We start from the raw sequence: 56,208 nt of genomic DNA on the forward strand, positions 1-56,208 counted from the left end.
TGTTCCCTTAGGGTTCAGTGTTACTCACTGAGGCTCCCATAAGGTTCCCATAGGGTTCATTGTTCATCACTGGGTGTTCCATAGGGTTGTTGTCACATTATAAGTACTTGGGCGTCTAGGTGCCATCACCTGTCTCGCCAGGAGAAGACAGTACAGCAAGTGGGATGGTCGCCATCTTCACCTATACAGTTTACAGTGTTTCCCCATCGTAAGTGTGGAGTTTCTCCGGGTGCTCCGGTTTCCCTCCACTTGTATAAGTGCTCGTCATTCATTGGGCGAAATATCTTAAAATAAAAACTCAATTCAGAACCTAACTATGACTCAGTGTGGCTTTCCTGGAATAAGTCTATTATTATAAAACATTACAGGAACTTAATATTCAATTCTGATTCCGCAACCCTCAATGCCCTTTTAAAGTTCAATTTGTGCATGTCTAAAGACATGATGACACCTGCTGGTTAGAAAAGGGAAGCACGGGTACAGGCACCGCTGTAGCAACATCCAATCCGAAAGGGAGAGGTATCTGGGCCAAAGGTAATGGGTGGGGCTGGCCGGGATGCTCCGGGAACCCGCTCGAAGGTTCCACAATAGGGCGTGGCCAGAGGCGGAGCCTAGCCGCGCTTGCGGTGATATAAGCGGGGCGGAGGAGGGCTCGGGGGTTCGTGTGTGGAGTCTTGGGTCCGGACTGCGTCGCTGCTCGCCGTCATCTCTCTCCATCGTCCGACCACGTGGAAGATCTCCTGCGGCTTCCATCACCCTCCCCAGCTCGCCGTCAACCAATGGCGTGGCCGAGTGCGGATGGTGGAACCACGCTCAGTGATCGGCCGTGTGTGTGTAGCCCGTAGAGACGCTAACATCCAGTGTTGTGAGAGATAAGCTGTTGTGCCCATATATGAATGAAAGAAGTACCCTCTACACGACGTGTTGCGGAAGTCGCTCATTATGCATGCAAGACTCACACAAACATCCATACTCAGAGACCCAACAGACATCCATAGACTCCAACACACACACACATAGACTCACACAGCGACCTTATTAGGCTCACACAGAGACCCATAGCCTCACACAGAGATCCATACATTCAAAGAGACCCAAAAACTCACACCGAAATCCATAAATTCGTACAGAGGCCAATGAGAATAAAAATAAAAAAAGCATTTATTTTTTACTGAAGGACGAGCAATAAATATCTTTTTCACAGATGTGCAGTCAGGCGGGTCAAAATTTAACAACAAAAATAGAATACAAAACACGACAGGAGAGGCAAACAAATTATCTAACTCTTTAAACCCTCTAAACACCTAACCCTCTAATCCCATAATAAAGGGTTTTGGGGGTAAGTTCATGTAAATGTCAATGCGTCATTACACCCGCCACCACCCGACAGCCAATTAATACATTTTATCACGTGACCAAAAAATGCCAATTTGTTTCTACTTTAGGACACCGCTGTGTTGGAGACTAACAAAAAACACCTTTTATTACAGATAATATTAAGTGTAGGTGTTAAACCCTCTCATCCCTGGCCCTCTAACCCCTTAACCCTTGAAAATCCTCAAATCCATAACCTTCTGAATCCCGAAATCTCTAAACTCCTAAACCCATAACCTTATAAACGACTAAACTCCTAAACCTCTAACAATCGAAATCCATAAACCCTCGACACCTCTAAACACCTAACTTTCTAAACCCCCTAACCATCTAAAACACGAACCCTCAAAACACCAAACCCTCTAAACCCCTTTACCCTGAAAACTCTAACCCTGTAAACCCCTAACCCTCTAAACCCAGAACCATCTAAACCCCTAACTCTTTCAACCCCTAACCTTATAAACCTTTAAAAACCAACCTTCTAAACCCTCTAAACACCTAACCATCTAAACCCCTAACCTTATAAACTCTAACCTTCTAAAACGCTAAATCCCCAACCTAAATCCCAACCCATCTAAACTCCAATCCTCTAAACCAGGGGTCCCCAACCTCTGGGCCACGGACCGGTACCGGTCCATGGCATGTTAGGAACCGGGCCGCACAGCAGTCGGTGAGCGGTGGGCGAGGGAGCGAAGCTTCATCTGTATTTACAGCCGCTCCTCATCACTCGCATTACTGTCTGAGCTCTGCCTCCTGTCAGATCAGCGGCGGCATTAGATTATCATAGGAGCGCGAACCCTACTGTAAACTGCGCATGCGAGGGATCGAGGTTGCACACTCATGAGAAGTCAGAATCTGACACTTATTTAAGTCCGCGCATGGCCCGCCCACTTCCGTCTGCGCCTCTTTCCCGCACTGCGCAGTTTTGGTAAGCTCACAAGCTAACCCTAGCCAAAATGAGTAAAAAACAAACATCGCTGCAGAGCTTCTTTGAAAAGGGGGAAAGACCCAATGGTGACCCCCCCCCCCTCCAGTCCGTGAAAAAATTACCTTCCACGAAACCGGACCCTGGTACCAAAAAGGTTGACGACCGCTCCTCTTAACCACTCACCCTCTAAACCCCAAAACCACTAAAACCATAACCCTTTACAACCCTAACCCTCTCATACCATAATAAAGGCTTGTTGGGTTAGATTGTGTAAATATAAATGTGTCGTTAAACCCGCCACCATCCGACAGCCAATTAGTGAATCTTGATTTGAAGCTTTCGTGGCTGCAGGAATCCATACTCTTTGGTTCTTTCGGTAAAGTCACGTAGGTAGAAATAAAATAAATCACGACGTTTCGATCGCAACACAAGCGGTCGTCATCAGGAAAAGGAGTCAGCCTCTAAAGGCAAACAGTTTATAAGGGTTGGGGATGGGCATAGCCCAAGTGTACCGACAGCACCAGGAGCATGGGCGGTGCACGAGTGCCAATGCAGAAACAATGCCAATGCAGCAACAATCCCAATGCAGCAACAATGCCAATGCAGCAACAATGTCAATGCAGCAACAATGCCAATGCAGAAACAATGCCAATGCAGCAACAATGTCAATGCAGCAACAATGCCAATGCAGCAACAATGTCAATGCAGCAACAATGCCAATGCAGAAACAATGCCCATGCAGCAACAATGCAGCAACAATGCCAATGCAGCAACAATGTCAATGCAGCAACAATGCCAATGCAGAAACAATGCCAATGCAGAAACAATGCCCATGCAGCAACAATGCCAATGCAGTGGGTGAGAGAGCTGCCGTGGCAAGAGGTTATATAGGTGTAATGCGGGCGAAAGCGACCTTCCGGATGTGACGTCACGAGGAGGCGGAGCCAGGTGACGTGGGTGAAAGGTTGGGGTCCTTAAGCGGGTAAACCGGAAGGAGAAGGCAGTCGGGGTGTGAATGGAAAGGTGTGGGGCCACGCGGGCGTACGAGCCGAGGGGGCACCGTCGAAGCGGGAGCCAACCCCGGGAACAGTAGGGAGCTACTGGGAGGTGTAAAGCTGCAGATAGAAATAGGCAGTAAGGCTGTGTGTGAGGGGCAGCGGGGTGGCTGCCAAGAGTCGCAGGAGCGACGAGGAGGCGAGACAGCACGAGGTTGTCAAAGCTGCAGCAGGAACAGCCAAGGGAGCTGTGTGAGATTACAGCAGCGGAGCTGCTGTGGGGCTGCAAGAGCGACAAGAACAGCAGCGGGGCTGCTGATGGTGACTGGAGTGACATCGGAACCAGCACTGAGAGAATAAGAGAGACAGCCGTGTGGGAACGCAGTACGGACCGAATAAAGGACACTGAGCCAGAGATCGTGGTCAAGTCTTTTATTACATAGGTAAGAAAGGGGGGGAGGAGCAAAGGGGGAGAGAGAGAGGGGGGGGAGTGGGGTAGGGGGATGGGGCTGCGTGAGCGCTAAGGGAATAGAGGACGTGAAGCCTGGGGGGGGGAGTGGGCGGGGATGCAAGTGGGAGGCTGGGAACGCTGGGGATGAGGGGGGAAATTAACTCGGAAAAATAGACTAGTACCCGGCAGATATGATGGAACAACCATAAATAGTAAAGGTTTTACCTGGTTAATAACATCCTTCCAATGATTGCTCAATTTGTATCCATCTTCTCGGTTGAAGTTATGTCTATATTTATAAATCTGAATGGCTTCATGAACAAACCTTTGAAAAAAACTATATCATGCGAGCCCACAGCGTTATAAAATTGGTCAGCCACGGCAGAGGTATTGGTTCTGCCGTGTTTCAGATCGCTCTTGTGTTCGCGAACACGGTCCGAGACATGTCGTTTCGTTTCCTCAATGTAGCTGCTACCGCAGGTACATGTCAGTTTGTAGACTCCAGATGGGATTAGATCATGGATTAAGAAGGTACTCCACTTCGGCCAATCGTTTCCACTATCAACTTACCTACCTACAAACTGGCCCCGTTTTCTGTCTGATACCTTGCTTTCATTCATGGGCAAGACTACCTTAGTAGTACGTAACAGCTCACTTGGTCTCTCTAATAAAGGGCATTTCACTGTCCCCAGATTATTTGCTCGTCAGCTTTGATGTAGTTCCTCTGTTGTTCAAGGTTCCTGTACCTGACACTTTAGCAATAATTGAAGATTTAGTCCAACATGGACTGAATCTTGATGTACCTAATCTGGTTAGGCACTGCCTTACCAACACTTACTTCACCTGGAATGGTACTTTCTACAAACAAAATGAAGGTACCCCCATGGGTTCCCCCTCATCACCAGTGATAGCGAATGTTTTCCTGGAGAAATTTGAAACAGATGCCATCCAGACATCCACCCTATGTCCTTCCTTGTGGAAGAGATATGTAGATGACACTTTCGTCATTTGGCCACATGGCCTGCCAGCATTGAACCAATTTCTCAACCACATCAATTCCATACACCCATCCATCAAATTCACCATGGCAGTGGAGAAGGATGGTAAGCTACCATTCCTGTATGTTTTGTTTGAGAAGAGACCTGACAGCTCGTTGGGACACTGTCTATAGGAAAGCCACCCACACATATTCCTTTCTGAAACCTGATTCCCACCACCATCCGGCACAGAATAATTCCCTCATCAAAACACTACACCATAGGGCCCACTGCATTTCCGACCAACACCACCTAGCCAGTGAACTGGAACACGTACACCAGGCCCTCAAGATGAATGGGTACTCGGACCGCATTATTCGCAAAGCTGTTTCTCCAACCATGGAGAAACAACCCCCTGAGAAGCCAATCAAAACCATCACGTTACCATACATAGCAGGTGTTACCAAAAAGATTTCCAAAATCTTAAACAAACACAAGATCCAGGTCCAATTCAATACAGTACACAAAATCCGTGATCTAATCCCATCTGGAGTCTACAAACTGATTTGTACCTGCGGTAGCAGTTACATTGGGGAAACGAAACGACATGTCTCGGACCGTGTTCGCGAACACAAGGGAGATCTGAAACACGGCAGAACCAATACCTCTGCCGTGGCTGAACATTGTTATAATGCTGTGGGCTCGCATGATATTGTTTCTTCCGAGACCAAGGTACTCTGCAAACCTTGGGGCTACTATCAAAGGTTTGTTCATGAAGCCATCCAGATATCTTCTTGGTTCTTTCGGTAAAGTCACGTAAAAGGGAAGTAATAAAATAATAAAAATAAAACATAATAAAACAATTCTCACGACGTTTCGGCCACAACGCAAGCAGCCGTCCTCAGGCGAAGAATGAGACATTATCAAGCTAGGAGCTTATATAAGTGTAGCGAGGAGGAGCGCCTTAACAAAAGAATGTGCATATGAAGGGGAATTTAGCATACCAATGGGCAATGCGTAGGAGGTAGGCGGAGGGGTTTCAAAGTCCCATTATGCCCATGCATTATGCAGGATCAACAGCACCACGGGGGGGCGCAAGGAACAGCGTTAATAAAGGAAAGGAATGCTAATGATATGTAGCTGCATTTACCAAACAACCACGTAGAAAACCAAAGTGCATCTGAAAGCGTGTGATGTGCTGAGGCCAGAGCACAGATAATCATCCCCATGCAACATGGCCACCATGATGCAGTCCCCCATGCAACATGGCTACCATTAAGTCCCGCATGCAACACTGCCAAAATGAAGTCCCTCACGCAACGTGGCCACCTGGATATCACCCATGCATCATGGCCGCTATGAAATCTCCAATGCATCACGGCCACTGTGACATGCACCATGTAACATGGCCATTGTGATGTTCCACCATTCACCATGGCCCTCTGTGACGTCCCTCATTACTGTCCTTACCTTGCGGTGATTTGCTGCAGATGGAGGCGGTGCCCTCTGAGGACAGCGCACTCCACGTGGTGCAAGATTCGCCCTTACTCCTCGCCTCTCCAGCTCGGCTCATCTACACACACACAAAGACAAAGGTCCACCATGTAAACTTTAGCAAGATGTTGGGGAAAGGGCAGGAGGCGAGCACTGAGCCAGGATCTCTGAGATCCTGGGCTCCACAATCAGGAGGGTCCTGCCAAGATGCTGTGTCAGTTCTCAGCGTTGGGATATTTGGCCAATATCTGATGTCACACTTGGATTTACAATGAGACACGTGTGGATTTAGAGGACACACACAGGTTAATGGCATCCTTCAAACTGTTAAGAGAAGAGGGGTTGGGCCAGGACATGCCACGGCCACGAGGAACAACGATGGCCGATGGTCTAGAACAATAACGGAGCTGCAGCCAAGTATCGGAGCACGTCTGAGAGGACAACTTCCAGAGAGATGGAGCGACAAAATCGGTGCTTGGTGGATTATGCCATCGCAGGATCGTGAGGGGTAGCAGGAACTCAGGGAAGGAAGCCTTCATCCAGTAGTGGATAGATACAAGTACTTACTCTTAGTTTTTTCGGTAAAGTCACGTAGGTAAAAAATGAAATTAAAACTAATACAAATAAAATAATAATTATTTTTAATTTCTGAATGAATGAATTCAGACGCTGTCGCCTCGACAGACCTGGTTTTCACCTGATGACGGCTGCTTGCGTTGTGGCCGAAACGTCGTGAAAATTATTTTATGTTTTATTTTTATTATTTTATTACTTCCCTTCTATGTGATGACTTTACCGAAAGAACCAATACGATGAATCCCTGCAGTCACGAAAGCTTTAAATCGAAAAGTACTGTAGATTATTCACATGTAGTCAGGCAGGTACACAGACAGGATCTCGGGGGAGATACTCTGATAGATGCACACACACTCAGGCAGGCAAGTAGATGCACACTCAGGTATATGGATAGGCGACAGGTAGCCACACGCAGAGTGGAGAGCACACGTCCATCCATACTTCACCACACGAGTCGAAGAGCCACACGTACTTCCATGGTAGCAACTTGCAGAGCAGGGTGCACAGAACTCACAGCGTCTCTCGCACAGTCCGGGTATCTGCGTGCGGGGCAGGAGACGAAGGCGAGGATCACAAAGAGTCGAGGGGGAGTGAGTGCTCCCAGATCTCAACACGAGTCACAACGCGGCCTTACATCCTCACCATGAACCCACATCATCAACACAGACTCACATCATCACCACTCACTCACCACGCGGGCTTACACCCTCACCATGAACCCACATCATCAACACAGACTCACATCATCACCACTCACTCACAACGCGGGCTTACATCCTCACCATGAACCCACATCGTCAACACAGACTCACATCATCACCACTCACTCACAACGCGGGCTTACACCCTCACCATGAACCCACATCATCAACACAGACTCACATCATCACCACTCACTCACAACGCGGGCTTACACCCTCACCATGAACCCACATCATCAACACAGACTCACATCATCACCACCCACTCACAACGCGGGCTTACATCCTCACCATGAACCCACATCATCAACACAGACTCACATCATCACCACTCACTCACAACGCGGGCTTACATCCTCACCATGAACCCACATCATCAACACAGACTCACATCATCACCACTCACTCACAACGCGGGCTTACATCCTCACCATGAACCCACATCGTCAACACAGACTCACATCATCACCACTCACTCACAACGCGGGCTTACACCCTCACCATGAACCCACATCATCAACACAGACTCACATCATCACCACTCACTCACAACGCGGGCTTACATCCTCACCATGAACCCACATCATCAACACAGACTCACATTATCACCACTCACTCACAACACGAAATACAAAAACAACAACAACAACCGACATTCGCCACTAAGTAGGGGTGATGACACCACGGCGCTTGTACCGGGCCAGGTGCACTTTTAGGCCACGTGAAGTGTCGAAGGCTGACAAGACGTCACGGGATAGACCCAGGTTCCAAAGGTTGGCTGAGATGACTGGTAGATACACCAGCTGTATCCCCAACTGTGCCAACTTGCCTTCTTGGTTCTTTCGGTAAAGTCACGTAGAATGGAAATAATAAAATAAAACATAATAAACTAATAAAAATAAAACATAATAAAATAATAAAAATTAAACATAATAAACGAATAAAATAAAACATAATAAAATAATTCTCACGACGTTTCGGCCACAACGCAAGCAGCCGTCCTCAGGTGAAGAACAGACGCTGTCCCCCCGACAGACCTGTTCTTCACCTGAGGACGGCTGCTTGCGTTGTGGCCGAAACGTCGTGAGAATTATTTTATTATGCTTTATTTTATTATTTCCATTCTATGTGATGACTTTACCGAAAGAACCAAGAAGATGAATCCCTGCTGCAGTCACGAAAGAAGCTTTAAATCGAAATGTGTCAACTTGCTGAATTTGATCCGCTACTCGTTGTGAGCGTCACTCCTCTGTCCTCAGTTGTTGTTGGAAGGCGACTGCCTCCTACTGCCCGGTAGGATCCTTCACGAGCTTCCTCGTGAAGGATGCTATCCACACCGCTGATACCAGTCTTCTGCAAGTCCACTCAGCTCCACATCCTCCCATACAGCATCAGTCCATATTTTTGACAGCCCATGTCGTGCCCGTTTAGCCCCCTTTATGCAACCAAAAGAAACTGCTTGGGTATGCGGTCTACAAGACCCAGCCAATGCAGCCTTGCCTGCCGGAGGAGCTTACTGGTGGGAATGTCTCCAGATCTTTCAAGCATTTGTGAGCCCCTCACACAATCCAGCCTGGTTAAACCCAGGATGGATCGTACAATCAACAACACCACCATCAACACCACCATCAACACCAATACCACCAGCAACACCACCACAAACAAGACTATCACCACCATCAACACCACCCCCATCAACATCACCTCCATCAACACCACTAACACCACCACAACCAACACCACCACCAAGACCACCACCACCAACACGACCACCAACAACACCACAATCAACAACACCACCATCAACACCACCAACAATACCACCACCATCAACACCACCAACACCACCACCAAGACCACCACCAACACAACAACCACCAACACCACAATCAACAACACCACCATCAACACCACCATCAACACCACCAACACTAACAATAAAACCACCATCAACATCACCAACACCACGCCAAAAACCACCACCAAGAACACCACCATCACCACCAACACCACCATCACAAACACACCAACACGACCACCACAACCACCAACAACACCACCATCACAAACAACACCACCAAGACCACCACCAAGAACACCAACACCACCACCACCACCACCACCACCAATAACACCACCATCACAAACACACCAACACCACCACCAACACCACCACCATCACAGACAACACCAACACGACCACCACAACCACCAACAACACCACCAAGACCACCACCATCAACACCACCAACACCAACAATACCACCACCATCAACAACCACCAACACCACAATCAACAACACCACCATCAACACCACCATCAACACCACCAACACTAACAATAAAACCACCATCAACATCACCAACACCACCACCAAGAACACCAACACCACCACCACCACCAACAACACCACCATCACAAACACACCAACACGACCACCACAACCACCAACAACACCACCATCACAAACAACACCACCAAGACCACCACCAAGAACACCAACACCACCACCAACAACACCACCATCACAAACACACCAACACCACCACCACCAATACCACCACCATCAACACCACCAACACCACCACCACTAACAACAAAGATAAAGATCCCCCTTATAGCTGAAATAGACTGTTGGGGCAAGTGCTGTTTGCCAGCAGCACCTATGAAGGGCAGAACGGCACACGAGGGGGTGGGTGGCCAGCACCACGCCCGGCCGTCTTTGTGTTTACACACACACAGACTCACACACACACAGACTCACACACACACAGACTCACACACACAGACTCACACACACACAGACTCACACACACAGAGACTCACACACACAGATACACACACACAGACTCACACACACACAGACTCACACACACACAGACTCACACACACAGATACACACACACAGACACACAGACACACGCACAGACACACACACACAGACACACACACACACAGATACACACACACAGACACACACGCACAGACACACACACACAGACACACACACACAGACACACACACACACAGATACACACACACACAGACACACACACAGACACACACGCACAGACACACACAGATACACACACACACAGATACACACACACACAGACACACACACACAGACACACACACAGATACACACACACAGACACACACAGATTATCTGAGTTAAGCTGATAGATGACCATCTGTATTAATTCGTGATGTCAGGGGAGGGGAGTTTGTGTACGAGTGCAGTGCCTGTATGACGAGTGATGGTGGTGCATTAGGCTGGGAGAAATTGTTTTATTTAATAGGCGACGTTTCGGGTAATGGACCTTCATCGATATCGATTCTCCTCAGTCATTCTCGTGATTGACTGGCGCGAAATCGATATCTGCTGAACGTGTGTGGTATCGATTAAACGTGAATAGGCCGATTCTAAAGGAATCTACAGCTTTCGATTCCTTTACTCGATTTAAAGAATCGATTCTTGGCCTGCGCGGCTTGGCGTTTTGCTCTCGTCGATGAGGTAACGATCAAAGTGTTCTCACGTATCGTCAAATCGATTTAGAGATCGATAATTGTACGAATTATATGCGTGCAGGCCGCAATAATCGACGTGAGTGGATCAACGCAGTGGATTGACCACGATCATCATCATATTGATATGTAAGATTCCCCCATCGATCTACTAAAATCACAATCATTGGCCTCAGGCGACTGATGTACAGACATTGTTGTTGTTGTTCTTGGTTCTTTCGGTAAAGTCACGTAGAAGGGAAATAATAAAATAATAAAAATCAAACATTACAAAACTAAATAAAATATTATTTAATACAATATTTCATTTTATTATGTTTTATTTAAATAATACAAATTCAACATAATAAAATGGAACGATTTATTATTTAATAAAAAAAATGTTTTTTATTATGTTTTGCTTTTATTATTTCCATTCTACGTGACTTTACCGAAAGAACCATGAAGATGAATCCCTGCAGTCACGAAAGCTTTAAATCGAAATTGTTGTTTTGCAGTAATTCGCTTCGGCCTTGACAATCCCTCTCTAACTTGGTGGTGTAATCACCACCACCACAACCACCACCACAACCATCACCACAACCACCACCACAACAACCACAACCACCACAACCACCACCACAACCATCACCACAACCACCACCACAACAACCACAACCACCACCACAACCACCACCACAACCATCACCACAACCACCACCACAACAACCACAACCACCACCACAACCACCACCACAACCACCACCACAACCACCATAACAACCACCACAACCACCACCACAACCACCACCACAACCACCATCACCACCACAACCACCACCACAACCACCACCACAACCACCAACACCACGCCGTGTTGTGCCGCGATTATCACGGCCACAAACGATTATCTGAACCGGTTCTGGGACTCCCCTAGGTCGGCTCAGTCTCAAATGAGTGGTGGTGTGGAGTAAACATCGCTAGCACTGGGGGAGACAAAGACGGCCGGGCGTGGTTGTTGAATTCTCTCCCTGTGTGAGTCGTGGGGGTGGTGGACATACCCTGGCACGCCAGGTGAAGGCAGTGCAGCAAGTATTCAAATCGCCATCACGTTCCATCTCTTTGGGGGGGATTGAGTGTTTCCCCCTCGCACGCCAAGTGGGATTCCTCCCACAGCGACACTTCACGTGGCCTCAAGGTGCACATGGCCTGGCACAAGCGTTGTCGTGATGTCACCGCCACTTAGTGGCGAATGGCGGTTGTTGTTGTTCAGTCTATGTATGTATGTGTGAGTCGATTTGCGTGTGTAACTACATGTGTGTCTGCCTTTTTCGACCCGGGCAACGCCGGATACTAACAGCTAGTAACAACAATAAGCACAGCTGTTATTACATCTTAAAAATTAAAACCAAAATGCAGGACACTGAGGAAAAAAACTTGTATTTGAGTCGGTGTGGCTCTTGGATGAAATAGGCACTTGTGAGCTAATTGTAGCGTTGTGAAGTTACAATTATCAGAAGTACATGGTAGGCCTTGCGTTGAGGCAAGTCCAGTTGAAGAACTTTGAAGTGAATCTAGATTCTCATTGTAAGTGCAGCAAAGCACAGAATCAATACAATAACACCATGGAAATACAATTACCGATTAACGTATTGGGAAAACGATAATGTGACGAAGGTATTGCATTCGTATTTTGAAAATGTAAAATTGCAGCAACAAAGTTCAAAGTGCATTTATTAGGTGTAGCCCTGTGAGCCATTCGGCTCTTGAATCGGGCAACAAACAAAAAAACATGAACAAGAAAACATCTTAAAGTGACTGAGTGCAAACAGAAAATCCCAAAAAAGACAGCAAAATATTGCAGAAAAATCACTGTACATCAACGCTGTGCAAATATCCCAGTGGGATGCAAGTCAAACAACAACAACAACAACAACCACAAGACAACTTAGATTAAGGCCATCAGTCTAACTCTGTTAGTCTAACAAAGCCGGTGCCCCCACTTCCATTTACGCTGCTGCGTTAAACAGACAGGCGGTGGGAATTAAAACATCACACCCATTTCAAGTTGTAAGTTGCTTTGCGACGAGGTCACGCTGGTGCCGTGTGGTTTGCTATGCAGTAGCACTGTCTTAATACATTCCACATTTGTTTTGTCTCGTGTGCACGTGCGGTACCTGTGTGTCATACAGGAAGACGGCTGTCTAAGGAGTTTACAAAGGACACAACATGGAGGGGAACGATAGTGAAACCCTCAGTAGAAATTCGGACGGCAATTTTCCCACACTCCCCGCCTTCGATATAAAGAGCATCTTAGGCAGTCTTTACGAGAATAAGGGGAAGCCAGAACAAAGTCACCGTCAATCTAGGCAGGGCCAGGGGCCATCACACCGTGGCCAGAGTCAGCCAGGCAAAGGTCGGGGACAAATGAGGCCATTCCAGGAGATATTGGCTCACGGCTGCAGTCAGATGGGACAAGATGAAGGTCAGTCTGGGCAAGTCCAGGGGCCATCGATTGAAGGTTTGGGTAGCAAAGGGCAGGGTCACCCGGGAGAAGCCAACGGAGAGGCAATTCAAGGCCATGATCAGCCAGGGCAGGAGCCAGATCACGACGGAACAAAAAAAACCCAATTGGGCCTAGCTCAGACTCGGCCAAAAGAGGGTCAACGTCAACCCGAGCAGAGCCCGGGACTGTCAGGTGACGTCCATGTTCTGGTGGGGCAAGGCCGAGGTCAACCTCATCAGGGCCTGAGTCAGCCAAGGCAATCTCGCTGTCCGCCGGGCAAAGTCCAGCAGCAATTAGGTCACACTTTGGGTCAACAAGGACAAGGTCAAGTGGGTCGTGGAAGGGATAAACCCGGACAAGGCAGCGGTGAAACTGGGCAGGTTCAGCAAGGTCAAGCTCAGAGGACACTATTTGAAGGTCAGTCAACTGGGTCATGGTCAAGTGACACTGGCAAGGTCAAGGTATTCGTTTCATCTGGAGCTCATTGCCCTGTGTCGCCTGGTCTTGTCTGTAAACGAATCGCGCCACTAATTTTTTTTCTTGAAACGAGATCCCACTTCTTTGATGTCCACATTCATCCTGAGCACGAATTCTGCGGCGCTTTTCAACCGGCGTTTGACGTCAGAAAGCACGGGACGGTGCTTTGTTTAGCTATTGACGGTAATGATGGTAGCACTTGCCCCAATACACGCGCGGACAATCCACAGTTGGGAACGTGCGTTGAAGAGTAATTTGGCTGATGTGAATTGGCACGTGATGAACCACTTTGTTGAGCTATCAACAAAGTGTGGCCAGGTGGCTTCTGAGAAAGAGCTATGTAGCCGCGTGGGATCTCACGTGGTAAAATAGAAAGTTTATCTTCTTGGTTCTTTCGGTAAAGTCACGTAGAAGGGAAATAATAAAATAATAAAAATAAAACATAACATCATTATTTTATTATGTATTATTTTTATTATTTAGTAGAAGGGAAATAATAAAAATGGAACATAACATAATTCTTTTATTATGTTTTATTTGTATTATTTAGTCGAAGGGAAATAATAATAAAATAATAAAAATAAAACATTACATAATTATTTTACTATGTTTTATTTTTATTATTTCCCTTCTACGTGACTTTACCGAAAGAACCAAGAAGATGAATCCCTGCAGTCACTAAAGCTTTAAATCGAAATAAAATAAAAAGTTTATCTTCTTGGTTCTTTCGGTAAAGTCATGTAGAAGGGAAATAATAAAAATAAAACATAACATTATTTTATTATGTTTTATTTTTATTATTTAGTAGAAGGGAAATAATAAAATAATACAATTTAAACGTAATAACAATTATTTTATTATGTTTTATTTTTATTATTTAGTAGAAGGGAAATAATAAAATAATAAAAATAAAACATAGCAATTATTTTATTATGTTATTTCCCTTCTACGTGACTTTACCGAAAGAACCAAGAAGATGAATCCCTGCAGTCACGAAAGCTTTCAATCGAAATAAAAAGTTTCGTTTCGTTGGTGGGTTCCTTTAACACTGTCTTTTGTCTCCCAAGTTTTGGAAAAACTTTTGGGTCAGTTCGCTGATGTTCTACGGGGCAAGTCCCTTATATCAAAAACACAATTTTATTGAAGATTTATTCATGTTCATGATACTCATCTTACCCCCGGCGGAGCTGAGCACTTAACAGTTGGAAAGTTCTAAAAAGCAATATGTGTAAACGTGTACAATGTACATCTCACGTAGAAGGGAAATAATAAAATAATAAAAATAAAACATAAAATAATTCTCACTGCTTTATGTTTATGTTCACGGATGCGGTGCGAGACAGTCATTTTTAACAATACAGTCATTCTTGGAAAAGAAGATGAATCCCTGCAGTCACGAAAGCTTTAAATCGAAATATAATGTACATCTCGTGCAGTGCTCTTATGAACGATGCACTTGACTTAATTGTGTGAAAAATGTTGTTCGTAGCTCAAGCAACGACCACTGAACAGCATCAACCTTGGCAGAGCACGCTGCTGCCTGATGGGCAAGAGGCGAGATAACACACTTGTCACATTGAAACACGTCCACACATGTGCATCGTTATTTCAGATTAACAATACAGTCATTCTAGGGAAATACTAATTTATCTTCTTGGTTCTTTCGGTAAAGTCACGTAGAAGGGAAATAATAAAATAATAAAAATAAAACAATTCTCACGACGTTTCGACCACAATGCAAGCAGCCGTCCTCAGGTGAAGAACAGGTGTTTCATTCAGACTCTGTCTTCCCGACAGACCTGTTCTTCACCTGAGGACGGCTGCTTGCGTTGTGGCCGAAACGTCGTGAGAATTATATTTTATCATGTTTTATTTTTATTATTTTATTATTTCCCTTCTACGTGACTTTACCGAAAGAACCAAGAAGATGAATCCCTGCAGTCACGAAAGAAGCTTTAAATCGAAATTTAATACTAATTTATTTAGTTTCGTGAAGCTTGCGGTTGCTACCATGGTGCAATGGTCAGCAGGTTGTTATCTCCAGGCGTGGCAGATTTAATAGACACATGTCTAAAATGTCCCACCTCTGTCTACTCTGCTGTATATATTGGTACATCACAGTTACATGGCAGGCCGCATGTGGTGGGGTAAAGTGTGGGTACTGCCATCTCTACCAAGACGTCTGGGCGGTATGGAAGAGCCAGCCTCTACTGAGGTTCTAGATTTGAAGCTTTCGTGACTGCAATGATTCATACTCTTAGTTCTTTCGGTAAAGTCACGTAGGTAAAAAATCAAAAAAATTTAAAAAAAAATAAAACAATATTTTTATTAATTTGAAATTTAAATTAATAAAAATAAAACTATTTTTATTAATTTAAATTTCATTTTTACCTACGTGACTTTACCGAAAGAACTAAGAGTATCTACTGAGGTTGTCTCGAGCTCCCTCTAGTTGAGGCTCTTCTGCCAGCAGTGACACGAGCAAGGAATTGCAGATCTGCACCTTTGCCTTTTTATGTTCACAGCACTTGGCAAACACTTTTCAAGGAAAGTTAATCAAAAACTGGTGTTTGTGCTCATATATGACTTGGTCGAGTATTCGGTTGAAACGGAGTAATAGTCGGTTTAACACGTAGCAGGCTTTCGCGACCAATTATATTCATAATAAAGGTGTTTTGGGTTAGATCGCGTAAGTATGAATGTGTAACTGTTGTGCATTAACTCTCCAACACACCGGTGGGCTGAAGTAAGTAATTAATTGACGCGTTGTGTTTACGTGACAAACCTTCCTGGCGGGGTCGGGTGGTGGAGGGTTACGGCACTCTATACTTAAGCGAGCTACCCAAAAACCTTTATTACGAATAATCAGTCATCGGCAGCAGAAAATCTTGATTTGTTCACGATACTACGGCTTGGAAAGCTGTTGATACACGCTCCTTATGTCACGTGTCGTGTTTTTTTTTTTTTCAAAGAATCAAGATCACCTGACGGAAATGATCAATTCTATGCACTGTCAATTGTTCAAGTTGAACATTTGTAATGTCAGAGCTGACTGTGACGTCGACAAGAAGGAGAAAGCCATCATAGTGGCGCAGGAGACGATCGACGCTCTGCAGACATCAACTCGAGAGAAACAGGTGGGCACCAGCAGCAGTGCTGCTCATTGACACGCTTTTATTTCACTCACTCTGTCTGTTGTCGTGTCCTCAAATCTTGCAACTCAATTTTAACCAACTTATAGTGATAGGTTTTTACCCTTTCAACTGGTACAAAAACTTACACCTTTATACAATGGATCATGTTTGCAATAACCACAACACAAGCAGTCAAAATGCAAACAAAAAGAAACAACTCTGAAACAACAACGCGTACCATGACGCCTTTTGGCGTCATCTGGTTCAACACCAATGGAGACTAGGCTCTAAGAAAAGCTGTCTCGGGTGTGGACCAATCAACTTCAAGGACAGTGCATATCATTATCAGAGTTGTTTCTTTTTTGTTTGCATTTTGACTGCTTGTGTTGTGGTTATTGCAAACATTGATCCCTTGTATAAAGGTGTCAGTTTTTGTACCAGTTGAAAGGGTAAAAACCTATCACTATATTTTGCCACTGGTAAAGGACGTCTCATAGTTTAACCAACTTCCCAATGTCGTATCGACTGCAAACTTGTTATACGTATGTCATACTGATGACAATACTATATCATAAAAAAAATATATATAGTTTTAAACAATATTTTTTATACGCTATGTTTCGGCTTGGGTCTAATTGTCCACTGCTCAACTCACGCGGGGTGTAAATCACTTTCTGGAGTCGTGGAGTTCTGCCATTACTCGTACCGTACATTTAATTAAAGCGTGTTTTTTAAAAAGTATTTTAAACACGTTCCTTCGGAGTGGGCAGGTAGGAACTTGGTTGGACAGCGCATTCGTGCACAACAGACAAATATGCATGACAGACAGACAAATAATCCCTGATGGGCAGTGTGGAACGTGTTGTTCCTACCTGTATAAGTGTAGTGTATCGTGTCGTGTATAGTGTAGTGTGTAGGTTAAACGTTGAGTTTTACAAGGACACCACGGGGTGACCAGCCCCTCCCCACCCAGCCCCACCCCCCACCCAGCCCCTCCCCAACCTCCCCACCCAGCCCCTCCCCACCCTCCCCTCCCCACCCAGCCCCTCCCCACCCTCCCCTCCCCACCCAGCCCCTCCCCACCCTCCCCTCCCCACCCAGCCCCTCCCCCCCTCCCCTCTCCACCCAGCCCCAACCCTCTCACCCCCCACCCTCCCCTCCCCTCCCCATATGCACGACAGACAGACACATAATCCCTGGTGGGCAGTGTGGAACCTGTTGTTATTATGTATCTAAAGCTGTGGTTCTCAGAGTGTGGTCTCCCTCCCCTCGCCGGTATCACCGGTGTTCCACCACGCCCCTCCAGATGGTCCGCGAGGCTGTGATGCAAATGCAGGCAGATCCGGACAGTAATTGCAACGTTGATCCTTACCCTTTTTTTATTAAACTCATGATATGTAATTAAAATATTAAATGAGGTAAACTACCTTAACCCTCAGGTCTAAATGCATCCCCTAGAAAAACCTTATAGCTGTGGTAAAAACAGTGTTTGTATTCGGGTAATATGAGTAATTTTGTATTGCTGCTATTTAGAGATAAGTGAATGCATTTTGTCACTAGGGGTGGGGTGACCGGGTGGTCCATGGAAATGCTTGCATTGTATTTCGATTTAAAGCTTTCGTGACTGCAGGGATTCATCTTCTTGGTTCTTTCGGTAAAATCACGTAGAAGGGAAATTAAAAAATAATAAAAATAAAACATAATAAAATAATTCTCACGACGTTTCGGCCACAACGCAAGCAGCCGTCTTCAGGTGAAGAACAGGTCTGTCATTCAGACGCTGTCTTTCCGACAGGTCTGTGTCACCTCAGCGAAGTGTGTGTGTCGTGTTTCCTTGCAGCTTGAAAACGAACAACTCACCGTTCAACTTAAAGACGCGACTAACAGCACACAAGAATTAATAGCGGAGTAAGAAAGTTTTTACTTTCCTTGAATTGTATCTTTTTCTTCTGTTTAGGTTCGTCAACTTACGTCAGCGCAACACACAATTGCGTTCGCGAAGGGAGCGCAAGGTCACACGTCACAATCTACCATTGCATCGAGTATTAACACAATTACAAAAAGTGTTGTGTGTAAAAAAATAAACTGGTGTAGTAATAGGGGTTTTCCCCTTTTCTGGCAACAAAACTGAAATCTTTTTACGCGGATTCATGTCACTGCATTAACCACAATACTTGCAGTCAAAATGCAAACAAAAAACACGCCGTGATAATATTATGCATTGTCCTTGAAACTGATTGGTCCACCCCTGAGACAGCTTTCTTTAGAGCCTAGTCTCAATTGGTGCTAGACCAGATGATGCCAAAAGGCATACAGCTCAAAGACATTTCGATTTAAAGCTTTCGTGACTGCAGGGATTCATCTTCTTGGTTCTTTCGGTAAAGTCACGTAGAAGGGAAATAATAAAATAATAAAAGGCGCTCTTCCCCCCTCCAACCCAGCTTAAATATACGCTGCCAAGCTTGGTGGTGTTCATTCAGACGCTGTCTTCCCGACAGACCTGTTCTTCACCTGAGGACGGCTGCTTGCGTTGTGGCCCAAACGTCGTGAGAATTATTTTATTATGTTTTATTTTTATTATTTCCCTTCTACGTGACTTTACCGAAAGAACCAAGAAGCTCAAAGACAAAGCCGCTATCAAAGTAATGAGGGCTCGGGGTGAGCATCTACATCATTAGACCTCCTTTGCCAGTACCAAAATATTATCATAATAATAGGGTTATTCCCTATTATTATTATATTTTGGTACTGGCAAATGATGGAAAAAAACTGGTGTGTATTTTACTTGGCGTCACTATCAAATCACGCGTCGTGCTATTTCGCAGCCGCCAGTTATAAAAGCGATACATTTAGTCTGTACCAACGAGTACGGTGGATATTTGTCTACGGAGGCTTTCTGACCTCTGTCCTTGCAATGTGCCTGTGTCCGTAAGAATCACCGCCACCAGGGAAATGTGCGACGGTCTGCAGGTCCAATTCTCTTCGGTGCAACAAATACTAACGAAAGGTACATTCTCAACATCTGTCGACCATTTAACATTAACGGTGTAACGTTGAGCGATTGAACTTGTTTGACGTTGACTTATTTGGGCCATGTCCGCGTGCTGATATTGACAGTTGAAGCAGATAAGGGAAAAATTAAAGAAGTTCGTTTGTCACTGAAAGCAGAAGTGAAGGTAAATGTATAATAACATTTTAAAAATTTTGTTTTCATTTAATTATATTTCTTGAAAAGCGTATAATAGTATACACGTATACACATGCATATTTAATATGAATGCTTAAATCCTGGTGTCATCTTCTTTTAAAGACATTTGCAGTGACTTTGAGTGATTTAAATTTAAAGTCTCAAAATGACAAGAATATCGCGTTAGCCAAAGGTAAGCCTTGTTGCAGGATGACACAATGCACAGCTCAGTAATAATCAGGTCGTGTTCAATATATAGAGCACACCAATCATCGACTTGTTTGCATCGGGCACGCGTCCTCTCTCGAAGAGGTCGATGTCGAGGCTGGTGACAACATTGGCAGCCAAATGAGGTCGCAACCGGGTACCCGATACCCGTACCCTACCCGATACCCGGCTACCCGTACCCGGCCGGGTACAGGTACAGGTACCCGTTTGCGACCCTGGTGCGGCCGGGTACGGGTACGGGTAGACCGTGAGTCACTGGTGAGTCACCGTTTGTCACTCATTTCCCAACGTCTTGTCTCTTCTCACAATTCAAGTTCCTAGAATCAACCCACCCGCGCCTGCAACATGGCTTCATCCCAGAGGTCGCAATCGGAAAAGTGCCAGAGTCTTAGTTAACAGAGATGGGAGTTGTGTTTGTAACAAACGTACGTCAGAGGTCGCAACCGGGTTCCCGATATCCGTACCCTACCCGATACCCGGCTACCTGTACCCGGCCGGATACGGGTACGGGTAGCCGTTTGCGACCCTGGTGCGGCCGGGTACGGGTACGGGTAGACCGTGAGTCACTGGTGAGTCACCGTTTGTCACTCATTTCCCAACGTCTTGTCTCTTCTCACAATTCAAGTTCCTAGAATCAACCCACCCACGCCTGCAACGTGGCTTCATCCCAGAGGTCGCAATCGGGTACCCGATACCCGTACCCTACCCGGCCGGGTACGGGTAGGGTACGGGTACGAACGGGTACAGGTACCCGTTTGCGACCCTGGTGCGGCCGGGTACGCGTACGAGGGGTAAGGAATCAAAACCCGTTTGCGACTTCTGTAGTGTGCACAATAGAACGGCAACCGCGGAGATGGAGCCGTGGGATTCGGATCGCGTGTAGCAGCAGCAGCAGCAAGAGAGTGTGTTGCTTCTCAAGGCCTCGAGGGATGACGGCTTCATCTAGCAGTGGATAGAGCACTGCCGATGATTATCAACGACGGTTGTGGCTTTAATTTTCGATTTAAAGCTTTTTTCGTGACTGCAGGGATTCATCTTCTTGGTTCTTTCGGTAAAGTCACGTAGAAGGGAAATAATAAAATAATAAAAATAAAACATAATAAAATAATAAAATTTCGATGTAAAGCTTTCGTGACTGCAGGGATTCATCTTCTTGGTTCTTTCGGTAAAGTCACGTAGAATGGAAATAATAAAATAATAAAAATAAAACTAATAATAAAATTTCGATTTAAAGCTTTCGTGGCTGCAGGGATTCATCTTCTTGGTTCTTTCGGTAAAGTCACCACGTAGAAGGGAAATAATAAAATAATAATAATAAAACATAATTAAATAATTCTCACGACGTTTCGGGCCACAACGCAAGCAGCCGTCCTCGGGTGGAGAACAGGTCTGTCGGGGAGACAGCGTCTGAATTGTGGCTTTGCTGGGTGAATATTGATGCGCTCAACTATTTTGTTTAACACGCGACGCGTGTTGCGTGTAGTGGAAGCAGCTGTGCAGGAGATGGGAAGAGCACAGGAGGACTTCATAAACAAGTCGGCGATTATAGAAAGCCAGGTGGGTGTGAATTCATGAGCTGATCGCTTTTGCTCATATTTTAAATGCTTAAAAAGTGACATTTTAAATGCTTAAAATGTCACTTATTTCCACTTGAAAACGTATCCAGTGCCCTAAATGCATTTGTTCAACAAAATATATGGGATTCATCTTCTTGGTTCTTTCGGTAAAGTCACGTAGAAGGGAAGTAATAAAAAAAATAGTCAGACGCTGACGCTGTCGCCTCGACAGACCTGGTTTTCACCTGAGGACGGCTACTTGCGTTGTGGCCGAAACGTCGTGAGAATAATTTTTATTTTTTATTTTATTACTTCCCTTCTACGTGACTTTACCGAAATAACCAAGAAGATGAATCCCTGCAGTAACGAAAGCTTTAAATCGAAATATATGGGATGTACACATTTTCATCTCTTTTTCTTGATTTTTCAAAGTTATTTTCATTCCGGTAAACAAAACTTATTTGGATTAAATGATGACTTGCAAACCAGAAAACTTGCCTTGCCCGGCAGTAGGTCATTTCATAGATTCGTGTATACGGTCGTATTGTTGAGTAGTTATCACATACAGTGCTGCCTTTCACTTTTAGGTCAAAGAAAAATCTGAGCTTTTGCAGTCAAAAAATGAAGAACTCAAAACGACCTCTCAAAAGCTGCAAGATTCCATTGAAAACTGTGTTGGACTCGAAGAAATAACGGGTGAGAGTCTATTCAAGTTGTGTGCTTTTTGCCAACAGCCTGGGTATGTGTGTGTGGTAGGAAAATATCTGCACATCTGACCGTTAAAGGTGATCCCAATTTGAGTTGTTTTTATGTCATTCACAGGCGACTTTCAAACACGACTTGAGCAAACACAGGAAGGAATTATAACCCTCAAGTTGGAAATAAATCGCCGTCAGGAAGTTGAAAGCAGGCTGCGGGTGACACATCCATTCATATTGACACGGCAAAACCTTGGATTGCGAGTAACTTGGTCTGCGAGTGTTTTGCAAGACGAGCAAAATTTTTAAATAAATATTAATTTCATCTTCTTGGTTCTTTCGGTAAAGTCACGTAGAATGGAAATAATAAAAATAAAATATTATAAAATAATTATCACGACGTTTCGGCCACAACGCAAGCAGCCGTCCTCAGGTGAAAAACAGGTCTGTCGAGAAGTCAGTCTGAATGAATTTCAGACTCTGTCTTCTCGAATGAATTTCAGACGCTGTCTTCCCGACAGACCTGTTCTTCACCTTAGGACGGCTGCTTGCGTTGTGGCCGAAACGTCGTGAGAAATATTTTATTATATTTTATTTTTATTATTTCCATTCTACGTGACTTTACAGAAAGAACCAAGAAGATGAATCCCTGCAGTCACGAAAGCTTTAAATCGAAAAATATAAATTTGATAAACGAGCGAGGGGTCTTGCAATACGAGTAGTACGCGTAGTGTACGCTTTGTCTGCCGAGCGTCACGTGATCACAACTGATATATGAGTGCTTTGGATTGCAAACACGTCTCCGGAACGAATTATGCTCGCAGTCCAAGGTTTGACTGTATAGGTAATATTGTCTCGCATATTTCTTTCCGTATAGTTTCACGGAATGGTTTTCTCTTGCCTTCTTTTGCAAATCTCAGCTTTGCGCTGTATCTGAAAAATGTAGCGGGTCGCCTGCCTCGTTGATTTAATCATCGTAGAACTTTCAGAAATAGTGATGACTAAACGGATGTTCTTGCCACTGCTGTAGGCTGAGATACATAACACGGAGAGGAGTTTTGCAGAGAAGGAGCGAGAGCACGCCGCACGCACGACGGAGCTGCGGCGATCGTGTGACAAGCTGCACCACAAACTTTTGGACCTGAAAGTAATTTTTCAAAACCGAAAGAAGGAAAATCAAGAGTTGACAGAAGCAGCCAGCCAGAGGCAAGTGGTGAACTTTTACAGCACAGCAAGTAGGCTGCTGAGATGTTGTTGTCACATCTGCATTCCGTAGAACATCTGACTGTGTTTGTATCTGCAAAGCAAAAACAAATGCGCTCTATTTTGTTCACTGATGCACTTTTCTGCATCGTTTAATCTGGCTTCTGACGCACATCACGAACTCAACGTTCGAGTGACGATTATCTGAACCTGTCCTGGGCCTCACTTTGGTAGACTCAGCCTCAAATGAGTACCTGGTGCGGTGTGTAGTAAACATCGCCACTGGGGAGACAAAGGCGGTCGGGCGTGGTGCTGGCCACCCACCCCCTCATGTACCGTTCCGGCCTTCATAGGTGCTACTCGCTAACAGCACTTGCCCCTACGGTGTGTTGAGGCTACACGGGGGATTTTCGTCTTGCACTGAGAGTGTGCTGCATTGCCGATACATTTTTTAAACAATTAAATGAGGCTGATGTATTGTTACGTTTCTTTCAGGTGCAGTGAAGAAGCTGAGATTCGTAGCAGGTTTGAAGCGAATATTCGTGAAAAAAATACAGAAATAGGTAGGCAACGTTTTGCAAGTGTAAATGTCCATTGCGAGTTTATTATCGCATGTGCGACATTTTAATCTCTCATCGGGTGTACATTATTAACGTCTATTTAATATATTTTCATCGCGTCCAACATTTATTGATATTCCTTTATTAATATGATTAATCGATTATTATTTCTAGATAATTTGAGGATTGAAAGTGACGGTAACAATGCGAAACACAAAGTAGTCCTGGTGAGTTACATTTTCACGTCGCTTTCACAACATCAGCCACAAGGGTGGACAATATTCAACGTTACAATTGAAGTCCATAAGTTTTTTACCCAAGTAAAGCCCAATGAGCCAAGAAGCTGATGATGATTGCTTGTGTTGCGATCGAAACGTCGTGAGAATTTTATTGTTTTATTTTGATTATTTTGTTTTTATTTCCCTTCTACGTGATCACTTTACCGAAAGAACCAAGAATATGAATCCCTGCAGTCACGAAAGCTTTAAATCTAAAAATGGCTTTTCGATGTATCAAACACGGGGAACGCGCGCCACTGCGTAGGTCTCCGTCGCTATGCCCCGCACAGCAGAGGTCGCAACCGGGTACCCGATACCCGTACCCTACCCGATACCCGGCTACCCGTACCCGACCGACCGGGTACGGGTACGGGTACCCATTTGCGACCCTGGTGCGGCCGGGTACGGGTACGGGTAAGGAATCAAAACCCGCTTGCGACCTCTGCCGCACAGCCCCTGGGTTGCGTCGCAAAGTTTGCTTGGCAAGGCGTTTGACGTTTAGCTCCCGGGAAGCTCCGGGTAGCACGGGGAGGGGGGAGAAACGGAATGTTCAGACGGCATCCGAGAGCGCCATCGTGTGCAATAAATACATTCGGGGTATTGTAGGAGGGGTGTTGATTTCGTGTCGTGTCTTGTGTGAAGGAATCTTTAGACAGGTTCGAACAAGAGAGAGCTTCATTCCAAGAAACCACCCATCAACTGGAACAGCAGATGGCCGCCTCGAGAACGCTGATGAACGAAAGCAAGGTATGATAATTGTTTGTTTACCCTTCTATCTGGCAACAAAACTGACACCTTTTTTACGAGGAGTCATGTTTGCATAGACCACAATACCTGCAGTCATAATGCAAACAAAAAACATAACTCTGATAATGTATGCACTGTCCTTGAAGTTGATTGGTCCACACCCGAAACAGCTTACCTTAGAGCCTAGTCTCACATGGGTTTGACCAGATGACGCCAAAAGGCGCACAACTCAAAGACAATGCACCATCAGAGTATGAGAGCTCGGGGTAAGCATTTACACCATTGGTACCTCATTTGCCAGTAAAAAATATGACAATTGTTTTTTTACCCATTTTTCTGGCAACAAAAAAGGTGTCAGTTTTGTTGCCAGATAGAAGGGTAAAAACCAATTATCATTTTTTACTGGCAAATGAGGTACCAATGGTGAAAGCAAGGTATTTGAAATGTTTCTTAAATCTATCGTAAAATTAACCTGTGCAACATTTCCCCGTTAAGTTGTTGGTGAACGCGTGTTAGAATTGTGCTCTTTTGTGTGCAGAAACATGACGTTCGCGTCAATCTGGCGTGACATCTTGGTTGTCGTTCAATTTCAGAGTGAACTCAAAGGAATGAAAGCAAAAGATTGTGCCTTGAAGAATGACCTTAAAGATGCCTTGAAGGCAGTGAAGGTTCTGGAATCAGAACTGTGTCAACAGAGGTGAATGGTGGAGCTTCATTTCTAAGATCATTCGGGCTTTTTGGCACCCCACTCCCATTAGCCCTCTCTCCATTTGTATTACTGCCACTACTCGCTTTCATTATTACACGCTGTTATTTAACTCACTCAGTCTGTTTTCGTATCCTCAAAAAATCTTGTAGCTCAATTTTTACCAACTTCCCAATGTGCTATCGACTGCGAACTTAGTATACTTATGTCATACTGATGACAACACGATATTCTATCATTAAAAATCCAATTTTTTATATTTTCAAACATTTTACACGCTTTTATTTAACTCACTCTGTTGTCGTATCCTCAAATATTGTAACTCTATTTCAACCGTCTTCCTAATGTCATATCGACTGCAAACTTGGTATAGGTGTGTCATGCTGATGACAATACTATATTCTATCATTACAAATGAAAAAAATATTTTTCAACAATCTTTTTTACGGGTCTAATTGTCCACGCTCAACTCACATTGCCTGTAAATCACCACGCTCCCATTACGAGTACGGGACATTTCATTAAAGCGTGTCTTTTTTAAAAGTATTTTTAAATATTACTTATTTTTGTTACCAAATAAGTATCGATGTGTATTTGTGTTAGCTTTATTGACACTGGGCCAATGTTTATGGTGCATCTTACATTCCACAGCATCGTATAATCCAGAAAATACATTGCACTCTCTTGGATTTACACAACTGTCGCTTGTTTTCTGGAGCTAAGTAACCACATGTGAAATAATAGTGTCTTCACAATCATTCCTTTTTAACAGAACATGCAACCTTGACATCAGCAACAAGATTGGGACGCCGCTGTTGAAGAACGGGGAGCTGACTGGACTGTTCAATCGCATGACGAGTCAAAAAGACGAACTTAACAACATCATTGAGGTTAAGATTTGTATTTAAAGCTTCTTTCGTGACTGCAGGGATTCATCTTATTGGTTCTTTGGGTAAAATCACGCAGAAGGAAAACGATAAAATAATAAAAATGTTCTTGCTGTGGTTTTCACACCCGATGATGATTGCTACGTGTTGCAATCGAAACGTCGTGAGAATTTTATTGTTTTATATTTGTATTATTTTATTGTTTCCCTTCTACGTGACTTTACCGACAGAACCAAGAATATGAATATCATTGAGCTATTCTGGCTCAGACGCACTTACAATTCGCATCTGTATTGGAAATTACAACTGCAAAACTGTTTTTCAAAACGACCTCTGCTCTCGTTTCCAGACAACAAAACGCAACGAAGATGCACTGCAGTTGAAAGTTCACGAGTTGGAATCGAGGAATAAAAACCGACAGTAAGTTGTTCCTGCCTATTTTTCTGTTTGCTTTTCAATTCACAACATATTCCTTTTGTGGATGACGTACGTCAGAGGTCGCAAACGGGTTTTGATTCTTTACCCGTACCCGTATCCGGCCGCACCAGGGTCGCAAATGGGTACCCGTACCCAGGCCGGGTACGGGTACCCGTTCTCTACCCGTACCCGTACCCTACCCGAAATGAGTGACAAACGGTTACTCACCAGTGACTCACGGCCTACCCGTACCCGGCCGCACCAGGGTCGCAAACGGCTACCCGTACCCGTATCCGGCCGGGTACAGGTAGCCGGGTATCGGGTAGGGTACGGATATCGGGAACCCGGTTGCGACCTCTGACGTACGTTTGTTACAAACACAACTCCCATCTCTGTTAACTAAGACTCTGGCACTTTTCCGATTGCGACCTCTGGGATGAAGCCATGTTGCAGGCGCGGGTGGGTTGATTCTAGGAACTTGAATTGTGAGAAGAGACAAGACGTTGGGAAATGAGTGACAAACGGTGACTCACCAGTGACTCACGGCCTACCCGTACCCGTACCCGGCCGCACCAGGGTCACAAACGGCTACCCGTACCCGCCTGGGTACGGGTAGCCGGGTATCGGGTAGGGTACGGGTATCGGGTACCCGGTTGCGACCCCTGGCCTAACCGTCCCACCTGATGCTCACCCGATCCTCTTGCTCTCTTTTACACCTTTTGAATGTTCCCCGTTCCCTAACCAATCAGAGCGTGGAGTGATGGCGCCCGCCTTCTTGATTACTCTGTCCCAGGGATTGTGTGGGACAATCACCGCACACCTGTCATGTGTTTTTCTTTCAATCCAGGGAAGAGTTGGAATCTGCCGAAGCGCATCACCAGGCACAGCTCGGAGCCCACGTACAGAAATGCACAAACTTGGTAATACAAAACATAAAACAGCACTGTACAAAGTGCTTGAAATAATTGATGTTCACAATGTAATGGTTAGCACACACTCGGTTTGCAATGCAGAGGTGGACGGATCAATCCCCTGGTGTGATAGTTGACACAATGAGGACCATTCTGAAATGCGTCTTAAAACTTCCCCCGAGTTTTGTGTTTCAGTACACTTGAGTCTAAATTTCGATTTAAAGCTTTCGTGACTGCAGGGATTCATCTTCTTGGTTCTTTCGGTAAAGTCACGTAGAAGGGAAATAATAAATAATAAAAATAAAACAATACAATAATATAATATTATAAACTAATTAAATAATATATAAAAATAATATAATACTCTAATATAATAATATAATATTATATTTCGATGTAAAGCTTTCGTGACTGCAGGGATTCATCTTCTTGGTTCTTTCGGTAAAGTCACGTAGAAGGGAAATAATAAAATAATAAAAACAAAACATAATAAAATACAATTCTCACGACGTTGCGGCCACAACGTCGTGAGAATGGTGGCAGTGGCTAAGCGGACACGGCTGCACGATGGCCGTGAAACGCAGCTGGTGGGAAGCGTTTGCTGAGCGTGGTCTGTTTGAAGAAGTTTGCGTGCTCGTTGAATCAAGAAGCGAGGGTCATTGACCAGCACTAGATTTGAAGCTTTCGTGACTTTCATTAATATAAATTTTTTACCTACGTGACTTTACCGAAAAAACCTAAGAATATTGACCAGCACGTCCGTTGCACGTGGACTGCGACAGGTTCGCGAGCTGGGCGAGCGACGGGAGGCACTCTGCGAGGAGGTCAGCTGCTATGAAAACAAGGTTAGCGCCAAGCCGTTTCAATGGCAATGCATCTCTAATTACACTGGTCAACACACTTTTTCTGGCATAAGGTATTCCAACGGTTTGAAGGTAATTTTGGGGAGCTGATTCTGGCATCAGTTTTTGTCTATCACGTCAGGTTTTTGAGATATCAAATATTGCATTTTCAATAAAAACTGCGGAAGAAAAATATTAAATAAATGTGGATATCTACAAAAAATGATATCGTAAACACACTATCCTAAAAATGCAGCACCGTATTTTAACACTAAAGCAGTCACTGACTCGCAATGACTTGCAACAGAGTTAATTTCGGGTAAAACCGAAGCAGTCTTTGTCGTGACTGCAATGTTCGTTATGACCGTGTTTGCTTGACGTTGCAGTTCAAGGATTTGGGGTCTGAAATCGACTCGCTAAAGCGACAGGGCGAACAAGCACGCAACCACGAAACCGCAGAGTTAGCGGACTGCATGGAGCACATCAAACACCTGGAGGAGGTTTGCGAAACAAACTTGACCGATGTTGTTTACCTTTTTAGTCTTGGTCAAAAAACGCATCGAGTATAATGCACGTCCACGTTGAACTTCTTTCGCACCATACTTAGCCAACCGTGCTAATCGGAGGTGCGGGGGAAGGACAACAAAACTAAACACAACAAAAGCAGTTAATACTAAAACTAATTAGAGTGCCATTTATTTATTCAGTAAAACCTCACCAAGTCTTGAGCTATTTTTCTCTTTCACATGACAGTTCTGCTTGGAGATTGTTGCACATGTACATTATCCGTGAGTGTTTTGCGTACGGTATTTTGAAACCGGAGCATCAGGCCAAAGACGCGCCGCTCATATGAGGGCATATCAGTCGCAGGTTTGCGCAACCTAATCTTCGTGTATTTTCTTGGCCTCCTTATCAACAAAAGTGGGTTCGGGGGTTTCAGAAATGATCAACGACCTTGCCTTTCTTTAAAGGGTGCCGGATCACAGACAGCCAAACCCACCGCCTTTTGGCGTCATCTGGTCCAACACCATGTGAGACTGGGCTCTAAGAAAAGCTGTCTCTGGTGTGGACCAATCAATTTCAAGGACAGTGCACATTATCAGAGTTATGTTTTTTGTTTGCATTATGACTGCAGGTATTGTGGTCTATGCAAACATGACTCCTTGTAAAAATGTGTCAGTTTTGATGCCAGATAGAAGGGTAAAAAAACAATTATATTTTTACTGGCAAATGAGGTTCCAATGGTGTAAATGCTTACCCCGAGCTCTAATACTCTGATGGTGCATTGTCTTTGAGTTGTGCGCCTTTTGGCGTCATCTGGTCCAACACCATGTGAGACTGGGCTCTAACAAAAGCTGTCTCTGGTGTGGACCAATCAATTTCAAGGACAGTGCACGCATTATCAGAGTTGTCTTTTTGTTTGCATATTGACCACAAGTGTTGTGGTTAATGCAAATAGGATCCCTTGTTAAATGGTTTTTTACCCTTTTATCTGGCAACAAAACTGACACCTTTTTTACAAGGGGTCATGTTTGCATTGACCACAATACCTGCGGTCGGAATGCAAACAAAAAACAGAACTCTGATAATGTGTGCACTGTCCTTGAAATTGACTGGTCCACACCCGATACAGCTTTCCTTAGAGCCCAGTCTCACATGGTGTTGGACCAGATGACGCCAGATAAAAGGGTAAAAAAACAATTATCATATTTTGCTACTGGCAAAGGAGGTTCCAAAGGATCCCTCGTATAAAGGTGTCAGTTTTGTTGCCACATAAAAGGATAAAGACCTATTACTATAACGAAGAGGGTTATTGCGTGTTATTGCGTGCGCGTGCTAAACTGTGATTTATACAAGTACGCTAGAGTCTAATTGTTTTGTTGCAGATGTGAAGTTTTTATACGTGGAGCGTTAACTTGCATCACTGTTATAAAAAAAAAAGCAGCAAAAGATTTTTCTTTCTTGGCACTAGCAATGAATTTCTTAACCGAGTGAAAATCCAAGTCACGTGTGTGTGTGTGACCGTTGTTTTCTCTCCCTTCTTCCAGGCACAATCCCACAGGATTGCAGCTGAGATTGAGAATGTGAAAAGCGGTGTAGAACAAGCTACACAGTTGAAGATCACAGAAATGAGTGCAATGGTGGAAGAGTACAAGGTGACTTGCGGATGTTGGCACCTCATCCCTGAGTCAGCCTCGCGTGTTTAAGCTGCTTCAAAATAACTGCAGATCTTCTTGGTTCTTTGGGTAAAGTCACGTAGAATGGAAATAATAAAATAAGAAAAATAAAACATGATAAAATATAATAGAATAATAAAAATGAAACATAATAAAATGTTTTATTTTTATTATTTTATCATTTCCATTCTACGTGACTTTACTGAAAGAACCAAGAAGATGAATCCCTGCAGTCACGAAAGAAGCTTTAAATCGAAAAATAACTGCCAGAGTGTGTCAAAGGAAATAACGAAATTTATTCTGATAGTTCATTGGCAATGGTGGATTAAAAACAACTTTGCACGCTCTGCAATGGGCCCCTTATTCACAGCAACAATAACAGTTGAAGCTTGTAACTCGCCCTCGTGTCGAGATAACAGTGACTCGGGCACTCGCAGGAGCTACGGACAAGCAGCACGATTTTCTTACTCCACTCTATACATCAGAATCAACATCTGTGTGTGTCTAATTCTTTATTTGAAGCTTTCGTGACTGCAAGGATTCATATTGTTAGGTTTTTTCGGTAAAGTCACGTAGGTAAAAAATTAAAATACATTTTTGAAATTATTACAATTTAAATTAATTTTTCAAATTTTAATTTAATAAATTTTTAAAATTATTAAAATTAAAATTAATTTTTAAAATGTAAATTAATTTATTATTTTTAATTTAATGGTAGGTTTTTACCCTTTTAACTGGTACAAAACTGACACCTTTATTAAAGGTGTCAGTTTTGTACCAGTTAAAACCTTTATTAAAGGTGTCAGTTTTGTACCAGTTAAAAGGGTAAAAACCTACCATTATATTTTGCCACTGGTAAAAGAGATCTCATAGTGTAAATATTTTTAATTTATTAATCATTTTTTTATTTTTTTCCTACGTGACTTTACCGAAAAAACCTAACAATATCTGTGTGTCTAGACTGCAGGAGGAATCCGATGAGCTATAAAGTTCTTTTTCACATACAGTGGAACCTCGCTACACGTCGTTAATTCGTTCCAGAAGGTGGTAGGACTTATACCGAAAATTACATAGACACCAAACTAACTTTGCCCATAAGAAATCAAGGTGAAAGGAAAGGAAATAAGCCGTGCTTATCGGAGGTGTAGGGTTAATGGCAACAAAGTGAGCAGCAGCATTAGGATGTTTGTTTCTGCTGGAGGAGGAATCGGATGAGCTGTGAAGCTCTTTCACAGGTCTCCAGTAGAAATGAGTTTTTCGATAGAGATTTCAAAGTGAGCCGCTCCAGCAGCTACCTAATATCAACGGGGAGAGCGTTCCAGACGGCCCAGAAGCGCGCCTGAAAGAGCGCGAGATTCAGGGTCATTGCCCCAAAGTTGCCTCTCGTTTTTTTTTTTTCCTCTTTAGGGCAGTTTTATTGACAAATGTGTTGGATCTTCTTGGTTCTTTCGGTAAAGTCACATAGAAGGGAAATAATAAAATAATAAAAATCAAACTTAATAAAATACAATTCTAATGACGTTTCGGTCACAACGCAAGCAGCCGTTTTATTATTTCCCTTCTACGTGACTTTACCGAAAGAACCAAGAAGATGAATCCCTGCAGTCACGAAAGCTTTAAATCGAAATTGAAATGTGTTGGATTTCTGTGAATATACACACATATACATTGGTGTTAATGTTTCAATGTATTTATTTTTGGGTTTATTTATTTTTAGTGGCAAGAATTTTGAAGCATCGTCTTCCGTCCCTACAATGTTCACAAAATATATTGAAACACAAATTGGAACGTAGCAAAACATCTACCTCGACGTATTGCCTCAGTGTTTGTGCAGTTGGTAAACGCCGTTCAAATGTTTTGCATTTTTCTGTTGCGATCCTGACGTGAAGCGCGACTGTGACCAGAAGCTGGAAGATAAAGACAACGACTGTTCTTCTCTCAACCGAAAATATCAAGATGCGCTTGAAAATCTGTATACGGTGGTAAGTTTAGCTTTTTTTAAAATAATTTGTGGAATCCTCCATTGGTAAATCATGATTGAGAATTGTCACGCTCACATTCGCCCTCACAATCCCCGACGATGTTACGCAGGCGAGCAATGTTGCCAAGTCACACGGCAAATGAAGACTCGTTGTAGAAACGGAATGGTGACTATTTGTGAAGAAAGAGCGACACTGCATGCAATCTAACTGAGAGATGGTCTCTTCAGTTGTGTTACCCATGGAATCATCGACGGTACTTCAGTTCAATTATTGTACTAATTGACTCTCGTGAAAGTATGATCACGGCACCCTGAGTCCCCAGACCGGCTCTTACAAGAACATCGGCTCTGGGCTCTCGGGGCCACGCCACTGGCTTGCCCTGGTCGGTCCTGAGAAGGACGGCGATCCAGGGGAGTCCCAGGGCCTATCTAGCCGGTCTTCTTGCTTCGCTGGTTAAAGCTGAACACTGAACCCCGAGCCCTCCGGCTCACCGCCTTATATAGCAACTCCCCCCCTGAGGGGTGGGGCCGTGGGGGATCCCAGCGCCGTGTCAGCCCCCCAGGCTGAACGGTGCGGACGTGGATGTAAGCATCTCTTGGCGTACGGGCATAACTACGCCCAGTGTGTTTGTTTGCCCTCCGTAACACCTCTACACATATACAAAACTCAAGAATACGATGTCAATCACCGTAACGTTTTTGTTAGACAGAACGAGGCTCAATCTGATGAAATGAGAGCAGAACTGGAAAAGTTGAAGGAAGCATTGAAGCAGAAGGTAACTTTTAACCGCAGTTGGGCAAACAGACACGGAGACACACAGGGAGACACTCGCAGAGACACGCAGGCAGACACGGAGACACACAGGGAGACACTCGCAGAGACACGCAGGCAGACACGGAGACACACACTGGGAGACACTCGTAGAGATACACAGGCAGACACGCAGGCAGACATGGAGACACTCGCAGAGACACGCAGGCAGACACGGAGACACACAGAGAGACACTCGTAGAGACACACAGGCAGACACGGAGACAGCCAAAGAGACAGACATGGAGACGTGCTTTTCCCATGATAATGCGGGGACATGTTATTCATGTCCTCTCTCTGAAAACCAGGAGTGGAAATTCCACATTCTTATGACGGGGGCCCCCAGACTCGGATTTAAACTCGTCACTTTTCGTTGAAAATCCGCGTGGTCTAGTCTCTGCGACATCTCTGCAACACATAAATGAAATTGATGATGTATTCAGACTCATGTTTCATTGTGGAACCTTATGGGTAACAATGTATGTGTACACAGACCTCCATTCTGTGTTTACACATATACACACACATCATTTGTTTTTGCCATCAGCCTTTTGGCATTCCAGACCAATATTATTCAGCAGTATTCATTCAAGCCACCAAGATCTGGACCGGTTTTTACCTCCTGGGTCTTAGTCTTCAGGCAGGCTTGTTCAATAAACCCCGCTGGGCTAAGCGCGCTGACGTTAGGTGTTTGCGATCAGCACGGCACTCCCGCAAGCCTGCAGGCCTAACTGGGGGATCTCTGTTTGTGTGTCCGTGTGATCTGCAAGACTCCACCTTTGCTTGAACCGGTCTCAGTGGCCAAGTCGCCTTCCAAGGGCAGCGTTCTCAAGCCCCTTGCCACGGGGGAGGTCGTGAAGAGAAGGCGAAAGGTTTGGTATCTGTCGGACACGGAGGGCTCGGAGGTCATGGATTTTACGGTGAGTAATGCGACTGCTTTATACATAACGTGGTTGAGCAATAGGGAGCCATCCCTTGACCGCACCCGGGCATCGATCAGCCTCCCATTGTATCTGTAGCAGATGGGAATTCTTCCGGTATAGGCATTGAAGGCTCGACGAACTACGTGGTCCAATGTGGAAGCCAGAGGACATCCCTGTTGCACCCCAAGGTGTAAAGGGAATGGCTCTGACTCACAGCCACGTAGTTAAGACGCGGGGCCGCTCACCATAATGAAGGTCCTTAAGGATGGTGATGAGTGGGGTCGGGACTCGGAAAACACGAAGAGCAACCCAGAGGCCAGGCCTACTGATGGTATCATAGGCCTTGAGCAGGTCAATAAAGCACACGCATGGACTAACATGCACACATGGACCTACAGACACGCAAAGAAATGGACTTACACTGACTAACATGGAGGCATGCACACACAGCGACTAACACACACGCACATGGACTGAGACACACACACACACATATGGACTGACACACACAAACACATCGACTTACAGACACACGCACATATGGACTCACACACACACATAGACATCCACTTGAGATACACACACATGGAGTTACACAGACATATATCGACGTACACACATACAGCGACTCACACACAGACATACGTGGACTGACACGCACATTGACGTACACACACATATGTACTTACTCACATATGGACTAAGACACACACATGGACTTAGACACACATAGATAGATTGACACAGCCCTACACACATACACATGTGACACACAGGCATCTACTTGAGATACACAGACATGGATGAACACACATATGGACTCACACAAACGCATTGACTTACACACACATCGAGTGACACACATGTATAGACTTACATACACATGTGGACTAACACAAAGACAAAGATAAAGACCCCCGTATAGCCTTAACAGACTGTAGGGGCAAGTGCTGTTAGCGAGCACCTATGAAGGCCGGAACGGTACACGAGGGGGTGGGTGGCCAGCACCACGCCCAACCGCCTTTGTCTCCCCAGTGGCGATGTTTATACACCGTACCAGGTACTCATTTGAGGCTGAGTCGACCTAGGGGATGCCCAGGACGGTTCAAATAATCGTCACTGGTGTTGGCCGTGAGCGGGAATCGAACCCGGGTCGCCAGGTTCATAGCGCAGCACGCTAACCGCTACACTACCGCTCCCCACTAACACACACACATATGGACTGACACACACATGTATAGACTTACATACACATGTGGACTAACACATACACATATGGACTGACACACACATGTATAGACTTACATACACATGTGGACTAACACACACACATATGGACTGACACACACATGTATAGACTTACATACACATGTGGACTAACACACACACATATGGACTGACACACACATGTATAGACTTACACACACATATGGACTGACACACACACACACACATGGACGTACATGGCCAGATGACAGACTGGCAAACCGTCGCAGCGTCATGAAAGTGCAGCAAAGAAATGGAAAATTTAGCAAGCTAAAAACAAAGAGTTTTGTGCACGCAAACATTATCATCGTAATATCTCCCAACGTATTTGTTTGATAATAGTAAGCGAATCAACGTGAGTTCTTATCTGCACACAAACATGAGTATTGTAATGTTTGTCAACTAATGTGTTTAACAATAGTAAACAATGGACTTGAGTTGTTAGTGTAAGAAGCTTGGAAATTTGTACTTACCATAGGCGTGTTGAGGCCTTGTGCGATGCGTAGCCCCCGTCCTGGCCTAGATTGGTGAGCCACGGAGTTGGCACGTTGCCAGGCTAGGGGCTGGGCCGCTACCCCCCTCCCCAGCATCCCCCGCCCGTGCAAGAATAATGTTATGTAAGCAGTAAAATATTATTATCTAGGGCAGGGGTCCTCAAACTTTTTAAACAGGAGGCCAGTTCACTGTCCCTCAGACCGTTGGAGGGCCGGACTATAGTTAAAAAAAACTATGAACAAATTCCTATGCACACTGCATATATCTTATTTTGAAGTGAAGAAACAAAACGGGAACAAATACAATATTTAAAATGAAGAACAAGTAAAGTTAAATCAACAAACTTGCCAGTATTTCAATGGGAACTATGGGCCTGCTTTTGGCTAATGAGATGGTCAATGTCCGGTTCCATATTTGTCACTGCTAGTCGTAACAAGTGATGCAAGTGTGCATCCGTTAGTCTAGATCTGGTTGGAGATTTCAAATGTTTCATTCTGGAAAAAGTCTGTTCACAGACATAAGTGCTGCCAAAGAAGGTTGCCATTTTGAGTGCATGGTTCCTGAGATGAGGATATGTCTCAGAGGGGAGAGATGCATAGAAATTATGAAGGCTGCTTGACTTGAATGCGTCTTTCAGAGAGTCACAATTCTGCAGTTCAGCCAGTTCCATTTGGTAAATTGTATCCACATTTTCAATGTCAATAGAAAATGGGTTACGGAAAAGCTGTATGTCCTGTTCATGGAGATGAAGCTCTTTAAAACTAAATTGGAACTCCTTTTGCAATTTTTCCAGTGAATCCACACATGTTTTGTTTGGGAATGCAACCAATGGTTTTTCCGCTAACAGATTTTGAGTTGTGGGGAGATGGCAGAAGTTTTCCTCCTTCACTTGTTTGATGAGGAGACCTAATTTTACTTAAAATGCTTTGACATGTGATTGCATATCACAGATGAGCTTCCCCTTTCCTTGAAGTTGCACATTGAAACGGTTGAGTAGCTCTGTTACATCTGTCAGAAAGGCAAGGTGCCATTTCCATTCTGCATCATTGAGCTCTGGTACTTCTTTGTTTTTTGAAAACAGAAAAGCTGTAATCTGTGGAAGTAAGTCATAGAAACGTTTCAAAACTCTCCCTCGACTCAGCCAACGGACTTCTGTGTGGTACAGAACATCTTCATAGTCAACATTTAGCTCAGACAGAAATTCCTGAAATTGCCTGTGGTTTAGTGCATGAGCTCTAATGAAGTTAACACAAGATACCACAATTTTCATAACAGAGTCCCACTTCAGTGATTTACTACACAGCGCTTGTTGGTGGATGAGGCAGTGTATGGCTATTGGATAAGAATGGTTATGTTTGTCCATCTCTTGGTTAATGCGAGCAATTGCTCCTTTCTTAGACCCCACCATGCTAGGAGCACCATCAGTTGTCACACTGGCTAGTTTAGCCCAGTTCAGCTCCAAACCATTCACAGTTTGGCAAACCTTTTCATAGATATCCTCTCCTGTAGTTGTTCCTTTGATGCGTTGCAGTGCAGCAAGCTCTTCTGTGACTTCGAAATAGTCATTCGTCCCACGAATAAAAATTTGAAATTGTGCAGAATCACGAACATCATTGCTTTCGTCGAGTGCCAAGGAAACATAGGAAAGTTTTTTTGTGGAGTTTTGCAAATGCTGATGCAAATTGTCTCCCATTTCTTCAATCCTCCGTGTAATTGTAGGTCCTGAAAGACTCACTGTACTAAATAAATCGGCCTTCTCTGGACACATCTCTTTGGCAACAGAAAGAAGGCATTCTTTAACAAATTCTCCCTCCACGAATGGTCTGCCAGTGCACGCTATTAGCTTGGCAACTTGAAAACTTGCTCGCAGTGATGAAATATTTAGCTGCTTCTGCTTCACAAAAGTATTTTGCTGAGATGTTAATGTATTTTTCAGTTTTAATATTTTATCTTTTCTCACTTCTCCGACCAAACAATCATATTTATCTTTATGTTGAGTTTCATAGTGTCGACGTAAATTGTATTCTTTGAACACAGACACTATATTCTGGCATATCAGACACACAGCTCTTTCCTTGTACTGCATGAAAAAGTAATCATAAGTCCACTGTTCTTTGAATATCCTACACTCCGAGTAAATTTTTCTCTTTCTTGACATCATTGTTTCCTAGGGAGTCAAAATTGCTATTAGTAAAATACCAATATATATACAGCGCTACAAAAACAATATACCAGCAATAACTTTGCCCACACAGAGACATACAGACTGCACTGCCCATCAATGCAGTCTGATTGGGGGAACTCCGCTTTTACCCCAGGCTCACACTGGTGCGGGTGCCATTAAAAAGTTAATTACACCTGCAGTTTTGTTCACAGATCGCAGTGCGATCTGTGAACTCGCATAGGAATCTGATCGCATGGGGGAGAAGACCCATGCGATCCGATTCCACTGCAGGAAAAAAGAAGGCACATGTGCCTTTTTTCTTCCGAATCTAATGCAAGTTCAGCCATACAAGCATATGGCTGAACTCGCACTGCTCAGAGATCGCAACAGTATGAACCGGGGCTTACACAACATACAACATATAACCTCATACAACTGAATAGCAATCAGAATATAAATGCACTTACTGTCATTTAAATTGGGTTTCCTACTCCTCAGCTGTCTGTCACTGACCAGCACGGGAAAACAGCAGGCAGCCCCTCGAGAGATCAGAGATCACTCTGTGATTACCCCTCTATCATTTACTCAGCGGTGCGTGTGCTGGGGATCTACATCCCCAGCACACAGGAATGTCACTGGGAGTGGAGCCGAGGGGCAAGTGAGGGAGCTGAGGGAGGGAGAGCCAGTCAAGCGCAGCCAGGGGAGGGCTGGCAGCCTTAGGCCTGGGGGGCAAGTCCAGTCAATTGGCCCATTGAACCATTCACCAGCGCAGCCCAATGAGTACCCACCGCCGCAGCTCAATCAGTGCTCACCAGCGCAGCCAAATCAGTGCTCGCCACCGCAGCTCAATCAGTGCCCACCACCGCAGCCCAATGAGTGCTCACCAGCGCAGCCCAATTAGTGCTCACAAGCGCAGCCCAATTAGTGACCATGGGCCGGATAAATGTCCTCGGCGGGCCGCATGTGGCCCGCGGGCCGTAGTTTGAGGACCCCTGATCTAGGGAGTCTGTAGTATAAACTGGACGCATCGTGTAGGGGGGCGAATAGGACGTGACACTGTGAAGAAATATCCGCTTTAAACGCGTAAAAAGAAAATGTCCCCATGAGATGGAGCCAAGGCGCATCACTTGGTAGGGTCCGCCCACCCCCCACGCAATTGGCGTCAGTTGGTACGGTCGATGTCGCGCAATAAGTAAATAATTTATAATAGAAATGGCACAAATGTGTTAATTAAACTACTTTAACGTTTAGGGATGGGAAAACGAAATAGCCTATTCCCACCGCGGGGCTTAGGGCGTGCCGGCTGGCGAATTATTTCGGTCTTAAACCCCACGGTCCGGGAGCCAAATCCCCCGCAAGCGCAAGCGATCATTTGTTTTTGCCATCAGCCTTTTGGCATTGCAGACCAATATTATTCAGCAGTATTCATTCAAGCCACCAAGATCTGGACCGGTTTTTACCTCCTGGGTCTTAGTCATCAGTCAGGCTTGTTCAATAAACCCCGCTGGGCTAAGCGCGCTGACGTTAGGTGTTTGCGATCAGCACGGCACTCCCGCAAGCCTGCAGGCCTAACTGGGGGATCTTTGTTTGTGTGTCCGTGTGATCTGCAAGACTTCACCTTTGCTCGCTCCAGTAACAGTGGCCAAGTCGCCTTACAAGGGTGGCATTCTCAAGCCCCTTGCCACAGGGGAGGTCGTTAAGAGAAGGCGAAAGGTTTTGCATCTGTCCGACTCCGAGGGCTCGGAGTGCATGGATTTCATGGTGAGTAATGCGACTGCTTTGATTGAAATTCTTTGGACGATGCAATGGGACTTTTTTGTTCATTGATATTTATGTTTATATGTTAGGTGGACGAAGAACTGCTAGCAAGTGTGTCTGGCGTAATGCCATCCAAGCGAACTGAAAAGGCCAGGGCAGCAGGCAAGATGAGATCTGACATCGTTCTCACGTGTGACGAGGTTATGCTGCCAGCGGTGCAGACGGTGAGTGCACCAGACTCGCAGGTTAAACAATCCTGCTGATGATGATGATGATGTCACGCACATTTTTCTCTTACTCCAAGCGTGGGGGGCGGCAGCAAGCGTATGCACGAGCAGCCCCGTGTCATGTCAAGAATTCCACATTGCTATGGTGGCGGTGGCGACTTTCTCCACAGGGCGAACACCACGTGGTCATGTTAGAAGCGGGGTTCCGCAAAGGGGTTCTCTGCACTATTGCCAATGGCGTTTGTTGAGGCACAAGGGCATGAGTCACCTCGCCACCACGTGCTGACAAGTGACACTCTTAACAACCGTCGATGAGTCACCAATCGCGCTTAATCGGAAATTTCTCTTCCAAGCTTTTTCTTCAAATTGGGCGAGGCTTTCTGCTCACAAATGGCCACGGTGTCCAAAAATGGACTCGCGTTTCAATGAAAAGGTGCGGGCAAATCGTTCCTACCATCATGAAGCGGCAATTTACTTGCATCCGGTATGGAAATCAATCGGCACTGTGATTCACGTGGAAATAATGTCCACCTTTCTTGACGAGAAATGCGCGTGAAAATACTGCTGTGTAGGAGGCGCTAAGATGAACTGACTTTTTTCACCCATGCTGGAATTTGTGATGGTCCATTCAGTTTTGTGTGTCAAACCACTTAATAAGGTCTGTCGGGAAGACAGTGTCTGAATGTTCATTACCTCCTGGGTCTTAGTCGTCAGTCAGGCTTGTTCAATAAACCCCGCTGGGCTAAGCGCACTGACGTTAGGTGTTTGCGATCAGCACGGCACTCCCGCAAGCCTGCAGGCCTAACTGGGGGATCTCTGTTTGTGTGTCCGTGTGATCTGCAAGACTCCACCTTGGCTCGCTCCAGTAACAGTGACCAAGTCGCCTTCCAAGGGCGGAATTCTCAAGCCCCTTGCCACGGGGGAGGTCGTGAATAGAAGGCGAAAGGTTTTGCATCTGTCGGACTCCGAGGGCTCGGAGTGCATGGATTTTATTGTGAGTAATGCGACTGCTTTGATTGAAATTCTTTGGACGATGCAATGGGACTCGATCCACTCTCGTAGGGACAAAGCGGCTCGCTTGAGCGCTAGGGATGATTGGCCTCATGACAGGGGATGTGTGGATGTTCATGCTGAATAGAAGCATTCACCTAATGTACGGTGCGCAGTAAAACCAGATAGTTAAATAATTGCTGTAATCTAATAAAAATAATTGCATGACTATGTCATTGTAATCTAAGGCATTCATTTGACAATAACATTAAACAAAAAAATTTACAATTTAAAAACAAAAATCACTCCTGCAGTTTAATGCGAGTCACCATCACCATCAAACAGAATCAAAGGGCCCGGGTCACTGGATGTGGGAAGGTGGAATTAACATCTTGACGAGCTTGGAGCATTTGTTAAATGAACGTAGGATGAATGTGCCAGAGACGGAGAGCGCTCACAAAGCATGCCCGTGACCAAGGGACGGGTTTCTGAATTCCCAAAATTAAAAAAATGCAAATTTCGATTTGCCTGTACAATGCACGCAACAGGAAGACTTTTGGCTTACTCCGTATTCCGGCAAAGCCGAATAAATGTTTAAAATTGCAGGATCTTTGCATGATTTTTTTTCCATTGATATTTATTTATGTATGTTAGGTCGACGAAGAACTGCTAGCAAGTGTGTCTGGCGTGATGCCATCCAAGCGAACTGAAAAGGCCAGGGCAGCAGGCAAGATGAGATCTGACATCGTTCTCACGTGTGACGAGGTTATGCTGCCAGCGGTGCAGACGGTGAGTGCACCAGACTCGCAGGTTAAACAATCCTGCTGATGATGATGATGATGTCACGCACATTTTTCTCTTACTCCAAGCGTGGGGGGCGGCAGCAAGCGTATGCACGAGCAGCCCCGTGTCATGTCAAGAATTCCACATTGCTATGGTGGCGGTGGCGACTTTCTCCACAGGGCGAACACCACGTGGTCATGTTAGAAGCGGGGTTCCGCAAAGGGGTTCTCTGCACTATTGCCAATGGCGTTTGTTGAGGCACAAGGGCATGAGTCACCTCGCCACCACGTGCTGACAAGTGACACTCTTAACAACCGTCGATGAGTCACCAATCGCGCTTAATCGGAAATTTCTCTTCCAAGTTTTTTCTTCAAATTGGGCGAGGCTTTCTGCTCACAAATGGCCACGGTGTCCAAACATGGACTTGCGTTTCAATGAAAGGTGTGTGCAATCGTTCCTACCATCATGAAGCGGCGATTTACTTGCACACGGTACGGCAACCAATCGGCACTGTGGTTCACGTGGAAATAATGTCCACCTTTCTCGACGAGAAATGCGCGTAAAAATACCGCTGTATCGGAGGCGCTAAGATGAACTGACTTTTTTCACCCATGCTGGAATGGTGATGGTCCATTCAGTTTTGTGTGTCAAACCACTTAATAAGGTCTGTTGGGAAGACAGCCTCTGAATGTTCATTACCTCTTGGGTCTTAGTCATCAGGCAGGCTTGTTCAATAAACCCCGCTGGGCTAAGCGCGCTGACGTTAGGTGTTTGCGATCAGCACGGCACTCCCGCAAGCCTGCAGGCCTAACTGGGGGATCTCTGTTTGTGTGTCCGTGTGATCTGCAAGACTCCACCTTTGCTTGAACCGGTCTCAGTGGCCAAGTCGCCTTCCAAGGGCGGCATTCTCAAGCCCCTTGCCACGGGGGAGGTCGTGAAGAGAAGGCGAAAGGTTTTGCATCTGTCGGACTCCGAGGGCTCGGAGTGCATGGATTTCATGGTGAGTAATGCGACTGCTTTGATTGAAATTCTTTGGACGATGCAATGGGACTTGATCCACTCTCGTAGGGACAAAGCGGCTCGCTTGAGCGCTAGGGATGATTGGCCTCATGACAGGGGATGTGTGATTGTTCACGCTGAATAGAAGCATTCACCTAATGTACGGTGCGCAGTAAAACCAGATAGTTAAATAATTGCTGTAATCTAATACAAATAATTGCATGACTATGTAATTGTAATCTCAGGCATTCATTTGACAATAACATTCAACAAAAAATTTACAATTTAAAAACAAAAATCACTCCTGCAGTTTAATGCGAGTCTCCATCACCATCAATCAGAATCAAAGGGCCCGGGTCACTGGATGTGGGAAGGTGGAATTAACATCTTGACGAGCTTGGAGCATTTGTTAAATGAACGTAGGATGAATGTGCCAGAGACGGAGAGCGCTCACAAAGCATGCCCGTGACCAAGGGACGGGTTTCTGAATTCCCAAAATTAAAAAAATGCAAATTTCGATTTGCCTGTACAATGCACGTGTAGTGGTGGTGTTGACGCAAGCCGACAGTGATAGATCACGGGGCGGCGTGGGGTGCGTGGTTGTGCGCACTGACACAAGGTGGGAAATAGGATCGTGGGCAGCGCGCAGTGATTGGTCAACTGGGGTGGGTGCTCTCAGCGACGTCCTCATGAAGGACTATAAAGGGGGACGCGCGGGAGCACTCGGGGAGTTGATAACCAGTTGAAGATCGAAGACGGAGTTGAAGAGGTAGGGCCCTGAGACCCCTAGTCCTGCTGTCCTTGTAAGGGCCGGGACCCTGTGTGGCTCGGAGGCGAGACTGTGGGACCCGTGGTCTGACGTCCATGTGGGACGAGGCTGTGGGACCCAGAGTCGAGACGGACACCCCAGCCGGGTGGGTTCCGAGAAGCTACGGGGCGTAAGAGCCCGTGTGGGTGTAGCCAGGGGAACCCCGTGGGTTAGGCTGCAGTTAGCCACCCGTGTAATATAAGTTGGTGTTAATAAAGAGTGTGCTACCCGTAAGGTCGTCTCCCGCCAAGTTACTACATTACACACGCAACAGGAAGACTTTTGGCTTACTCCGTATTCCGGCAAAGCCGAATAAATGTTTAAAATTGCAGGATCTTTGCATGATTTTTTTTCCATTGATATTTATTTATGTATGTTAGGTCGACGAAGAACTGCTAGCAAGTGTGTCTGGCGTGATGCCATCCAAGCGAACTGAAAAGGCCAGGGCAGCAGGCAAGATGAGATCTGACATCGTTCTCACGTGTGACGAGGTTATGCTGCCAGCGGTGCAGACGGTGAGTGCACCAGACTCGCAGGTTAAACAATCCTGCTGATGATGATGATGATGTCACGCACATTTTTCTCTTACTCCAAAATATAATTGTTGCTCTTCAACAATCTTTCACGTGGTGAGCCGCTTCGTAGACCTGCTAGCGTTTGTGGCCGGGACGCTTCTGTAAAAGAAGCTGATGGTTTAGTGGGCCTTACCTGGTAAGATAAAAATCTACTTCAAGGACAGCGCACATTATCAGAGTTCTGTTTTTTGTTTGCATTCCGACCGCAGGTATTGCGGTCAATGCAAACATGACCCCTCGTAAAAAAGGTGTCAGTTTTGTGGCCAGATAAAAGGGTAAAAAAAACAACAAGAAAAACATTTATTTGCAGTGTCCGAGATGCAGCAGCTAACCTCAAGTCGGCTACCTTAGCACCAGTTTGAATTTCCTTCCGATTCAATTTGAAACTTTACCTGATACACGCAGCCCACAGTGAATCCACATGCGTTATTTCGAGGACACGCCACGGCAACGTGGAGAACGTATTCACCACAGGAGCCGTACACCTCTTAACGAGATACTAACACCAAGCCATGCTCACTTGAGCAGGAGACCCACTCAAGACTTTAACACGCGTTCACCAACAACTTAACGGGGAAATGTTGCACAGGTTAATTTTACGATAGATTTAAGAAACATTTCAAATACCTTGCTTTCACCATTGGTACCTCATTTGCCAGTAAAAAATGATAATTGGTTTTTACCCTTCTATCTGGCAACAAAACTGACACCTTTTTTGTTGCCAGAAAAATGGGTAAAAAGACAATTGTCATATTTTTTACTGGCAAATGAGGTACCAATGGTGTAAATGCTTACCCCGAGCTCTCATACTCTGATGGTGCATTGTCTTTGAGTTGTGCGCCTTTTGGCGTCATCTGGTCCAACACCATGTGAGACTAGGCTCTAAGAAAAGCTGTCTCGGGTGTGGACCAATCAACTTCAAGGACAGTGCATGCATTATCAGAGTTGTGTTTTTTGTTTGCATTCCGACTGCAGGTATTGTGGTCAATGCAAACATGACTCCTCGTAAAAAAGGTGTCAGTTTTGTGGCCAGATAGAAGGGTAAAAAAACAATTATCATGTTTTCGATGTGTTCATTTGTCACAGGCGATTGAAATCTCCGCGTTGACAGGAGAGGTCGAACAAGGGATGATGGTCTCTGCATCACCTTCCATCAAGCTTCCTGCAAAACAGCGATACACACCCTTTGACTGGTTTGATGGTCCAGATGTCGACACCACTTCTGAATCTGAGGATTAAAAAAGAATCGGAGTTTGTTTTGAGCGACGTTGTTTTACGTTCCATTGTTCTTGGTGAAATGAGTAGCCAGGCTGGAGACTTTTAGCCACCGCAGTTCAAATGTTTTGGGTGTTCAGTTTTAAGTCGCTGCTTTTCATCAATTTTCAGAGAGGAGTTGGGGGGGTGGATACTTTCGCCGTTAACACTGGTCAACAAAAAAAAAAAATTCTGGCCTGGACTTGTGCATCTGTTCTAGACTAATTTCAGGGTGCTGATTCTAAATCTGATCTCAGATTTGCTGATAGACAAAAACTGATGCCAGATTTGGAATCAGCACCCCAAAATTACCTTAAAGCCGTTGGAATACCTCATGCCAGACAAAGTGTGTGGACCAGTGTAAGTTTGAGAAAGGCGGTCACACATTTAAAACCACAGTTGGGGTTGACAGCAGCATGATGATGATTGGGGGGGGGGGGGGGTGTTTTCACATTTGTGTATTGTTAGGGGGGGAGCGCATGTCAGAGGGCCGTGCTAAAGGTCCATCGGGGGCTGCCAGAGCCTTGCAATGAAGGTTTGAAGGCTGTGACATTCAAGCGGTGAAAAAACCCAACCTGGGTAATTCCGAGTTGGCAAAACGTGGTTCGCGTCTGTGGAAATTTCTATTTAAAGCTTTCGTGACTGCAGGGATTCATCTTCTTGGTTCTTTCGGTAAAGTCACGTAGAAGGGAAGGAATAAAATAATAAAAATAAAACATAATAAAATATTATTTAATTTCGATTTAAAGCTTTCGTGACTGCAGGGATTCATCTTCTTGGTTCTTTTGGTAAAGTCACGTAGAAGGGAAGGAATAAAATAATAAAAATGAAACATAATAAAATAATTAAATTTCGATTTAAAGCTTTCGTGACTGCAGGGATTCATCTTCTTGGTTCTTTCGGTAAAGTCATGTAGACGGGAAGTAATAAAATAATAAAAATACAACATAATAAAATATTATGTTTTATTTTTATTATTTTAAGTAATAAGGGAAGTAATAAAATAATAAAAATAAAACATAATACAATATGATTATGTTTTATTTTTATTATTTTAAGTAATAAGGGAAGTAATAAAATAATAAAAATAAAACATAATAATATTTTATTATGTTTTATTTGTATTATTTTATGACTTCCCTTCTACATGACTTTACCGAAAGAACCAAGAAGATCAGTGGCAATGATATGGCCATACACTTCTAGATTTGAACTTTTCGTGACACTGCAAGGACCCATACTCTCTGGTTCTTTAGGTAAAGTCACGTGGGTAGAAAATAAAATAAAAATAACTAAATCAAGGCGTTTCGGAGGCAACACAAGCTTCCGTCACCAGGTGGGACAACCACCGCGAACAAAAAAAATGTCACCTACTTGACTTTACCGTAAAACATTCTTGCTGTGGTTGTCACACCTGATGACGGAAGCTTGTGTTGCCTGCGAAACGTCGTCATTTAGTTGTTTTATTTTCAGCTACCAAAGAGTATGGCCACAAACTGTTTAAAGGCTGCTCACGGAATGTGGAGTTGAACTAACACAATAAACACGCTTGACAGAATAGCAGCAATTTAAAGCTTTTGTCACTTGTTGGGATTCATATTCTTGGTTCTTTCGGGAAAGTCACGTAGAAGGGAAATAATAAAATAATAAAAATAAAACAATGAAATTCTCACGACGTTTCGATTGCAACACAAGCAATCATCATCATCACCTGAAGCAATCATCATCACACCTTGGTTCTTTCGGTAAAGTCACGTAGAAGGGAAATAATAAAATAATAAAAATAAAACAATGAAATTCTCACGACGTTTCGATTGCAACACAAGCAATCATCATCACACCTGATGATGATTGCTTGTGTTGCAATTGAAACATCGTGAGAATTTCACTGCTTTATTTTGATTACTTTATTATTTCCCTTCTACGTGACTTTCCCGAAAGAACCAAGAATACGATTAGGAGCAGTATAACATAACTGGCAGGCGTGCACTTTCGTGGTAATATGCATTTTGATTGTAAAATGAACGTTCATTGTTTCTGTTCATTGCGTGTACGCTCAAAATTAAAGGGCTTAAAATCGCAAGTAATTCCGTGCTTTTTTTTCGTATTCAACGTAAGGCAATACATTCGGAAAGGTTGTGAGTTTGCGAAACCCGTCGCGGGTGCAAACTCAGCCCCTTCACTCTTTCACAGAGGTCGCAAACGGGTTTTGATTCCTTACCCGTACCCGTACCCGGCCGCACCAGGGTCGCAAACGGGTACCCGTACCCTACCCGTACCCATACCCTACCTGTACCCACCCTTACCCGTACCCTACCCGTACCCGGCCGGGTACGGGTAGCCGGGTATCGGGTAGGGTACGGGTATCGGGTACCCGGTTGCGACCTCTGCCCTTTGGGCATTGTGAACATTATCGCCACTGTCGGAGGTCAATCGTGGTTCCGTCCTAATAGCTTCAAACAGCTGAAGAGTCTTCGCCAACATTGTCAACGCGCGCCTGGAATCTTCTACAGGTGCAGGTCTCCACGTTCTCCTGTGGTGTTGTTGCAAAGTCTCAAAAGTGTTAACATTTCGATTTAAAGCTTTCGTGACTGCAGGGATTCATCTTCTTGGTTCTTTCGGTAAAGTCACGTAGAAGGGAAATAATAAAATGATAAAAATAAAACAATATAATAATATAATAAAATAATGTTATAATATATTTAAATGATATAATACTATAATATAATAATATAATATTATTTTATTTCGATTTAAAGCTTTCGTGACTGCAGGGATTCATCTTCTTGGTTCTTTCGGTAAAGTCACGTAGAAGGGAAATAATAAAATAATAAAAATAAAACATAATAAAATAATTCTCACGACGTTTCGGCCACAACGCAAGCAGCCGTCCTGCTTGCGTTGTGGCCGAAACGTCGTGAGAATTGTATTTTATTATGTTTTATTATTGTATTATTTCCCTTCTACGTGACTTTACCGAAAGAACCAAGAAGAATTGGCTTCGTTGTTTATTTTGCTCATTAAACGGGATTCGAAGCCGTGTCGTTCACGTGTCAAGGGTGACCCACCCTTCCTGTCCTGTCCACTCGGCAATGCCGCCTCCACAGGGACGAACCGACCTCTACTCTATCCCTGATGAACATCTGTTGCATCACCCAATTCCCTGACCCCCCACCCCTGCCCCCGGCTTGTGCCCGATGTAGTACAGGGACTACCTCTACTTACAAACATTCGACTTGGGAACTTTCAGAGATACGCACAAACCTGTCCGTTACCGCTATTCAACGATGCCATTGCCCGTCGCAAGTTGATTTGCGCGGAGATGAAGAGAACAACTGTGCAGACATCTCTTGGTAGGTATTTCAAGAGAGTAGAGAGGAAACACATGCCAAAGGGAATTAGCATCTACATCTGTAGAACGTGAAGAACCAGTGGCATCTACATCTGCAGAACGTGAAGAATCAGTGGCATCTACATCTGTAGAACGTGAATAACCAGTGGCATCTACATCTGTAGAACGTGAAGAACCAGTGGCATCTACATCTGCAGAACGTGAAGAACCAGTGGCATCTACATCTGTAGAACGTGAAGAAACAGTGGCATCTACATATGCAGAACGTGAAGAACCAGTGGCATCTACACCTGCAGAACGTGAAGAACCAGTGGCATCTACATCTGCAGAACATGGAGAACCAGTGGCATCTACATCTGCAGAACATGAAGAACCAGTGGCATCTACATCTGTAGAACGTGAAGAACCAGTGGCATCTACATCTGCAGAACGTGAAGAAACAGTGGCATCTACATCTGCAGAACGTGAAGAACCAGTGGCATCTACATCTGCAGAACGTGAAGAATCAGTGGCATCTACATCTGCAGAACATGAAGAACCAGTGGCATCTGCAGAACGTGAAGAACCAGTGGCATCTACATATGCAGAACGTGAATAATCAGAGGCATATACATCTGCACAGCGTGAAGAATCAGTGGCATCTACATCTGTAGAACGTGAAGAAACAGTGGCTTCTACATCTGCAGAATATGAAGAACCAGTGGCATCTACATCTGCAGAACGTGAAGAACCAGTGGCTACTACATCTGCAGAACGTGAAGAACCAGTGGCATCTACATCTTCAGAACGTGAAGAACCAGTGGCATCTACATCTGCAGAACGTGAAGAAACAGTGGCTTCTGCAAAACGTGAAAAACCAGTGGCATCTACATCTGCAGAACGTGAAGTATCAGTGGCACCTACAGAACGTGAAGAACCAGTGGCATCTACATATGCAGAACGTGAAGAATCAGAGACATATACATAGAACCAGTGGCATCTACATCTGCAGAACGTGAAGAACCAGTGGCATCTACATCTGCAGAACGTGAAGAACCAGTGGCATCTACATCTGCAGAACGTGAAGAATCAGTGGCATCTACATCTGTAGAACGTGAAGAACCAGTGGCATTTACATCTGCAGAACGTGAAGAACCAGTGGCATCTACATCTGTAGAACGTGAAGAATCAGAGGCATCTACATCTGCAGAACGTGAAGAACCAGTGGCATCTACATCTGTAGAACGTGAAGAACCAGTGGCATCTACATCTGTAGAACGTGAAGAACCAGTGGCATCTACATCTGTAGAACGTGAAGAATCAGTGGCATCTACATCTGTAGAACGTGAAGAACCAGTGGCATCTACATCTGTAGAACGTGAAGAACCAGTGGCATCTACATCTACAGAACGTCAAGAATCAGTGGCATCTACATCTGTAGAACGTGAAGAATCAGTGGCATCTACATCTGTAGAACGTGAAGAATCAGTGGCATCTACATCTGCAGAACGTGAAGAACCAGTAACATCTACATCTGCAGAACGTGAAGAATCAGTGGCATCTACATCTGTAGAACGTGAAGAACCAGTGGCATCTACATCTACAGAACGTGAAGAACCAGTGGCATCTACATCTTCAGAACGTGAAGAACCAGTGGCATCTACATCTGCAGAACGTGAAGAAACAGTGGCTTCTGCAAAACGTGAAAAACCAGTGGCATCTACATCTGCAGAACGTGAAGTATCAGTGGCACCTACAGAACGTGAAGAACCAGTGGCATCTACATATGCAGAACGTGAAGAATCAGAGACATATACATCTGCAGAACGTGAAGAACCAGTGGCATCTACATCTGCAGAACGTGAAGAACCAGTGGCATCTACATCTGCAGAACGTGAAGAACCAGTGGCATCTACATCTGCAGAACGTGAAGAATCAGTGGCATCTACATCTGTAGAACGTGAAGAACCAGTGGCATTTACATCTGCAGAACGTGAAGAACCAGTGGCATCTACATCTGTAGAACGTGAAGAATCAGAGGCATCTACATCTGCAGAACGTGAAGAACCAGTGGCATCTACATCTGTAGAACGTGAAGAACCAGTGGCATCTACATCTGTAGAACGTGAAGAACCAGTGGCATCTACATCTGTAGAACGTGAAGAATCAGTGGCATCTACATCTGTAGAACGTGAAGAACCAGTGGCATCTACATCTGTAGAACGTGAAGAACCAGTGGCATCTACATCTACAGAACGTCAAGAATCAGTGGCATCTACATCTGTAGAACGTGAAGAATCAGTGGCATCTACATCTGTAGAACGTGAAGAATCAGTGGCATCTACATCTGCAGAACGTGAAGAACCAGTAACATCTACATCTGCAGAACGTGAAGAATCAGTGGCATCTACATCTGTAGAACGTGAAGAACCAGTGGCATCTACATCTACAGAACGTGAAGAACCAGTGGCATCTACATCTGTAGAACGTGAAGAATCAGAGGCATCTACATCTGCAGAACGTGAAGAACCAGTGGCATCTACATCTGTAGAACGTGAAGAACCAGTGGCATCTACATCTGTAGAACGTGAAGAACCAGTGGCATCTACATCTGTAGAACGTGAAGAATCAGTGGCATCTACATCTGTAGAACGTGAAGAACCAGTGGCATCTACATCTGTAGAACGTGAAGAACCAGTGGCATCTACATCTACAGAACGTCAAGAATCAGTGGCATCTACATCTGTAGAACGTGAAGAATCAGTGGCATCTACATCTGTAGAACGTGAAGAATCAGTGGCATCTACATCTGCAGAGCGTGAAGAATCAGTAACATCTACATCTGTAGAACGTGAAGAATCAGTGGCATCTACATCTGTAGAACGTGAAGAACCAGTGGCATCTACATCTACAGAACGTGAAGAACCAGTGGCATCTACATCTGTAGAACGTGAAGAATCAGTGGCATCTACATCTGTAGAACGTGAAGAACCAGTGGCATCTACATCTACAGAACGTGAAGAACCAGTGGCATCTACATCTACAGAACGTGAAGAACCAGTGGCATCTACATCTGTAGAACGTGAAGAATCAGTGGCATCTACATCTGTAGAACGTGAAGAACCAGTGGCATCTACATCTACAGAACGTGAAGAACCAGTGGCATCTACATCTGTAGAACGTGAAGAACCAGTGGCATCTACAGCTCTCTCCCTCCCTGCCCCTTTGTCTCTCCCCCTTTCTGCCCCCCCCCCCCCGTCTCTCTCCCTCCCTGCCCCCCTCTCCCTCCCTGCCCCCCTCTCTCTCCCCCTCCCTGCGCTCCCATCTCTCTCCCTCTCTGCCCCCCCCATCTCCCTACCTCCGTGCGCCCCCATCTCTCTCCCTCCTTGCCCCCTCCCCCTCCCTGCCTCCCCGTCTCTCTCCCTCCTTCCCAACTGAATCGCCCTGACCTCTCGCTTATAAATCGACGAAGGCTCGGCGCCCTCTGATGTCTCTCTCTCTCTTCCTGTCTTCCCCTTGCCTCCCCTTCTCTTTGCCTATCTCTCGCGACGTCTCTGCCCCTCCCCTCTTCTCGCCCCGTCTCTCTCGCTCCGTCCGAACCGGACCCCCCTAACCTCTGCCTCAAAAACCGTTGAAGGAAATTCTTCTGATGGCTGTCTCTCTCTCTCTCTTGCCGCGCTCCCCACGCCGCCGCGTCTCTCCGTCTCTCGCTCGCCACGTCTCTGGCCCTCGACTCTTGCTGCGCCGTCTCTCTCTCCCCTCTTCCCCTCCCGCTCCCCGACTCCGCCCCGGTTCCGTGCCCCTCAGGCCGAACTCCTGCCCCTCGCTGACCTTCATCTGCCCCCCCCCTTCGCTGCCCTCCCTCAGACCTCCCGCGCCCAATTCCTTGGTCCCATCCCTCTCTCGCCTCGCTGCCGCACTTCTTCATGGAAGCTCTTCTTGGGCCGCGTCTCCTCCGGGTGCCGTTCGGCCTCCTGCAAGCACCTCCTGCAAGCACCTTCTGCACCGCCACTGCCAAAGACAAAGATCCCCCGTATAGCCTCTAACAGACTGTCGGGGGCAAGTGCTGTTAGCGAGTAGCAGCACCTATCAAGGCCGGCACTGTGGCACACGGGGGGGTGGGTCACCACGACGCTTGTGCACACACCACACACACAGTCACACAAACACAGTCACACACACAGTCACACACAGTCACACACCCCACACACAGTCACACACCACACACAGTCACACACCACACACACCCATCTTGGAATGAATTGTGCACGTGTACTGGAGCTGCTGCTGATGCTGCTACTGCTGCTGCTGCTGGAGAGACGTCGCTGCACCTTCGAAAGAGGCTGCTGCAACTTGCTGAATCCGCTCCCTGTTGAGCTGCACTATTGCAAGTTCAAGTTCATGTATTAGGCAGAGGTGGGACAAAGTCATTGTTATGCAAGTCCAAGTCGAGTCGCAAGTCATCAAATTCATGACTCGAGTCTGACTCGAGTCCAAGTCACATGACTCGAGTCCACACCTCTGGTATTAGGTATAGCCCTGTGAGCCATTCGGCTCTTGAATCGGGTGCAACCGCAACAAACAAATAAACATGAACAAAAAAACATCTTAAAGTGACTATGTGCAAACTGAAAAAACAAACAAAAAACAAAAACATGAACAAAAAACATCTTAAAGTGAATATGTGACTGAGTGCAAACAGAAAATGCAAGAAAAGACAGCAAAACATTGCAGAAAAAATTCACAGTACACCAACGCTGTGTGCAAAAATCCCAGTGGGATGCAAGTCAAACAACCAACAACAACAACTACAAGACAACTTAGATAGTCGATGGGTCTCTATCAGTAATTCTAGATTTGAAGCTTCCGTGACTGCAAGGAGTAGGTTTTATCGGTAAAGTCACGTAGGTAAAAATAAAAAATATAAATAAAATAATAAATCACGACGTTTCAGAGGCAACACAAGCTTCCTTCATCAGGTGTAAAAAGGCACAGAAAAATAACTACGTCGTGATTTATGATTTTATTTCTATTATTATTGATATTATTTTTATTATTTATCTCTACTGTAGTCTATGGGTCTCTGTGACCCCCCCCCCATGAGGATCGTGAATCGAGGTCAGAATCGACCGACGGCTTGCAATCGAAGTCGATTCTAACGTAATCGCATGGAGAAATCGATCCACGGATCGTTCCGACGCCATCACCGTTAACCAAATCGCAATGGAGGGAGAAGCCAACAGCTTCCAGCGAGTCGCGAAGTTGCCACCTCCTCTACCTCCTTTTTGTATTATGACTGCAGGTATTGCGGTCTATGCAAACATGACTCCTTGTAAAAAGGTGTCAGTGTTGTTGCCAGATAGAAGGGTAAAGAACCAATTATCATATTTGTACTGGTAAATGAGGTTCCCATAGAATCTACAGTACTTTTATCTATCCACTACTGGATGAAAGCCTCCTTCCCTGAGTTCCTGCTACCCCTCACGATCCTGCGATGGCATAATCCACCAAGCACCGATTTTGTCGCACCATCTTTCTGGAAGCTGTCCTCTCAAACGTCAAACGTGCTCCGATACTTGGTTGCAGCTCCGTTATTCTTCTTGACCATCAGCCATCGTTCCTCCTGGCCGTGGCATGTCCTGGCCCAGCCCCTCTTCTCTTAACAGTTTGAAGGATGCCATTAACCTGTGTGTGTCCTCTAAATCCACACGTGTCTCATTGTAAATCCAAGTGTGACATCAGATATTGGCCAAATATCCCAACGCTGAGAACTGACACAACATCTTGGCAGGACCCTCCTGATTGTGGAGCCCAGGATCTCAGAGATCCTGGCTCAGTGCTCGCCTCCTGCGCTTTCCCCAACATCTTGCTAAAGTTTACATGGTGGACCTTTGTCTTTGTGTGTGTGTAGATGAGCCGAGCTGGAGAGGCGAGGAGTAAGGGCGAATCTTGCACCACGTGGAGTGCGCTGTCCTCAGAGGGCACCGCCTCCATCTGCAGCAAATCACCGCAAGGTAAGGACAGTAATGAGGGACGTCACAGAGGGCCATGGTGAATGGTGGAACATCACAATGGCCATGTTACATGGTGCATGTCACAGTGGCCGTGATGCATTGGAGATTTCATAGCGGCCATGATGCATGGGTGATATCCAGGTGGCCACGTTGCGTGAGGGACTTCATGTTGGCAGTGTTGCATGCGGGACTTAATGGTAGCCATGTTGCATGGGGGACTGCATCATGGTGGCCATGTTGCATGGGGATGATTATCTGTGCTCTGGCCTCAGCACATCACACGCTTTCAGATGCACTTCCGATATTAGGAA

At 45.1% G+C, this 56,208-nt stretch overlaps 2 protein-coding genes and 1 long non-coding RNA gene across 4 annotated transcripts; all 3 read left to right on the forward strand.

Annotated features, from left to right (window-relative positions):
- Nucleotides 1–10,979: 10,979 nt before the first annotated feature.
- LOC144738405 (uncharacterized) lies at nt 10,980–15,541 on the forward strand. Its single transcript, XR_013589246.1, has 3 exons — nt 10,980–11,154; nt 13,197–13,927; nt 15,477–15,541. It is a non-coding gene; the product is annotated as an uncharacterized LOC144738405 (long non-coding RNA).
- Nucleotides 15,542–16,963: 1,422 nt separating this feature from the next.
- LOC144738375 (uncharacterized) lies at nt 16,964–25,333 on the forward strand. Its single transcript, XM_078621414.1, has 10 exons — nt 16,964–17,124; nt 18,962–19,029; nt 20,055–20,128; nt 20,239–20,297; nt 20,432–20,501; nt 22,020–22,093; nt 22,680–22,788; nt 22,915–23,009; nt 23,821–23,996; nt 25,285–25,333. The coding sequence occupies exons 1-10, from the start codon at nt 16,981–16,983 to the stop codon at nt 25,331–25,333; spliced, it is 918 nt and encodes a 305-aa protein (XP_078477540.1). The 5' UTR covers nt 16,964–16,980.
- LOC144738404 (uncharacterized) lies at nt 24,493–46,978 on the forward strand. 2 transcript variants are annotated; one of them, XM_078621440.1, is made up of 20 exons: nt 24,493–24,556; nt 24,728–24,780; nt 25,474–25,578; nt 26,172–26,275; nt 27,057–27,174; nt 27,521–27,591; nt 28,436–28,508; nt 29,282–29,344; nt 29,728–29,841; nt 31,390–31,497; nt 33,408–33,500; nt 34,210–34,275; nt 35,081–35,230; nt 40,770–40,919; nt 41,006–41,140; nt 41,988–42,137; nt 42,788–42,922; nt 43,767–43,916; nt 45,104–45,238; nt 46,385–46,978. In XM_078621440.1, the coding sequence occupies exons 3-20, from the start codon at nt 25,543–25,545 to the stop codon at nt 46,535–46,537; spliced, it is 2,004 nt and encodes a 667-aa protein (XP_078477566.1). In that variant the 5' UTR covers nt 24,493–24,556; nt 24,728–24,780; nt 25,474–25,542; the 3' UTR covers nt 46,538–46,978. The 2 variants fall into 2 exon arrangements, with proteins under 2 accessions (XP_078477566.1, XP_078477567.1); XM_078621441.1 differs by lacking the exon at nt 34,210–34,275.
- The last annotated feature ends 9,230 nt before the right edge of the window (nt 46,979–56,208 follow it).

This window comes from Lampetra planeri, chromosome 82 (genome assembly GCF_965212315.1).
Source record: "Lampetra planeri chromosome 82, kcLamPlan1.2.h2, whole genome shotgun sequence".
NCBI classification, from domain to species: domain Eukaryota; kingdom Metazoa; phylum Chordata; class Hyperoartia; order Petromyzontiformes; family Petromyzontidae; genus Lampetra; species Lampetra planeri.

Coding starts and splice junctions, on each gene's coding strand:
- LOC144738404 (XM_078621440.1), top strand. CDS start 25,543: ATGGCCGCCTCGAGAACGCTGATGAACGAAAGCAAG. Junction 34,276..35,080: donor AGGAAGCATTGAAGCAGAAG/GTAACTTTTAAC, acceptor GTGATCTGCAAG/ACTCCACCTTTGCTTGAACC. Junction 45,239..46,384: donor TGCTGCCAGCGGTGCAGACG/GTGAGTGCACCA, acceptor CATTTGTCACAG/GCGATTGAAATCTCCGCGTT.
- LOC144738375 (XM_078621414.1), top strand. CDS start 16,981: ATGATCAATTCTATGCACTGTCAATTGTTCAAGTTGAACATTTGTAAT. Junction 20,502..22,019: donor GAATATCGCGTTAGCCAAAG/GTAAGCCTTGTT, acceptor TGTTGCGTGTAG/TGGAAGCAGCTGTGCAGGAG. Junction 23,997..25,284: donor ACAGAAGCAGCCAGCCAGAG/GCAAGTGGTGAA, acceptor TCTGCCGCACAG/CCCCTGGGTTGCGTCGCAAA.